Raw genomic sequence first — 72,089 nt, 5'->3', positions numbered from 1 at the left:
TGTATTTTATGCATAATGTTGTGATAACACCATGTGCTGAAAATGGTCTTTAAAAATTACCAAAAATGTCCACTGCCTTTAAACAGCTTACTACTTCGTGTAAGTTCTCATTGCACATAACAACCCATTTTATAAATCAAAACTTAAAACTGGACACGTTTCCATGGTAAGTACTAACAAAATCTTATTTTGCTCCGAGAAAGACATCTTTCTCATGCAGTCTGAAAACACACAAAATGTGTATGCACAAAATGTGTTTTTGTTGCGCGTCACATGATTGGTTCTCGACCAATCAAACTTCACAGTACATCATGTTGATTGAGGCTCATGGCTGCCTTCCTCAGTCTTACGTTGCAATTATCCTCTAAATGCCGACTATATACTCTTAACAACTTCAATAACAAAGAAGAAAAGGACACACTTATATAATAACCGGTTGATTTCACAAGAGTTAGGACTAGTCTTAGCTGAGGATTAGTCATAACTTAAGACTAGTTGACGCAGATAATATTAAAACACTTGAAGCTAGACCTAGGTAAGGACGATTAACTCGTCCCAACTCGAGTTACAACTAGTCTTACACATTCTTGAAACATGGCCGCTTTATCCAGCTCATCTGATAATGAATTAGTACTGAATGATGTCATCTGCCCCCTATCATCTGTTCGTTTGGAATTGTTGTATACCCAATTTCAAACATTTCAAAACTCAACATTCCCTGCTCACACCTAGCCAACATGAATAAATAAAAGGAAGGTCCCATAGGTTTTAAATCGTTGATTAAACTTATTTTGTATTCAATTTATACATTCAGCAGGAGTCGTAAGCTCATCTCATAGCCTGTGGCTAATAAAAGCCACACCGGGCTGTGACAAATCATATTGTAGCGGCGGTGCCGATCGACCGCCGGTGGGGGGCGCCAGCACGACTCCCCTTCGGAGCGCTGCTTTCTGCCGTACGGGATCGGGATATCTGCTCGCTGGAGAGGGCGCTCTCTGGCTTAGGTTTCTGCTTCGTGTAATTTTATGATTGTTGTATGTGAATCAACCTCCAAAAACCGGACAGAAAAGGCAGTTAATTGTACCTTCAATTGTGTCATTAAACTGTGTACAACACAACCCACGGTCAACGCTACAATATATCGACTGATGGCTTATAGATGGATTGACGGGTTAGGTTTCGAATTGTACGAACGGGTAAGCGTGTGAGGTTTTTTTCTGATGTTGTCGCGACAGGTTTTAAGTAACGTATCAACTGATAATGAAATTAAGATGAAATCCCTTATTAACACAATGCTATGCTGTTTTACACCCTTGAAAATTTGCGGTGCGACTACCATTAAAATAAGAGAGTGCCACCTATTGGTTAACAAAAGCGTCAAACTAACTCTAAACGGAATGAGATGTATAGGCCTACCAACATTCGAATCACCACAATAGTTTAAAGGAACATGTTGCCTTGGATCGGATGAGTTGGTCTATTAAAAGCGTTTAAAACCGTTTGTTATGAAATGCATATGGTTAGAAAGATGTTTTAAATGTAGAATATAATGATCCACACAAGTATCACTCGAAATTGCACGGTTTTCCTTTTACGTCGCGAACTATCACGGTCGGCCATTTATGGGAGTCAAAATTTTGACTCCCATAAATGGCCGACCGTGTTAGTCGAAAGGGTAAAAAGAAAACCACGCAGTTTTGAGGCATATTTGTGTAGATCATTGTATTCTACTTTTACAATATCTTTCTAACCATATACATTTTACAACAAACGGTTACAGAACGCTTTTCAAATACCAACTCGACCGATCCAAGGCAACGTGTTCCTTTAAAGCAATGCCTTTTTACAACCTTTAAATTTGCATTGCGACTACCATTTTAGTAAAAGAGCGCCATCGATTGCAAAGTCAAGTAATATTTCAGTACTGGTCTAGCCACGGATTACAGCATACACCAAGCAGCCTGGCTGATCATCTGCATTTATGTCTCCAGCCTTTACATCGTAGAGCCTACACTGACCAGAAGTCATGACGTAGTCGAAAGACCAACACTCGTTATTAATCTTACAACGCATGAAACATTGCATAGGTGACTTCATGTGAGAGACCGACAGAGGGCGTGGGTCGACAATACATTTCCCTTCGAAAAGCAATGAGGATAAGACCATACCAGCAACGGGGAATGGCTTGACCATGGTCGCCGCACCTAAACGTAGATAAACCAAAATGATCGAGAAAGGGACAATGCACAAAAATAAAAATACACGAGTGCACAGCTAGACGTTTATGGTTCCTTTTGAGGCTCTTGTCTATTCTACACTTATTTTTTTTGTACACTTATTTTTTTGTTAGAACAAGCGAACCACTATTATTTGTTAACATAGCTAGAACTGGCGTGAAAGAACTCGCAAAAAACACAATTATTCAAAGCAACAACAAAAAAGTGCATGTCTTGTGACACTAAGCACACCAACTCGTTAAATTAAACGGTACGCAATACCAACACAAATATCTCACATTAAAATAAAATTATGTTCTTACTTGTTGTTTGGATACAGTCTTCCATGGGTTGCTCTTCAACAGTCACCTCGCACAGTGCTAGACTTTTACTGTCTGGTTCATGATCTTCGTCGTCTACACTGACGTACTGGGCAATGACGGGCGGGTTACACAATATCGTTGTATGTCCCCCAGGGATCGATGCTTGGTCTTGTGTCACTGGTAACCCACACGCGGCATTGTTGAAAATGTCAGGCTCCTTGCCTGCTCTCACGATGGCCCCAGACAAGCGCCCATCTGTCAGTGGAAAGAAGATTTGCACTTTAACTCAAAGGCAATAGACGAGAGATCAGATTTCATTATAAAAGATTGCAGAAAGTAAATGAATTGAATTCAAATATGAACCTTTATTTATAAGTTTGGAAACAGCAGGATAAACAGCATTGAATTGTAGAATAAGAACTACTAACTGTACGGTAAAAAAAAAACACCAAAATTAAACAAAGAAGCTAGGGGGACAGGCAGCTCCAATTATTAGCAATACTTAGCCTAAAATAATGCATAACGATTGAACGAAGTAGACAAGGGGACTAGTGTTACAAACAAACCAATTTTAGAAATAACAATAAAAAAAACGAAAAGATAACAATGGAATACTTGATTTCGCTTCAATTTCAACACACTGAAAAGGTGACAAAACTTATTTGATGAATGTTTCGGGCGGCGATGGTTATTTGATAACCCTTAAATCAGAAGAGTGTGCACAAACTTATGCCCCGATAAGGTTTAGAAACAGTTTTTGTGGCTTGTTCAATGATAGTATAACATTTCACAAAGCACGCCCTAAACATTCAAATAGTACTCTGGATTGTCGTCAGACATGACTAAATTCCCATTGTTTTAATATTTCAGCCCTTGTTTTACTCATTTTTATAAAAGAAAATACAGCACCTCATCATATAATATTTTAAGGGAAGCTTTCTACTATCATATTATCTTCAAACTGTGTAAGTTTAATCTACATTATTTGTGGACGTTGTGTTTTTTTGTCCTACACAAAATACATAATATCATAAAGGTTGCACTAAAAATGAAGAAGACGAATGTTTCTTACTACAGCAATCTCCTCTGTTGACAAGGGTGATACAACCGAGGCAGTGGTTTGCTCCCAGGTCCACCTTCCACCACGGATGTAGATTTTGCTCTAAAATATTATGAACACATGAGTGTTTTGCATTGTATTAAATTCAAAGAGTGAAAGACGACGGTGTTTCCATGTCTTGGTGTACAAAAAAATGGGCAGTGACTTAGCAATTGCGGGGCAGCTACCAGTGTCCCAGGGTTCTGCTACCGGAATTGTTGTACCCCAATAGGAAAATAACATGAACTTATTCAAAAGAGGGCGCTATCTCGCACGTATTCGAACTTCCGGGACCAATATAGTTCCAACCACACGAAGTTTACGTCATAGCTTTAGTTTAGCGTAGTTTATGACATTGACAATAACAACAAACTGTAGGGGTATATTAGTTGTTGGGAGTGGGCTAGTAAAACCAATGTTCCAACAGTAGGTCGAAGCAGCTAATTAGCTGAAAATACACTATCAAGCTACTAAACACTTACGGGTGTGAGAGCATTTGAACTCTAGTACACTTGTTCCTTCGTCACCATCTATCACTAGATCCGCTGAAAGACTAACCCCTTTGTGCACGTAAGTCGATACCTGGGTGGCTTGCATGCCATGAAGGTTCAAAACTGAAAGTATGACACGTAGATATTGGAAAACATAACCGTATGGGTAAAACATGGGCTAGCCCATAATAACGGAAAAATTTGCATTGGCCCATATAATGTGTCAAACTGGAAAAGACTAACTCCGAGGTGTTGTTGGTAAATCGAAACCTTGGTGGCTTGCATTTCTTCAAGATTTAGAACTGAAAAGTTGACACTTCAACACAAAATGTTCAAAGCCCTAGAAAAAAAAATTCTCATCGGTATTGTGTAACCAATTTGATTGGTCAAGACTTATGCCGTAAAGCACCATTCAAAGCACCAGTATAATATTGGGATAACAAAAAGAGGATTTAAAAGAGAACTATATAACTATAACCATATATGGAAATTTGCATCGAGGATAACAACTATTAATTGTGGTTTTATCCACGTAGGCCCTACACGGTATATGAGTACTTTACCGAGTCTAGGAAAACGAAATCAAATATTACTCGGGGTGGGATTGGAAACCACGACTTTTGCAATTCAAGAGCAGTGTCTAGACAGCCGTCATTTCTCAGTAGCAAGAGGTGGAGTGGATACTGAGTCCTTCTCGCCGAAAATCACAACAATTATGAGTAACGTTACTGTGGTATAGTTTCTCATATTCAAATTCCTGGCGTAAAAATTGTTTTACATAACCACATCATAATTAGGTGTGAAACGCTTCTGAAAATGCCTTTTTATACAATCGACAGCTGTTGTAGCTCCTAACTTAAGGTTTTCATTGCCAGTAAACTTAAGATAGATGACCAAATGTAAACCACCAAGACTTTTGCAATTTAAGAGTTAGACAGTCGACATTTATCGTTAGCTATAGAGGCAGAGAGGATAATTATTGGTCCTTCTGAGTATAAACTTGAACACGAAACACGCATTTTAAAACTGTTAAAACAGTTTTTCAGTCGAGCCGAGTGCAATTTAATTTAATCTACATTATTGCAACGTTTGCGCATTAGACATCAAGGTGAAATGAAATATTTAAAAGCAAAGTATAGACGCTGTGACCTATGTTTACGTTTAAACCGCCCTCTGTTGAAAAAAAAACTCTGTATACGTCATGTTTCGCCGGGCAAAAAGACACGTAGTCATGGTAAGATTGCATACACTCTAGCTGGCTGCCAAAAACACAAAGGTTTTGCCCGGCGGTATGCGCGCGAATCATGTTATGGTTTCCGTGTGACGTCAGAGATCACATCGTATATACCTTCTATTTTTGAAATCCTATGTAGATATATACGATAAAACTAACATCTGAATTTTAAATTTCAAAGATTGGCCACGTTTTTAAGATAGCGCCGAAAATCTGGAGTGAATATTTTAGTCCATGCAGGAAGATAAATCCCTGATAGGAACACACAACAACTATGAGTAACGTTACTGTGGTAAAGTTTCTCATATTCAAATTCCTGACGTAAAAAATGTTATCATTTTACATAACCACTTAATAATTCGCTGGAAACGTTTCTGAAACTGCCTTTTTGTTTTCCTTTTTTTTACAATCGACAGCTGCTGTAGCTCCTAACTAAAGGTTTTCATTGCCAGTAACTTTAAGATAGTTTACTTTAATGTAAACATCCGCCTTGAATAATGAATAAAAGAATGAATAAATGAAAGAATGTTTGTATGAGTACATAAATTGCAAGGTAATGGTTTGAAGGGTAGGTTTAAAGGCTGGACGCTATTGGTAATTACTCAAAATACTTATAAGCGTAAAACCTTACTTGCTAACGAGTAAATGAAGAAAGGTTGAAAGGTTGATAGGATAACACATTTTGAAAAAAACGGCTCCCTCTGAATTAACGTAGTTTTCGAGAAAGAAGGAACTTTCCAGGAATTTGATTTCGAGACCAGAGTTAGAATTTGAGGGTTTTTTTTCTTTCTTTTTTTTTTTTTTTTTTTTTTTCTTTCATTATAGTCTCGCAACTTCGACGACCAATCGAGCTCAATTTTTCACAGGTTTGTTATTGTATGCATATGTTGAGATACACCAAGTGAGAAGACTGGTCTTATACAATTACCAATTAGTGTCCAATGTCTTTAAAATAACCAGTAGCCCTTTATAAGGAGGGCAAAACACAGCGGTCTCTTGTCTTCTTTAGAGCACAAACACAGGTTTGTACCCGTACACAGGTTATTTGTCAAAATTTAGTCTGCGTCTAAAATAGTTGTGTAACACTTACCAGTGAGATCGAGGCACCAGCAGGAAAGCTGGTGAAACCACACGAGGATTCCGACGAGAAATTTTTTTTTTTAATCTGACCAGATCTTTGCAATTTTCTTTAACGATTTATAAGCATGTATTAAAACAACGAGTTGTAGAAAAAATTGGACTAGGTGTTGAACTTGCATAAGAATATACTTCTAAAGTATTTCATAGGTCATTTAAACCATGTTAAAGGCCGGCACTGGACACGTTTGGTAATTGTATTCTCACCTGGTGTATCCCAACATATGCACAAAACAACAAGCCTGTGAAAATTTTGACTCAATGGCCATCGAAGTTGCAATAAAATGATGAAAGAAAAAACACCTTTGTTGTTCAAAATAATGTGCTTTCATATAGGAATAAAAGGCTTCTTATCTGACCAGCAGTCTTTTATTATTTTAGTGAGAAATTACCTCTTTCTCAAAAACTACGTTACGTCAGAGGGAGCTTCTTTGTTGAGTAATTCATTTATTACTCAACAAAGAAGCATAACAAATACGTTTTTTCCGAACGTTTTTCTGCCCGTCAGATTGACATTTTGCCATTGTTGAACTTGACTGAATGATTGATATTGACAGACGAGGTTTATAGCTCATAATGCTACTATGCTTAAACTGAACGAGTCAGACTGCTCACCAAGGTGATTTGTTTATCCTGCTTGTATCCATGGCAATGGTACAGATCGTGCTCAATTTTAGTCCTTGGAATAATTTGGTCCATTTTTTATATTATTTTGCTTAATATCATCCTGCATTACAATAAAATATAACGACTGGGTTTTCTGAGTAAAATGGTTATCTTTTGATTGGAGCACTATTGTAGCACTGATTGGAGCACTATTGCTTTATTTAGGTCAGTTAATAGGGGAATCAATGTGTTGTGAAGAGGTTTTCAACTAGTGGTTTAATCTCAACAAGGCCTGACTCTTGATAGTTTTTACCGAGACGAAGTCGAGGTAAATTATCAAGAACCAGGCCTCGGCGGGTTTAAACCACTAGTTGAAAACCGATTCAACACACTTTGATTCCCACCCATAAATACCTTTTCGGTCAAAAACATCAACACTTTTTTCTTTCAACACAACACCCCTCCAGCTATGAAATGGTAAAGCCCTCCGCCGCCCTCGGGTAAACAACTCCTTATAAGGGAATGCTGTGCGCGTCGCGCGTATCGCGTGATGTGGCACAACTGTTTCAGCCGTTGCTCTCAACCATATGAATGAAGAAATTGTCTTATAAGAACAGGTGCAAGCTCGCGTGTCATGCCCATGTTCCAACACTTTTTACTGGTCATAAAACCATAGAGCTATATATATATATATATATAGCTCTATGCGTAAAACAAATGTTTATACACACCCACGTGACGCGCTCTCCACCAATAGGAACAGCGAAACTGTCTGAGGTATTTATAATAGGGAGTTAACAGAGCAAAGTCGATTGATTGTTCTAACCCCGGCTTGTTAACATTTTGATTAAGTAATTTCTGTCAGAAATTAACCCGAAACTTTAAATTCGCGCATACAGTAATGGGAGATTAAGTGTTAAACAAAAGTGGTGCGTTAGATTTTTTTTTCTCAAATTATATGGGCCCACTTGCTTGAGGGAAGGTACATGCACTTTAGACCAACAACATTAACCATCACCTCTCTGTTTCCACCACGAAAAGAGTGCGTTATCATTTAAAAGCACAAGAGCCCGCATAGCATTAGACTAGGTTTCAAGTTTGCGATTGTAGCTTTTAGTCTAACCGAAAGATAATTTGTTGAGTATTTGAATGTAGCCATAATATTGATATTGGTCTCCATTTGAGTTTACGTAGGTGTGGTTGACCGTAGGCATATTATAGCTGATTTAGTCATGCAATAATCTGATGATAAAACGCACGTCACGGAGGTAGCGCTGGCAAGGACTTTGCCGAATAAAGGAAAGCACACACGATTAATTAAGGCAATTAGGATTTAGCGTAGCCAAATGTCCTTGATGACCAAGAATCGTGGTACAGATAAACTGATGCCAGCTATTAGGCCTACTCAAGGGGCTAACAACAACTAACGAGTATAATGTTCCATCCTCTTTAGTTGTGTGCGTTTAGATGGTTGATTTCGAGACCTCAAATTCTAAATCTGAAGTCTCGAAGTCAAAATCGTGGAACTGGTGGAACATTACCTGTTTCTCGAAAACTATGTCACTTCAGAGGGAGCCGTTTCTCACAACGTTTTATACCATCACTCTCTCCCCATTACTAGTCACCAAGTAAGGTTTTATGCTAATGATTATTTTGAGTAATTACCAATAGTGTCCAATGCCTTTAAATCTTTAGACATACTAATGCAAATTTTAACGCAAATTGCCAAGTACCTACTACACAATGTGATATACTCAGCATCCAAATTAGACTTACAGTAAGATTGGTATAGCAATGATAAGCAATTGGGCCTGCAGTAAGAATTTTGTTGGATTTGAACGCCAGAGTTTTGTTGGTTGTTCCACATTCCTATGATTGAGTTTGGTTTAATACCTTTATTGCCCTTTATTGCACAACAATGAAAATACATAGTGGTGCAAAAGCTGAACATGCACGCAGATCAATAGTTGCCTGTTTGTGAATAAATAGTTGTGCGCGCATTGCACTACTCTGTCAATGTTTTAAAGTATGTTAGAAAAAGAAATAACATTAATATGGGAGAAAAGAGGGGTGAAAGGGAGTTTGCTAGACATTCAACAAAATAACTACAACTTATTCAGCAAATATTATTTTCCACGCCTGAAAAAAACAGAAAAACTGTTTACTAAAAAATAATGATAAACATAATATTGGACCTAAGTGTGACCCCGCCCCCCCCCCCCCCCCCGATTCGTGGATCCGCGCCTGCTTACGGTTAGTTTGATGTTGGGCCATGAATTTAGTAATATGAATTATTTTATATTCGAAAGGACAATCTGACATTTCTGCATCAGGATAAAAACGTGAGTCAAATTTGTGTTTTGTTTTGTCCTCCGCATTTTGGTTGGCTGACTAACCGCAGCATCATGCCAGCTTGCATGGAACACACGACACGTTCCCAGTCACCCCTATGAAATGATGTAAAAATAGCACATCGCTCGTGCAGATCTGTGCACACTAACACTGGGGGAAGGGTCGATTTCGCAGAGAAAGGGGAAGCTAACGATTAGTAACAAGCTGTCAAATATCATCATGTGATTTGGTATTAAGACATCTTGCTTGGAGGTTTTTAGAGCTACTTTAGATAAATCTGAACTGGTTCTGAGTTCGGCCGTGTAGCAGGCATTTGGTGGTAGAGCGCTCCATAATAAATCCCGTTATTGAAGATGTATCATGTTGAATTATTCTACTTAATGGAAATGTATGCCTTTTTCGTGCATGGCGCATGTAAGTCTAGACCAGATTTCCAAAAAGGGCTGTAGTTAAGGAAGTGAGCGGCATTTTTGAGTAAAAGTTGCTAACATACCTGATTTAACTAATTTGGGGGTGCTGAATCCGAAAATGGTGGATACCAAGGCTCATTTTTAGTCCTTCACCCTGAAAAATCAAATTTAAAACAACACAGAAAACCTAGCAGACGACGGACTTCTCACGTGAAAATAGTCAGGTTCTGCTGTGGTTCCATATTGATGTTGTCAGGATACCATACAGGGCAGGTACCCGGGTGCAGGTCAGGTATCCGTAACAAACTTTTGAGTGTACTGGATAGATCTGCAATCAAATTGCACTTTCAGAGGGACCAACAGGTGCTTTCAATGTCATTTTGAAAGTATTTGAGTTGGGGTTTTTTTCTAGAGTTATTTATGTGTTGTTTAACATTTGTTTTTAAGGGTGAAGGACTAAAAATTAGCCTTGGTATCCATCATTTTCGGATTCAGCACCCCCAAATTAGTTAAACCGCTCGAAGTTTTTTTTTTTAAATCTGGTCTAGTTTATGTTGACACAAGTCTAATGGTGTTCCCAATAGACTGCATATCTCGCGCGTGTTAAAATTGGCACTACGTTAACATACAACCTCGTTCTCAGTGGTGTTTGATCTCACCGCGCTTTGTTTTGTTTTTGTTCGATCATTATTATCCTTAACCTACTTTTGAAGTTCAAATATTTTTAAAAGTTTAAAAAATAAAAAATTATCGTTGCGTTGCAAATATTCCACTTCCGATTCGCGTGTGACTTGCACAGTCTATTTTCGTTTCAGTGGAATTTAACATGTTAATCCCCGTAACACACGGGAAGCTACGACCGAACGCACACCATGTACCCAATCGCAAATACTCAGTAGGCCCCTAGGTACGTAAGTAATAGGCGAAGGATTAGGATGCGTATTGGTCTAGCTAGCGATCAAGTTTGATCGCTAGCTAGACCAGCATGCATCTCATCCAACAGTTAGCGCTTGCGCAATGGGTATTTGCGAATAGGTCTATGCATGTCGGATACCCTATAGTGTTGGTATGTAGGCATACGCACGTGAGTGTACACACACCATTTTTAAAGGTTTATTTGTAGTCACCCTCCACGAGCACAGAACCTCATAAAATATTTCGTCTTTTAAAAAACGTGTTTCTAATCAAGTGCCTTCTTCGAGGACGTTCAAGATTCGTGTATCAAAAGTGTGTTACTGAAACCATGACGCTGGATTGTTGTCATGGACGATTGGAAATACTTCATTGTTTAACACGTTGCCAATGGTAACAATGCGCGATGACGCGTTTCGTCATCAAGCAATCAGGGTCGATTATACTTATATATTTAACCCACCAGCTTAAAGTCTCGTCCGGTTTAACACTCAACAAATAGAATTAAAAAGACAAACTTTGATAAATCCCCCCAAAATAAAAACTCTGTTACATGTACCCTCGTATCTTAATTACAGGCACGGACACCTTCGGTAATTGTCACTTGATGTACCCCGATATTGAATTATGCATAAAATTAAAAATCTGAGATCATCTGCACTTTATTTGCCTTCGAAGTTGCAAGAGAATAGTGACAGAGAACACACCCTTGTTGCACAAAGTTGTGTTCTTTAAGTGCATAATTCAACCTATTGCTGGTCATCATCCCAATAGGTTGTTTGAACTAAAACCAATAACAATAGTGTTGTTTTTATAGCGATTGGGTATAACCCTATTGTCACGATCCATTCTGATATATATTTTTTTTATTGATGCTCTTTTTATTATTTATTCACATGCTTTTGTATTGTCTTGTATATTCTTCCAATGAGCCTTTTTTACAACCATCATATCACTTTGAAAATGGAAAAGATCCAAATGTACCCTTTAAAGGTAGGGTCGTATTCCAACCGCATCCTAAGCACATTCGCGAACGGACACCTGCCCTTAATTAAATTCTCTGATTCACATGGTTTTCGGGGGTGAACAATATAAAAAACCAATAAACTCGAAGGGAAAACTTTCTCGAAATTGTTAACAAACCATTACTTACTAGCTGCAGTGATTCTGAGTACAATTTTCTTTTTTCTTTTTTCTTTTTTGGCAGTTTAATAAATTTTACCCTCATAATAATCAGGGGCGAGCACCCCAGTAAACACGTGACCCACGAGTCCAGCGCCTATTGGTTGACGGGCATATACTGGCAGATTGTATTAAACCCACCGCGTTCAGTCTGTACTGAAAGGATATTTCAGAAACATAGCACTAGTCTATAGTGTGGTGCAAGGATGGCTCGCTGTGAGGGTATGTGGCCAGAGAAAAACCGGTTGATATTTCTCTTTGGAATCCTCGCGTGGTTTTACCCGCTATCCTGCTGGTGCCTCAATCTCACTGGTAAGTATATTAATAACGGTAAAACTAAATGGCGAACACTAATAAAGCAAACACAACATACTTTGAGGCAAAGTATACATTCAGTTTTCGGAACCGGTCATTAATGTTTTACATTATGTAAACCGTAAAACTTACATGACTTTGTCAACATTTCGTTCAAAAGGTTGCGTTTTGAGATATCGCCGAAAACCCTAAAAGCATAATGTGCACGCACGGAAATTTATCTTTAATAGGAAAACACAATGTGATTTATGAAAGTGGAATGTCTCTCAGTTTGTAAGTTTGTAATATAAACTTTAAGTGTAATTATCAAAAAGTTGATCTCCCTTGAACGAATATTTTATTGTATTGAGTCATGTTCATTTCAGCATTGGATCTCCGCGGGATGCAAGCCAGCCAGATCTCGGACTACAGAAATGTTGCATTTGCAGCTCGAGCAATTGACGGCAACACAAACACAAACTTCTTTATTGAGTCTTGCTCCACTACGGGTAAGTTTGAAGTCTAAATTAAAACTGTTTGGAAGATGCAAATTATAAATTACATTGGTGGTTAGAAGAGAGTGTAACTCGGCGCAACAAACATACGAGCCTCGCATTTTAAAACTTTGTTCGATTTTGTAATCTCCGCACACTCGTATCGTATCGTGGGTTGCCCCTAAGAACTGACGAGGGCCTAGCAAGCAATTCCGTGTTTAGAGACAACCGCAGTTGAACTGATGATTATTTATCAGCCTCGTACACGTAACATTCGTACGCGCATCTTTAGATACACAGATGCACAACCGGGTTCGAGTTGGGTAAAAAAAGACGTCTTGGTCTACTGCGCGCGCCATGCAAGCAAACGGCTTCTACACGGCCGCGGGGTGTCTAGTAAAACTATCATGTGACGCGCTCTAAACCAATGAAAAGACAGAAGTTTTGAAAGGGCCTGGTCGGACTTTGTGACATAGATGCGACTTTTTCCTTCTGTCGAATACCAACCAACTACAAAATAAACTGTCAGTGTAAATCTTTAATACATTGGTGTGGAAAGCAGTCCAAAACGAGTTTTTAACTCTCAATTTCTTCGTGGAACTTCGCTAATGCTTCAAAAGGTCAACAGATCACTTCGTGGGAACACAGTAGTCAAAACTGCGTGTTTGTTTGTGGTTATACACCATCGATACCATAAGGTTTTCAACATCACTATGTAATCCACAATTCTCTTAAATTCGTTCTTGTTGTAGGTTTCAATTCTCATCCCTGGTGGAAGGTGGACCTGGGAGCAAACCACTGCCTCGGTCGTATCACCCTTGTCAATAGAGGAGATTGCTGTAGTAAGTTCTAAAAGTTAAAGGAACACGTTGCCTTGGATCGGACGAGTTGGTATAAAAAAGCGTCTGTAACCCTTTTTTATTATAAAATGCGTATGGTTGGAAAGACGTTTAAAAAGTGGAATACAATGGGTCGTATGAATAAAAAGTAGTACTTACTTTTACTTGAAAATTTCAAGTATTTACTACCATCCATATGAATAAAAGGAAGTAAAAACTGTTACTTAAAAGTATTTACTAAAATGCTAAAAGTATCTACTTTTACCAAAAAGTAAATTCTTTTAATTTTAGCACTTACTTACTTCCATATGAATAAAACGGAGAATATACTACAAAATGCAAGTAAATACTAGTGATTTTTCAAGGTAGCTCCAGAGCTACCTTGGGCACAGACGTAAAAGGCTCGTCCGAAGAAATGACAGTGTTTATGAATGTTCCTCACAGGATAAATGTTTTAGTCCAAAGGAAAGACATCACTGAAATATTAAATAAACACATACACAGTGTTTCACAACAGAAACAATACACACAAACTCAAACTGCTTTTAATCAAACTTGTTTAAATATGCTGAGGATAAAACAAAACCGTTTGTAAAAAAAAGGTTTTGTATCATTACAGTATCATTAAAAAGATATAAAGAATTTTTTCAACTCAGAAATGAATGCCTCGATCATTAAGGCTTATTGTTCATAAAATCAGAAGAAGTAATTTTTTAAACAATTGAATGCATTTCAATAGAATGTTGTTCGTGCTATATTAAAACTTTTAAGTTTAATTTAAATAGGTATGCTCATATCCAGCTCTCATCTTCTCTATACAAGGTGTCTCAAAAAAAAGGTAATCCTACTTTAAAGGGTTTTTATGGCCAGACTATTATGTTTACCAGCAGAAAGTATGGCATCATCTTAAAGCTGAAACCTTGTGCTTTCCAATGATACATTTGGTTACATTCCAGGGTCATGCATCAGCGAGCACCATCGTCTTGAAAATGTGGTGCAAAAATGCAGTTGGTTCACTTTTAAACCCTTGTCATTCTGGCCTTCAGACAGAGTGTAAACCTCAGGTTGTCACAATGGTTCAGCTAACGGCAGAACAGAGAACATTTGTGGTCAAGAAATGGTATGCAACCAGCACTTTTTGCAGGCTACACAGGATGAATTTGGAGAAGCATTCCCAGATCGAGAACCACCAGCAAAGAAACAATCTGGGCCAATGTGAGAAAGTATGAAGCACATCAGGAACCAACCTCAATCGCAACAAAGGAAGTTCAAGAAGGCCAAGGACAGCGAGATCTCAGGAAAAAATCGCTATCCTACGACAGCAACTGATTGACCACCCACGGGAGACAAGTGCAAGACGGAATGGTGTTGGACTGAGCTACACCACTTTTAATCGGATCACTCATCTGGACCTTCACTTCCACCTGTTCCACATCTTCACATCCGTCATGAACTTCTGCTTCCTGATCTTGCAAGAAGACATACTTTCTGTGAGTGGCTTCTTGAGCGGTGTGAGAGAGATCCCAGCAAACTTCTGGTTTCATACCTTTTCTTGGCCACTCTGCTGTTATTAGCTGAACCGTTTGTGACAACCCGAGGTTTACACTCTGTCTGAAGGCCAAAATGACATGGGAACCAACTGCATTTTTGCACCACATTTTCAAGACAATGGTGCTCGCTGATGCATGACCCTGGAATGTAACCAAATGTATTATTGGAAAGCACAAGTTTTCAGCTTTAAGATGATGCCATGCTTTCTGCTGGTAAACATAATAGTCTGGCCATAAAAACCCTTTAAAGTAGGATTACCTTTTTTTTGAGACACCCTGTACAGCGCTGTCATGCACTCCAAGTTTCAAAAGCATAACAAAAACGTTTTTATTCTGTGTGTCCAGATGAGTCGTCTTCATCAAAATGTTGTCAGAATAAAAACCTCATGGCTGACTTGAAGATTTCTGTGTTTCTATTAAATCAAATGCTGCTTTGGCTGTGTGTGTGAGCGCGTACGTAGACGTGAATGGGAGTTGTAATACAAAGGAAACCTTTTGTTAAGAGCCATTCAGCCATGGTATATCAGAAGTATTTCCTCCAAAGCATTAAGTAAATACTTTGCAGTAAAAGAATAGGTTTATTAATACGGAATTCAGAAGATGCTTTTACTGAATGCTTCTACTTGGAAGTTTATGCTTTTACTTTTTGCTAGTACTTGTCAGTAAATACTACTTTTTGTTCATACGACCCATTGATCCACACAAGCTTGCCTCGAAACTGCGTGGTTTTCCTTTTACTGTGCGAATTAACACGGTCGACCATTTATGGGAGTCAACAATTTGACTCCCATAAATGGCCGACCGTGTTAGTCGACGAGGTAAAAGGAACACCGTGCAATTTCGAGGCATGTTTGTGTGGATCATTGTATTCTACTTTTACAACATCTTTCTACCCATGTGCATTTTATAAAAAAACGGTTACAAACGCTTTCCAAGGACCAACTCGACCGATCCAAGGCAACGTGTTCCTTTAATACTTTGAAACGTTTTGATAATATGACTGGCGCGATCTTGGGTTATAAAGCCGAGGTATCTGATAATCAGCGATAACTTACTGTACTTATTTAAACTTTTTTACCAAAGAGGACCTGTTCAAGTGATTATCAAAACGGAAAATGTTCAATTAAAGTGAAAGTTAGTTTGAAATGTAGTTCTCAATTGTGATATTTATCACTCGATCTTGTGCGGAGTAATACCGGCACGGCTGAAAGGGCGTTTAGGAAGGTATGCCTGGAATGAGGTGCCTGCTGACCTAGCTAGCGAACAAATTCGATCGCAAGCTAGACCAGGGCCCGATTTCATGGCTCTGCTGACCGCCGGATTCTGCGCTTACGCTCACCGTTCTCCGTTCACGCTAAAGCGCCGAATTACTATGCGTAGAATGCCTACGTGGAGTACGCACACACACACAAGCCAAAACTTCCCGCAAACTCGTGAATACGCCTGGATTAAAAGACTTTTGAACGCTAGGTGGCAGCACACCTTTAAGGTAAATGTTCATTGTTAACGTAGTTCTGAGCATGCGCACATTACCGAGAACAATGGATTTTACCTTGTAAGTCTGCTGCCACCAAGCGTCCCGAAAGTCCCCTATTCCTTGCTTCCGCGAGTGCCGATTTGGTGCTCAGAATAAGCAGAGCCATGACATTAGGCCAATGCACGACGTGATTCAACAGTCTGGCAAACGCATTCGCAATGGGTATTTTCAAAAAGGTCTACATGCACACTGACAGACTTTCTGTGACAATAAAAGTTCCATGAGTGGGTTTGTTGATGATACAAACGATGACATTTTAATATGAATACCTACATTATGCTATACTCACGAGTATTTTCTGGCAAGAGTTTTTTTTCTGTTTTTTTGCTTCGCAGACAAAAGGAACTTAAGATAATTCTGATTAGAAAAAATCCACCTAGATCTTTATCATTAACACAATCAATGATTACACTGCAATGCCTATCGGTGGTGGCTAACCCCAACGTGTCGTTTAATTTTGTGTCATGTTTGTTAATGGGGATAAATAATGTAATGTAGTGAACATCAAAACCATTAAAAACATTGGTTGTCCTAAAACTAGAAGAAGAAAAAATAAACAACCTTTACACCAACATGAAGACAATGCATCCTGAACTGAAATGAGTTTATAAGAAATGATTTTTCATTGGCAGATAATCGATTGATTGGTGCTGTCGTAAGAGCAGGCATAGAGAGCGACATTTTCAACAATGCCGCCTGTGGGTTACCAGTGACATCGGTCCAAGCATCGATCCTTGGGGCACACATACAGTTTTTGTGTGACCCTCCCGTGATTGCGCAGTACGTCAGCGTGGACGACAAAGATCATATGAATGGATATGAAAACCACCTCATAACACTGTGCGAAGTGATGGTCGAAGAGTACCCACTGGAATACTGCCCTCAATCAACAAGTAAGAAGAAAAGGAAGGGGACAAAAACTTCGAAAACAAATGAAAGTAACCCATGTTGTTTTATAATCAAGAAAAAAAAACAATTGTTTTATTCAGCACCTCATCAAGAATGGTAAACTAACTCTGTTGTGGCATTTGCTATTATTATTTGGTTAACAAAATCTTAAAATCATTGCACCATAGTTGCTTATTAAAAATCAGAGCATCAACCTCAATCTATATGAGTCTTTTGCTTTAACTTGGTTGTTTTGCTGCTGCCGGTTCGACCGATAGTTTGCTGCATTTTTTGCATTTTTGTTTGCAATCTACCAGAACACAATATTTTCGTTGCTACTATTATAAGCTGTTTGGTTTTACTTTTCAGCCATGTCTACAGCAGCAATGATCGCGGACCCGTTGGTCTCCATCACCTGCATGTCCACATTGATATTTGTGGACAAAGAAGTATCAGACGCACGCCCTCTGTCGGTCCTTCACATGAAGTCACCTATGCAATGTTTTATGCGTTGCAAGATAAATAACGAGTGTTGGTCTTTCGACTACGTCATGACTTCTGGTCAGTGCAGGCTCTACGAGGTAAAGGCTGGAGACTTGAAAGCAGATGATCAGCTAGGCTGCTTGGTGTATGCAGTAGTCCGTGGCTAGACCAGTATTGCAATATTATTATTTGACTTCGCGCTCGATGTGTTGCAAATTATTTTCATTTCAAAAGTCCTTACCCTATTTTTACTTTACGTTTTACTTTTTTTCGCATGCAAGTCGCTCTAGGTAAAGGGCTACAAGGAAGAAAACATAACATGGTTGTTCATAGAAGTTGTTTGTTCCAACTTCAACTTCACTGGATTGCTGTTTGTTATGTGTTTCATTAGTTCAGTATAAACTAAACAAAGATATTAAACCTGAGTACAGATATGTAAACAATAGTTAATACGCAAATTGAAATGCGTTGTGGCTTGGATGTAACTCTAAATAGTTTGATTTACCCCGGAATACTTCAATACTGCAGTAAAACACAGTAGTGGGCCTCAGGAAAATGCCAACAATTTCCACCCACAAACGAAAGTAAACAAATTTGTTTCATTTGTTGCTCTATAGATGACACACTACAACTCTAAAACGTTATTTCACTTTGATGCACAAACTTCTCGCCTCAATTATTTTTGTAAAATGTGTATCAATAAATAATTGAGCAGTGCTGGAGTGATTACGCACTACAATTCCAGAACGTTATTTCACTTTGATGCACACACTTCTCGCGTCAGTTATTTGTTAAATTTCTATCAATAAATTGAGTTGTGCAGAAGTGAACCAACTGACACATCACCGTACATTTATTGATGTCAGTTCGCTCTCCACTTGCCGAGGTATATTTGACTCAAGGACCACTTAATCAATAATGAACTCAACACGTGCTATAAACGATAAGTTTACCAACATGTTGTTTCGCCTACTTTTCTAATTTGTATCTGGTAGCCAAACCCCATCAAAAAGGTTCCCAGTAAAAAGCTTCCCTATCTTCAAAAAGGTTACCTACCTAACATGCCTACACCGGCATGTGCAGAAGGGTTTTGGTATAAGGGAATAAATAACAATGTGCTTGGCCGGTTTTAAACACTCTGTTAATACCGGTTGCAGTATGGATGCGATAATTACCCGAGCCGGATTCAGTAGCTAAAGACTGTTGAAACAGTAACAGTACACACAACCCTAGCGCAACAGACAAAGTTTTTGAAACAAATATTTCAAACATCGAATTTTCAACTGTCAAAGTGTCTGTAATTGCATTATTATTATTATTTTTTTTTACGTTTTTTAACAACAGGGCATTTTTGAATGGGAATAAAAGAGTATAGTGACTCGTTCTTAAACGTCCGTTTAAAACCTTGCAGGGTCGTTGCCGTGCGCTAAATGCCCTCGCCTTCGTCTCGGGCCTTTATCACACGGCAATCCGACCCTGCCGGCTTTAAACGGCCGTGTAAGAACTCGTCGCTACCCTTTTATTCCCTTAATTAAATTGTGGTACATACAATATACTGTGTTTACCAACAATTCGTATTAATTTTCTACATAGACTTTATTTCCCAACCGGCAATTATGTTTGTCCCGTTTTCAATAATATTGAAAAAAGAAATATTATTTCTTTTTTCAAAGAGAGAAAATTATGAGTTGTTTTTGGCCCCTGTCTTTATCCATTATTAACAAAAGAAAGGAACTGATTCATTGCAAGTGTAACATGAGCTATTTAGTAGATGATGAACCTCGTTGGTTGAAGAGAATATTATCGGAGTGACTGAGTACGCTCCGCAGCGTCACGCACACACACACGCACACGCACAGACGCCATCATGTAGGTCAGATACTTGAGCCATAGAACTTATGCATTGACGTCATCCAGCGGCCATCTAAGTGGGAAAACGGTGACGAAACAATCGAAACGCACAGATTTGTATGCGCGGCGCACAGGATTGGCCAATGAACAACCTCCTTTTGACCTCTAGGTGAGGGCGCCCTACTGAAATGACGTCATGTGCATAAGGTCTATTGATATCTACTAATTTACTTTTGAGCCGCGTGACGTCACATTCAATACAGTCTATACAGGAGAAGGCCCTTAATTTTGTTTCGTTTGGTTAAGGTTTCCTGCCATAATTTGCGGGTGTACTTTTGTCCCTTATTATATATAGGAAACATTCCTTGTTTTGTATACGTTTAGTGACATGGCCTGCGAACATAAACAGGGCATAATGGTATTTTAGACCCTGGTAAATTGTAAATCAATGAAGGGCCAAAAAATTGGTCTCGAGCATTTACAAAAGAAAACTCAAAACTGTGTTGTGTTTATTCAAGAGACATGAGTACCTTATTAAAAGACAAGTTCACTATATCGTCAAGCGGACTACAACAAGTTTCAGGTCTACCATTTGTGACCAAAAGATAGACCTAGTGTCAAATTGGAGTCGTGCTTATTTTGTAACTTGATTGCCTGTTTATTTCGTGCCTTTGTGCGATATTTTACCTGAGGTGTGTGTGACTCTTAATATGGCAACATCATTAAAGGAACACGTTGCCTTGGATCGGACGAGTTGGTCTACGAGTTGGAGTCGTGCTTATTTTGTAACTTGATTACCCGTTTATTTCGTGCCTTTGTGCGATATTTTACCTGAGGTGTGTGTGACTCATAATATGGCAACATCATTAGAGGAACACGTTGCCTTGGATCGGACGAGTTGGTCTATAAAAAAAACGTTTGAAACCGTTTGTTATGAAATGTATATGGTTGGAAAGATGTTTTAAAAGTAGAATATAATGATCCACACAAGTATCACTCAAAATTGCACGGTTTTCATTTTACGTCGCGAATAAACACGGTCGGCCATTTGTGGATGGCCGACCGTGTTAGTCGACGAGGTAAAACGAAAACCACGCAATTTTTGGGGCATATTTGTGTAGATCATTGTATTCTACTTTTACAACATCTTTCTAACCATATCAATTTTATAACAAACGCTTTCAAAGACCAACTCGACCGATCCAAAGCAACGTGTTCCTTTAAACGTGTTTCCTTCATTTTGCCACGTTCAGAACCCTTGCCTTGACCGCAATCGTTGAGTCCAAGCAATGGAAACTTGCACGCACATGTACGCGTAGACTGGGCCACTGTCTTTATCCGCAACACCTGCTATGGATCCAACCAAATTTCCACGTGATTTTCACGATAAGCAAACAACAGCTGAATGCAAGTAATAAGCAATATGCAACAGTTTAACATTTGGTTGGTAATCTTGTTTTTATCAAGTAAGAAATTTCATGCTAAGCAAATGTTTGTGCTTACAGGCTTTATGAAATTGGGCCATGTATTCTAAATTGTTGTATCCCTGGTTGGTAATCTTGTTTTTATCAAGTAAGAAATTTCATGCTAAGCAAATGTTTGTGCTTACAGGCTTTATGAAATTGGGCCATGTATTCTAAATTGTTGTATCTCTGCAGATGCATATTATATAAATTAACAAATCTGTAAAAACTTTGACCCAATTGGTCATCGAAGTTGTAAAAGAAAATTAAAAGAAAACGAAACATTCTTGTTGCACAATTAAGATGTATAATAAAAGGCTTCAAGCATGTGAGGTCTTTTAATATTTACTGAGATATTCATTTTGTTCAACAGTGCAGTACAACCGGCTCAGAAAACTATTGTTTATAGTCTCTGTTGTATTTTTACTCTAGGACTTTTCTCTTGGATGTTTGAATTTAATTTATTGTATCTCTAACGCAGGTCAGCCTTTTGGATGCAAAGTTTGATTTTTAATAAACGAAACAAAAAGGGAAAAAAGGAACGTCAAAAGAATCCTCGATAGTCATTATAAAGCTAATGAAGCTAATGATGATGAAATTATTTAGCTCTTACCCCAACAAAACGCTCATTAGTAAACACAAAGGAAACTGTATGTATTCTTCATTCATGATAATATTGTCGAAAACTCACGCCTTCGCATTTAATCAGCATAATAAATGAGTCAGATGAAAGCCTTGAAAAGCTATTGTGTCCGTTTTATCCTTACAAACAAATATTCGCCATAAAAATTACCGTAGCCGTTTAACGAGAGACATTTATTGTTCTTATGCGAACTTGTAATTTTATACAAATATTAAAGTTCAAATTGTGCATAAAATTTAAGCTGTGGCTATCATTTAAAATTTGAACTGCAAGAATCTTGAAATATTAGTTTTCAGCAAACTCGGGCGGTGCAGGGACTACAGGGTTAAACAATGTTTGTTAATTTAAAGTGCAGGGCTAGTTGTTGACAAAAAGGAAAACAGAAACAAAAAAGTTTTTACGAAGAAAAGGATCAAAAGAGTGCCTAATTGTCGTGACTTATCGTGACTGAATACGCTCTTGTACTGGCAACTAATGAAGTTTCTGTAAAACCGGTGAAATATGATCAAATTTAGAGGTCTTAGAGAGGACCCTAGCTGCTGCATTCAGGGCATGTTGGAGTTTATTGAGATTTTGTTTAGACATATTGAACAAGGACTATTTCCAATGTCTAAACGAGATAAAACAAAGGCATGTACCAGGATAGAAGCTGATTTGTCATCAAGAGTTCTACGAAAACTGTTCCGGTTTTGGATATTATAATACACAGACTGACAAACTTTCTTTACATGTGTATCCATAGCCTTGCTCAAGGCAGTCGCATTATTCGCTCCGAAAAGACGCAGCTGTAAACCCACCCGCCGTATACCCTGTGCATGGTGTGTGCGATCACACCGAATGGCCAACCCGTATACACACTGTCACATCGCACGAATACTGTTCACACAAGTCATCGCACTCGTACACCACTAACCGCATGCGGAGGCCGTCAGGCCGACAGCCTTGTCGGATCTGTATCTTCCCGTTTTAATGTGTTGTATTGAAAAAATTCCAATAGTGGACGAAATTGGGGGGGCTCGAGGATATGCTAGTATGCAGCTCATGAATATGTATATCGTTCGTCAGACCTATCAGACAACACAGGATGCGAGGCAAATGAATTATTCATTTTGACGTCCAATCACGCACTTCCCTTATCACGACCTTTGGACCCTATCATGCGTCCGTGGTGGTGGTGTGTGAGGTAAACATGTCTCGTCTTTCGCGGGCATTATGGTAATGAGCTGACCGTGGGAACTCTTCGCTTATTATAGTAATGAGGTCAGTGGTTTCAACACAGATCCTACAAGGCTGTCGGCCTGACGGCCTCCGCATGCGGATAGTGTACGGGGGCATCGTGTCGTGCGATGTTACGCACAGTGAATACGGGTGGGTTTTACGCACAGTGAATACGGGTGGGTTTTTAAACAGCGGCGGTCTTTTTTCGGAGTGAATAATTCGACTGCCTTGAGCAAGGCTAGTGTATCCATAGACATAATCATATAAAAAATAACACCAAGATAACGTACAGATGTAGCGGAGGTAGTCTGAGCACTACCAATATTTACATGATGGGTTTTTATCAAACGCTGCTGATACTTATATGATACAATGAGCAATTCTGATTAAGATTCTTTTAACTTTAACTTGTTCACAAGCATCCAGGATCTCGTAGCTGTGATGCAGTTTTCAAAGCGATGTTTTGCAGAACAGTTGTGTGTCATTACGCCATGCGTTCGTGCAATGTTTGCGAGAGAAGAAGAATTTATTTTTTTGGCAATACAGATAAGTGGATTAGCCTAAACACCAGCCGTCTCGTTGTGACGAAAAAGGAGAGGATAATTATTTGAAGTTTGAATGAGATTTTTTATAATGTGACAAGTAAATTGCTAACGCTTCTTCAGGAAAAGGGGATACCAGAGAAATACCTTGTAATTCTTACAAGGACCAAAATTGATGACATTTTGAAGAAAAAAACCATAACCGTTACCTCAGATTTAGCAAAGATTACATCTTGCAGCACTTTTTCTTACTGGGCTTCAAATAGGAGAGGAAACTCGAGCCACATGGGTGGTTGCGGACTATCTTAGGAAGCTCATCAAATATTATTGCAAATATATGTATTGTCTTTACTGCTGGAAATGGCGTTATCAAAAGGCCCTGTCGAGACGCTGGTGGCCTCCTTGGGGCAATGCCATGATGAGAATGGAGGTCTGTGCCCGGTGTAAGGGACGGCTTGTGTGGGTCTTGACTGGACCAATGGCCAGACATGCCGCAGGAGAGCACGACTCAAAGTCGGCATGCCTGAACACAATTGTACAAGAACGAGAGAAAAGGGAACGACCAAAACCAAAAATAAACGTCCTGAATCGGGGGGGGGGGGGCACCAAGTTAGGTCTAAATACACGCAGAGATAAATGATAAAACGATCTGAACTCGATGTAAGTGATTTCACCTGAATGGGGAGGCTGAGAAAGCTCTTCATTTATATAGGCTTGAATACGCTTGAATGACTTTGACTATCAAACACAATGGTAAAGGTGCGGTCCTAACACAAGGAAAGCGTAAAATGCAAATTAGGGATCACCTATGGCGAGCCAAACCGACAAAACTAAATTTTGGCGCCTAAGTTAGCCTGGGGTTAGGAAAATAAAGCTAGTTAGTCCATAAGTGCAAGTCTTGGTGGTTGCTGTCACTATACAGTTGTTGTATGGTAAAAAAAAATAATAATAATAATACAATTCTTCCAACATTAAATAAATACCATCCACAACTACTCCGATTTTTATAGCATCCTTAAACATTTAGAAAAGGCATTGAATCAAATTAATTTTTCATATTTCTGATCTAAAAATTATTATGCGCGAAACCCCATAGTGAGACACGAGTCCACGTTGAAAAAACATAGGGGGCGCTTTCCAGGGTTAAAAACGTAGGCGTGGAAACTGACCTAGCTGCCAGACCTGGGGCCAATTTCAGGGCTCTGCTAACCGCCGAGTTCTGCGCTTACGCTCACCATTCTCCCCTTACGTGAAAGCGCCGCCTGTGCTGGCGCACAGGCCGAAATTGCCCGCGAACCCGTGAAATTCGCTTGGCGTAACCACAAAACTCCTTGCTCCCGTTAGCGCCGATTCTTTGCTTCCGTTAGCGCCGATTCTTTGCTTGTGCGGTAAGCAAACCATAAGTAACACGTTGCCTTGGATCGGTCGATTTGGTTTTTGCAAATCGTTTGTAACCGTTTGTTATAAATGCATATGGATAAAAAGATGTTTTAAAAGTAGAATTGTCCATCCTCTTTAGTTGTGTGCGTTTAGATGGTTGATTTCGAGACCTCAAATTCTAAATCTGAAGTCTCGAAGTCAAAATCGTGGAACTGGTGGAACATTACCTGTTTCTCGAAAACTATGTCACTTCAGAGGGAGCCGTTTTTCACAACGTTTTATACCATCACTCTCTCCCCATTAGTCACAAAGTAAGGTTTTATGCTAATGATTATTTTGAGTAATTACCAATAGTGTCCAATGCCTTTAAATCTTTAGACATACTAATGCAAATTTTAACGCAAATTGCCAAGTACCTACTACACAATGTGATATACTCAGCATCCAAATTAGACTTACAGTTAGATTGGTATAGCAATGATAAGCAATTGGGCCTGCAGTAAGAATTTTGTTGGATTTGAACGCCAGAGTTTTGTTGGTTGTTCCACATTCCTATGATTGAGTTTGGTTTAATACCTTTATTGCCCTTTATTGCACAACAATAAAAATACATAGTGGTGCAAAAGCTGAACATGCACGCAGATCAATAGTTGCCTGTTTGTGAATTAATAGTTGTGCGCCCTCTGCACTACTCTGTCAATGTTTAAAGTCTGTTAGAAAAAGAAATAACATTAATATGGGAGAAAAGAGGGGTGAAAGGGAGTTTGCTAGACAATCAACAAAATAACTACAACTTATTCAGCAAATATTATTTTCCACGCCTGAAAAAAACAGAAAAACTGTTTACTAAAAAATAATGTTAAATAATATTGGACCTAAGTGTGACCCCGCCCCCCCCCCCCGATTCGTGGATCCGCGCCTGCTTACGGTTAGTTTGATGTTGGGCCATAAATTTAGTAATATAAATTATTTTATATTCGAAAGGACAATCTGACATTTCTGCATCAGGATAAAAACGTGAGTCAAATTTGTGTTTTGTTTTGTCCTCCGCATTTTGGTTGGCTGACTAACCGCAGCATCATGCCACCTTGCATGGAACACACGACACGTTCCCAGTCACCCCTATGAAATGATGTAAAAATAGCATATCGCTCGTGCAGATCTGTGCACACTAACACTGGGGGAGGGGTCGATTTCGCAGAGAAAGGGGGAAGCTAACGATTAGTAATAAGCTGTCAAATATCATCATGTGATTTGGTATTAAGACATCTTGCTTGGAGGTTTTTAGAGCTACTTTAGATAAATCTGAACTGGTTCTGAGTTCGGCCGTGTAGCAGGCATTTGGTGGTAGAGCGCTCCATAATAAATCCCGTTATTGAAGATGTATCATGTTGAATTATTCTACTTAATGGAAATGTATGCCTTTTTCGTGCATGGCGCATGTAAGTCTAGACCAGATTTCCAAAAAGGGCTGTAGTTAAGGAAGTGAGCGGCATTTTTGAGTAAAAGTTGCTAACATACCTGATTTAACTAATTTGGGGGTGCTGAATCCGAAAATGGTGGATACCAAGGCTCATTTTTAGTCCTTCACCCTGAAAAATCAAATTTAAAACAACACAGAAAACCTAGCAGACGACGGACTTCTCACGTGAAAATAGTCAGGTTCTGCTGTGGTTCCATATTGATGTTGTCAGGATACCATACAGGGCAGGTACCCGGGTGCAGGTCAGGTATCCGTAACAAACTTTTGAGTGTACTGGATAGATCTGCAATCAAATTGCACTTTCAGAGGGACCAACAGGTGCTTTCAATGTCATTTTGAAAGTATTTGAGTTGGGGTTTTTTTCTAGAGTTATTTATGTGTTGTTTAACATTTGTTTTTAAGGGTGAAGGACTAAAAATTAGCCTTGGTATCCATCATTTTCGGATTCAGCACCCCCAAATTAGTTAAACCGCTCGAAGTTTTTTTTTTAAAATCTGGTCTAGTTTATGTTGACACAAGTCTAATGGTGTTCCCAATAGACTGCATATCTCGCGCGTGTTAAAATTGGCACTACGTTAACATACAACCTCGTTCTCAGTGGTGTTTGATCTCACCGCGCTTTGTTTTGTTTTTGTTCGATCATTATTATCCCTAACCACTTTTGAATTTCAAATATTTTTAAAAGTTTAAAAAATAAAAAATTATCGTTGCGTTGCAAGTATTCCACTTCCGATTCGCGTGTGACTTGCACAGTCTATTTTCGTTTCAGTGGAATTTAACATGTTAATCCCCGTAACACAAGGGAAGCTACGACCGAACGCACACCATGTACCCAATCGCAAATACTCAGTAGGCCCCTAGGTACGTAAGTAATAGGCGAAGGATTAGGATGCGTATTGGTCTAGCTAGCGATCAAGTTTGATCGCTAGCTAGACCAGCATGCATCTCATCCAACAGTTAGCGCTTGCGCAATGGGTATTTGCGAATAGGTCTATGCAGGTCGGATACCCTATAGTGTTGGTATGTAGGCATACGCACGTGAGTGTACACACACCATTTTTAAAGGTTTATTTGTAGTCACCCTCCATGAGCACAGAACCTCATAAAATATTTCGTCTTTTAAAAAACGTGTTTCTAATCAAGTGCCTTCTTCGAGGACGTTCAAGATTCGTGTATCAAAAGTGTGTTACTGAAACCATGACGCAGGATTGTTGTCATGGACGATTGGAAATACTTCATTGTTTAACACGTTGCCAATGGTAACAATGCGCGATGACGCGTTTCGTCATCAAGCAATCAGGGTCGATTATACTTATATATTTAACCCACCAGCTTAAAGTCTCGTCCGGTTTAACACTCAACAAAGAATTAAAAAGACAAACTTTGATAAATCCCCCAAAATAAAAACTCTGTTACATGTACCCTCGTATCTTAATTACAGGCACGGACACCTTCGGTAATTGTCACTTGATGTACCCCGATATTGAATTATGCATAAAATTAAAAATCTAAGATCATCTGGACTTTACTTTGCCGTCGAAGTTGCTAGAGAATAGTTACAGAGAACACACCCTTGTTGCACAAAGTTGTGTACTTTAAGTGCATAATTCAACCTATTGCTGGCCATCATCCCAATAGGTTGTTTGAACTAAAACCAACAACAATAGTGTTGTTTTTATAGCGATTGGGTATAACCCTAATGTCACGATCCATTCTGAGATATATTTTGTTTATTGATGCTCTTTTTATTATTTATTCACATGCTTTTGTATTGTCTTGTATATTCTTCCAATGAGCCTTTTTTACAACCACATATCACTTCGAAAATGGAACAAGATCCATATGTACCCTTTAAAGGTAGGGTCTTATTCCAACCGCTCCCTAAGCCCGCTCGCGAACGGACACCTGCCCTTAATTAAATTCTCTGATTCACATGGTTTTCGGGGGTGAACAATATAAAAACCATTAAACTCGACGGGAATACTTTCTCGAAATTGTTAACAAACCATTACTAGCTGCAATGATTCTAAGTACAATTTTCTTTTTTCTGTTTTGGCAGTTACAATATTTTACGCTCATAATATTCAGGGGCGAGCACCCCAGTAAACACTTGACCCTCGAGTCCAGCGCCTATTGGTTGACGGCCATATACTGGCAGATTGTATTAAACACACCGCGTTCAGTCTCTACTGAAAGGATATTTCAGAAACATAGCACTAGTCTAGTGTGGTGCAAGGATGGCTCACTGTGAGGGTATAATGTGTCTAGAGAAAAACCTGTTGATATTTCTCTTTGGAATCCTCGCGTGGTTTTACCCGCTATCCTGCTGGTGCCTCAATCTCACTGGTAAGTATATTAATAACGGTAAAACTAAAAGGTGAACACTAATAAAGCAAACACAACATACTTTGAGGCAAAGTATACATTCAGTTTTCGGAACCGGTCATTAATGTTTAACATTATGTAAACCGTAAAACTTACATGACTTTGTCAACATTTCGTTCAAAAGGTTGCGTCTTGAGATATCGCCGAAAACCCTTAAAGCAAAATGTGCACACACGGAAAATTATCTTTAGAAGGAAAACACAATGTGATTTATGAAAGTGGAATGTCTCTCAAAAGTTTGTAATATAAACTTTAAGTGTAATTATCAAAAAGTTGATCTCCCTTGAACGAACATTTTATTGAAAATTGAGTCATGTTAATTTCAGCGGTGGATCTCCGTGGGATGCAAGCCAGCCAGATCTCGGACTACCAAAGTAACACAGCAGCATTACGAGCAATTGACGGCAACACAAACACAAACTTCTTTCACTGGTCTTGCTCCACTACGGGTAAGTTTGAAGTCTAAATAAATAAACAAATTGGAAGATGCAAATTATAAATTACATTGGTGGTTTAGAAGAGAGTGTTACTCGGCGCAACAAACATACGAGCCTCGCATTTTAAAACTTTGTTCGATTTTGTTATCTCCGCACACTCGTATCGTATCGTGGGTTGCCCCTAAGAACTGACGAGGGCCTAGCAAGCAATTACGTGTTTAGAGACAACCGCAGTTGAACTGATGATTATTTATCAGCCTCGTACACGTAACATTCGTACGCGCATCTTTAGATACACAGATGCACAACCGGGTTCGAGTTGGGTAAAAACGACGTCTTGGTCTACTGCGCGCGCCATGCAAGCAAACGGCTTCTACACGGCCGCGGGGTTTCTAGTAAAACTATCATGTGACGCGCTCTAAACCAATGAAAAGACAGAAGTTTTGAAAGGGCCTGGTCGGACTTTGTGACATAGATGCGACTTTTTCCTTCTGTCGAATACCAACCAACTACAAAATAAACTGTCAGTGTAAATCTTGAATACATTGGTGTGGAAAGCATTCCAAAACGAGTTTTTAACTCTCAATCACTTCGTGGAACTTCGCTAATGTACGGAAGCCCATTAGCGCCAGTAAAATATAAATTTCAAATCCATTATAACGGATTCGCAATTCGTTATTACGGATTCGCAATCCGTTATTACGGATTAGCAATCCGTTATTACGGATCATCGCAATCTGTTATTACGGATTCATAATCCGTTATTACGGATTAGCAATCCGTTATTACGGATTCGTTATAATCCGTTATTACGGATTCGCAATTTGGACAGGGAACTGTCCGCCGTCTCTTTAGGAATCTTAGATCCCGACGGAGTTAAGTGTAAGGAAGATGCTTTAGAGAAGGTCTTCGTTTATATAACTGTCATAAGAACAATGATTAGAAGACAGTTTGTAGTTCCATTATTTCTGGGTGACCCAATGACTTACTCAGTCCCCAGAGTGAAATAATTAAAAGGATAAAAATCAAACTAACATCACTTGGTTGGCAAAATTGACATTGATTATATCTGAGTAGTTTTAATGAAATACATCAAGTCGAGTCTCCACCGTGAAGCATTTTTTGTCATGATATATCTACATGTCATCCATGCATATACCCTTCAAATTTCCGAAAACGCTCATTATTTGCTTAACAGAAAAACTATGATTTCAAGTCAAATAAATCATGATGAAAACATGAACAGTTGTTTAATTATTTTTTTTTTTTGAACATTTAAGAGTCAGTTCAGGTAAATAGTTGACATAGTTGCTCACGGTCAAAAAATGAATTTTTTTTATACTTTGTTGGTGGAAGGGCCTTGGGGTGCAAGTAAACAAAATTGCATTTTCAATTCTATATATAGCCCGTTGCCATGGTTACGGCTCATTTTGTTTTTTGGCCATTTTAGGCCGATTTGGGGGTCTGAAAAACTGGTTTTTAGCTCATATTTACAACTCCACCCCACCAAAACGCAATATTATTTCAAAAAACCTTTTATATCACTACAAAGTATCATCCTTGGCCTTCCTTGAGAAAAAAAATTATTGCTTTAAATATCACCCTTGTGCTATTTTTGCATCATGCATTACAGTATGTTTTTAGAACTTGCAAAATCGACATTTTTACCCTATTTTTTGACCCCAAAATGTCAACTTGCCAGGGGTCTCAGAAAATTTTCCTTTCGTCTGTGATTAGGGCCAACATTGGTCTTTCCATATCTGGTGTCAAAAACTTGGGCAATTGTATCCTGTTGGGCCAGTACTGCCTCAAAACTAGACTTTTTTCCCCAAAACATGAAAAATGCCTTTTTAAGGGTCTTTTCACATAATATCGACATACGTGTCCATGGTAAAAGAAAAGGAATATTTTTCTTATACTTTGTGGATGGTAGGGACTTGGGGTGCAAATAAACAACATTAACATTTCAAATCATAATATAACACGTTGCCATGGTAACTGTTCATTTGTGTTTAGGCCACTTTGGGCCGATTTTGGGGTATGAAAAACTGTTTTTTTAAGCTAATATTTACAACTCCACCCCACCAAAAAACAAAAATATTTCATAAAACCTTTTACATCACTACAAAGTATCATCCTTGGCTTTACTTGAGACAAAAAAAATATTGCTATAAATTTCACCCTTGTTCTATTTTAAGAACGTGCATTAGAGTATGTTTTTAGAGCTTGCAAAATCAACATTTTTACCATATTTTTTGCCCTCAAAATTCCATTTTTCAGGGGTCTCAGAATATTTTCCTTTCGGTTTTGATCAGGGCCATAATTTGTCATTTTATTTCTGGTAAGAAAAACTCGGGCAATTGTATCCTGATGTAACAGAACTGTCTCAAAAATAGACCCTTTTCCCCGAAAACATAGAGAAATGCATTTTGAAATATTTGCTTCATTTTGAATTTATAACATGAAGAAGTAAGCAATAATTCCATCAATCTGGCAGCTTTTTATAAGCACTTTGTAGGTTTAGTGCATTACCAAACATTGATCAGGACTTGTTGATGACCTAAATCTTATAATTTGCCCCACCCCGGCTCTGGCCCAATCATATTTCTTGACATTGCATAAAATAAAATAACAGTTTTGTGAACAGCGCCTCTTTTTTGAAAATCACATTTTTTAATTCCCCTTGCACATCAAGAAAGTTTGTACTGTCTTTAATGTTTTATTGGTTCTCAGAATATTTCCCTTTTTGTTTTGATTGGGCTATTATTATGGTTTGCATGACTACTGGGGAGAAACACTTTGGTTTATTGTATCCTGTTGTGACACTTCTGCCTCAAAAATGGTAATTTTTCCAAAAACAATAAAAATGCATTTTGAAGTTATCCCTTAGTTTGAATTGATAAAAAACAAAAAAACGAGCATGCTTGTTAAAAATATATGGCACTGTTTCCATGCTCTTTAAGCCACTGAGATCTTATTTTGTCATAACTACTTTACCTAGTTGTACAGGTATGGTACACATTGCAAGAAGAGAAGTAGTGCGATGAGCAATCTTTACTGTTCTTGTCTTTACATGGCCTTATAATAGTCTTCTTGGTCCCCTGCCCGCTACCAAACTAAACATTTTCATCCCAATCAGAACAAAGAGGCTCTAAAAGTGAGCAAGCACTGTATCCAAAGTATAAATGGCCATTCACCTGCTTTGGCCTTCTGTAAGCAGTTCCCCCATCTATGGTGGGGTTCCTTTCAATTGTACTGTTGCAAACAATGAAAGAGTTGGTTTATTTAACGTGATAAACAATTCAGCAGGTAATGTTTGACAATGTTTTTTGTTGATCGTTCTCAGAGACATATATAATAATTATGAATTAGTAAGATAGTGAATGGAAATAATAATCAAACTAGCCTGAATAGACTTTTGTTACTGCAAATGCATCTTACTTATTTATGTTCAGCAGGTGCAAGTTTTTACAACTTCTTTCAATGTTGTTTCATTAAAGGAACACGTTGCCTTGGATCGGTCGAGTTGGTATTTGAAAAGCGTTTGTAAATGTTTATTAAAAAATGCATTATGATTAGAAAGATATTTTAAAAGTAGAATATAATGATCCACACAAGTATCACTCAAAAACCATGCATTTTAAAACAAACCGTTACAAACGCATTTCAAAGACCAACTTAACCGATCCCAGGCAACGTGTTCCTTTTAAATAATCTCTTACGCTCATCTTGCAAATCGTTAGTATCATTGTTTTTAATAAGATCTTGGCAAACTTTTCCAACACTTTTAAGCGGGCTTTTTAATTTTCCACATTTGTGTTGGACATGATTCGATGCTCCAAACCATCTGCCGCAAGCACAGAAACTACATTGTTTATGATCTCTGTCTCTAAGAAAAGTTTTACATTTGGTAGCAGGCAGGGACCAAGGAGAGTAGGCCCTGTATTAAAGACAACTTGTAAAGAATGCTCATCGCACTCTACTTGCAATGGGAATCATACCTGTATAATAGGTAAAGTAGCCAAATCAAGAACTTTCAGTGGCAAAGCATTGGTTATGGTTTGGTTGGATACCATTATGTTTAAATAAAAACTTTGTATTCAGTACTCAAAGGGCATGGAAACAGTGCCAGATTTTTAACAAGCATGCATTGTTTTTGAAAAAATTACTATACTTAAGGCATGATCAGTCACAACAGGATACAATAAACACAGTGTTTCTACCCAGAAGAAATAAAACACCAATAACAACCGAATGGGAACACTTTCAAAAGAAGAGGCGCTATTCACAAAACATTGTTTTATGCAATGTCAAGAAATATGATTGGGGCTGGGCCGGGCAAATTCTAAAATTAAGGTCATCAACAGTTCCTGATAAATGTTGGGTAATCCACTAGTGCTAAGGAAAAGCTGCAAGATTGATAGAATTATTACTTTTTAATGTTAGAAATTCAGTATGAAGAAAAAATAATTCAAAATGCATTTTTTCTGTTTGAGGAAAAAAGTCTATTTTTGAGACAGTACTGTTAACATCAGGATACACTTGCCAAGTTTTTCTTACCAGAAATAAAAAAGACAAATTTTGGCCCTGATCAAAACCGAAAGGAAAATATTCTGAGACCCCTGAAAAAAATGAAATTTTGAGGGCAACAAATCTGGTAAAAATGTTGATTTTGCAAGTTCTAAAAACATACTCTAATGCACGTTCTAAAAATAGCACAAGGGTGAAATTGTTAGCAATATTTTTTTGTCTCAAGTAAAGCCAAGGATGATACTTTGTAGTGATGTAAAAGGTTTTATGAAATATTTTTGTTTTTTGGTGGGGTGGATTTGTAAATATAAACTAAAAAAACAGTTTTTCATACCCCAAGATCGGCCTAAAGTGGCCTAAACACATGTGTTAATGTACTGTTACCATGGCAACGTGTTATATTATGATTTGAAATGTAAATGTTATTTATTTGGACCCCAAGTCCCTACCATCCTACCATCCACAAAGTATAAGAAAAATATTCCTTTTTTTTTACCGTGGACACGTATTTCGATATTATGTGAAAAGACCCTTAAAAAGGCATTTTTCATGTTTTGGGGAAAAAAGTCTAGTTTTGAGGCAGTACTGTCACAACAGGATACAATTGCCCAAGTTTTTGACACCAGATATGGAAAGACCACTGTTGGCCCTAATCACAGCCGAAAGGAAAATTTTCTGAGACCCCTGGCAAGTTGACATTTTGGGGTCAAAAAATAGGGTAAAAATGTCGATTTTGCAAGTTCTAAAAACATACTGTAATGCATGATGCAAAAATAGCACAAGGGTGTTATTTAAAGCAATAATTTTTTTTCTCAAGGAAGGCCAAGGATGATACTTTGTAGTGATATAAAAGGTTTTTTGAAATAATGTTGCATTTTGGTTGGGTGGAGTTGTAAATATGAGCTAAAAACCAGTTTTTCAGACCCCAAAATCGGCCTAAAATGGCCAAAAAACAAAATGAGCCGTAACCATGGCAAAGGGCTATATATAGAATTGAAAATGCAATTTTGTTTACTTGCACCCCAAGGCCCTTCCACCAACAAAGTATAAAAAAAAATCATTTTTTGACCGTGAGCAACTATGTCAACTATTTACCTGAACTGACTCTTAACATTTAACATGTAACGTTGCAGAAATCGGTCCCTAAAAACAGTACACATTGCCCTGGATTTGGCGAATGTTATGAAGTAAATTTATGGTTGGAAAGATGTTTTTAAGAGTCAGTTCAGGTAAATAGTTGACATATTTGCTCACGGTCAAAAAATGAATTTTTTTTATACTTTGTGGGTGGAAGGGCCTTGGGGTGCAAGTAAACAAAATTGCATTTTCAATTCCATATAAAGCCCGTTGCCATGGTTACGGCTCATTTTGTTTTTTGGCCATTTTAGGCCGATTTTGGGGTCTGAAAAACTGGATTTTAGCTCATTTTTACAACTCCACCCCACCAAAATGCAAAATTATTTAAAAAAAACCTTGTATATCACTACAAAGTATCATCCTTGGCCTTCCTGGAGAAAAAAAAATTATTGCTTTAAATATCACCCTTGTGCCATTTCTGCCTCGTTTATCACAGTATTCTTTTAGAACTTGCAAAATCGCCATTTTTACCCTATTTTTGGACCCAAAAATGTCAACTTGCCAGGGGTCTCAGAAAATGTTCCTTTCGGCTGTGGTTAGGGCCAACATTGGTATTCTCATATCTGGTGAGAAAAACTTGGGCAATTGTATCCTGTTGTGACAGTACTGCCTCAAAACTAGACTTTTTTCCCCAAAACGTGAAAAATGCCTTTTTAAGGGTTATTTCACATAATATTGACATGTGTCCATATTTAAAAAGAAAGGAATATTTTTCTAATCCTTTGTGGATGGTTATAGGGACTTTGGTCCAAATAAACAAAATTAACATTTCAAATCATAATATAACACGTTGACATGGTAACAGTTCGGTTGTGTTTGGGCCACTTTAGGCCGATTTGGGGGTCTGAAAAACTGTTTTTTAGTTAATATTTACAACTCCACCCCACCAAAAAACAAAAACATTTCATAAAACCTTTGCCATCACTACCAATTATCATCCTTGGCTTTACTTGAGACAACAAATGATTGCTACAAATTTCACCTTTGTGCTATTTTCAGAAGGTGCATTTGAGTATGTTTTTAGAACTTGCAAAATCAACATTTTTACCATATTTTTCCCTCATAATTTCATTTTGTTCAGGAGAATATTTTCCTTTCGGTTTTGAATAGGGCCAAAATTTGTCCTCTCATTTCCAGTAAGAAAAACTTGGGCAACTGTATCCTGATGTAACAGTGCTGTCTCAAAAGTAGACCCTTTTCCCCCAAAACATGGAGAAATGCATTTTGAAATTATTTGCTTCATTTTGAATTTATAACAGAAAGAAGTAATAATTCCATCAATCTAGCAGCTTTTCATATGAGCACTCTCTAGGCTTAGTGCATAACCCAACATTGATCAGGACTTGATGACCTAAATCTTAGAATTTGCCCCACATTGGCCCTGCCCCAATCATATTTCTTGACATTGCATAAAACAAAGTTTTGTGAACAGCGCCTCTTTTTTGAAAGTCTTATTTTTTAAATCCCCTTGCACATCAAGAAAGTTTGTGCTGTCTTAATTTTTATTGGTTCTCAGAATATTTCCCTTTTGGTTGTGATTGGGCTATCATTATGGTTTGCATGTCTGCTGGGGCGAAACACTTTGGTGTTGTGACACTTCTGCATCAAACATGGTAATTTTTCCGAAAACAAGAAAAATGCATTTTGAAGATATTCCTTAGTTTGAATTGATAAAACACAAAAACGTGCATGATCGTTAAACCCTGTTTCCATGCTCTTTAAAGTAACAAGTACAACGGTTTTTTTTTGGAGCCACAACCATGCTTTGCCACTGAGAGTTCTTGTTTCGTCATGACTTCTTTACCTAGTTGTCCAGGGCCCAATTTCATGGCTCTGCTAACCGTAAGCACACAATTTTGTGCTTACGGCAAGCGTATTTCACGGGTTAGCGGCGAATTTTGCCTTCAGCGCGTGCATACTTCAAGTTACTAGGCATTTTACGCTTACAAGGCTAGCGCAGAAATTTGGCGCTTGCACACAAGCGGGGAATCGCAATTGTAAGCGCAGAATTCGGCGGTAAGCAGAGCCATGAAATTGGGCCCAGGTATGATTCACATTGCAAGAAGAGAAGTAGTGCGATGAGCATTCTTTACAAGTTGTCTATACATGGCCTTAAAACAGTCTCCTTGGTCCCCTGCCTGCTACCAAACTAAACATTTTCATCCCCATCAGAACAAAGAGGCTCTAAAAGTGCGCAGGGGGAAATACTGTCTCCAAAGTATCTAAATGGCCATTCACCTGCTTAAGCCTTCTGTAAGCAGTTCCCTCACCCATGGTGGGGTTCCTTTCAATTGTACTGTTGCAAGCAATAACAGAGTTGGTTACGTGATAAACAATTCAGCAGGTAATGTTTGACAATGTTTTTTGTTGATCGTTCTCAGAGATATATATACCAAATATGAATTAGTAAGATAGCGAATGGAAAAAATAATTAAACTAGGATTAATAAACTTTTGTTACTGCAATTGCATCTTACTAATTTAGGTTGAGCAGGTGCAAGTATTTACAACTTCTGTCAATGTTGTTTCATTAAAGGAACACTTTGCCTTGGATCGGTCGAGTTGGTCTTTGAAAAGCGTTTGTAACCGTTTATTACAAAATGCATATGATTAGAAAGATATTTTAAAAGTAGAAAACAATGATCCACACAAGTATCACTCAAAAACATCTTTCTAACGTATGCATTTTATAACAAACTGTTACAAACGCATTTCAAAGACCAAATTGACCGATCCCAGGCAACGTGTTCCTTTTAAATGATCTCTTACGTTCATCTTACAAATCGTTAGTATCATTGTTTTTAATAAGATCTTGGCAAAATTTTTCCAACACTTTTAAGCGAAGGCTTTTTAATTTCCCACATTTGTGTTGGACATGATTCGATGCTCCAAACCATCTGCAGCACAGAAACTCTATTGTTCATGATCTCTATCTCTATGAAAAGTTTTACATTTGGTAGCAGGCAGGGACCAAGGAGAGTAGGCCCTGTATTAAAGACAACTTGTAAATAATGCTCATTGCACGCTACTTGCAATGGGAATCATACATGTACCTGTACAATAGGTAAAGTAGCCAAATCAAGAACTCTCAGTGGCAAAGCATTGGTTATGGCTTGGCTGGATACCATTATGTTTAAATAAAAACTTTGTACTCAATACTCAAAGGGCATGGAAACAGTGCCAGATTTTTACAAGCATACATTGTTTTTGAAAAAAATTACTATACTTGAGGCAGGTAGTGTCACAACAGGATACAATAAACCCAAGTGTTTCTCCCCAGAAGACATGAAAACACCAATAATCGCCCCAATCACAACCGAAAGGGAACACTTTAAAAAAAGAGGCGCTATTCACAAAACATTGTTTTATGCAATGTCAAGGAATATGATTGGGGCTGGGCCACCAAATTCTAAAATTTATGTCATCAATAGTTCCTGATCAATGTTGGGTAATCCACTAAGCCTACAGAGTGCTTAGCAAGGGCTGCAGGATTGATAGAATTAGTACTTTATAATGTTATAAATTCAATATGAAGAAAAAAACAATTCAAAATGCATTTTTCTGTTTTGAGAAAAAAAGTATATTTTTGAGACAGTACTGTCACAGGATACATTTGCCCAAGTTTTTCTTACCAGAAATAAAAAGATCAATTTTGGCCCTAATCAAAACCGAAAGGAAAATATTCTGAAACCCCTGAAAAAATGAAATTTTGAGGGCAAAAAATATGGTAAAAAAGTTGATTTTGCAAGTTCGAAAAACATACTCTAATGCACGTTCTGAAAATAGCACAAGGGTGAAATTTATAGCAATAATTTTTGACTCAAGTAAATCCAAGGATGATACTTTGTAGTGATGTAAAAGGTTTTATGAAATATTTGTGTTTTTTGGTGGGGTGGAGTTGTAAATATTAACTAAAAAACAGTTTTTCAGACCCCCAAATCGGCCTAAAGTGGCCTAAACACAAATGAACTGTTACCATGGCAACGTATTGCAGCCTGCGTATTGTATAATGATTTGAAATGTAAATTTTGTTTATTTGGAACCCAAGTTCCTACCATCCACAAAGTATAAGAAAAATATTCCTTTTTTTTTCACCGTGGACACGTATGTCAACATTATTTGAAAAGACCCTTAAAAAGCATTTTTTCACGTTTTGGGGAAAAAAGTCTAGTTTTGAGGCAGTACTGTCACAACAGGATACAATTGCCCAAGTTTTTCACACCAGATATGAAAAGACCAATGTTGGCCCTGATCACAGCCGAAAGGAAAATTTTCTGAGACCCCTGGCAAGTTGACATTTTGAGTCCAAAAATAGGGTAAAAATGGCGATTTTGCAAACATACTGTAATAAACGATGCAAAAATAGCACAAGGGTGATATTTAAAGCAATAATTGTTTTTCTGAAAGGAAGGCCAAGGATGATACTTTGTAGTGATATACAAGGTTTTTTGAAATAATTTTGCATTTTGGTGGGGTGGAGTTGTAAAAATGAGCTAAAAAACAGTTTTTCAGACCCCAAAATCCGCCTAAAATGGCCAAAAAACAAAATCACCATGGCAACGGGCTATATGTGGAATTGAAAATGCAATTTTGTTTATTTGCACCCAAAGGCCCTTCCACCTACAAAGTATAAAAAAAATTTGACCGTGAGCAAGTATGTCAATTATTTACCTGAACTGATTCTTAAAGTATAATGTTATGACCGCACACAATGCCATTTTGTGTGATTTTCTTTATACTACGTGAAGTAACACTGTTCGTCATTTTGGTGGTGTCAAATCTTTGACTCCACAAAATTGCGTCAATCAAACCACTGCACTCTAGGCTGAGTAACCAGCACATAGCGCCCTCGGGGGATCCTCGAGGGAATCCGTAATTTCGGATTACAAATCCGTAATAACGGATTGTTAATCCGTAATAACAGATTGTGAATCCGTAATAACGGATTACTAATCCGTAATAACGGATTACTAATCCATAATAACGGATAACTAATCCGTAATAACGGATTACTAATCCGTAATAACGGATTACTTTTCCGTAATAACGGATTGCAAATCCGTAATAACGGATTGTTAATCCGTTAATAACGGATTGCAAATCCGTTATAACGGATTACTAATCCCTAATAACGGATTGCGAATCCGTAATAACGGATTTGAATTTTATTTTTTGCTGGCACTAATGGGCCTTCGTACTAATGCTTCAAAAGGTCAACAGATCACTTCGTGGGAACACAGTAGTCAAAACTGCGTGTTTGTTTGTGGTTATACACCATCGATACCATAAGGTTTTCAACATCAGTATGTAATCCAGAACTCTCTTAAATTCGTTCTTGTTGTAGGCATAAATTCCCATCCCTGGTGGAAGGTGGACCTGGGAGCAAACCACCGCCTCGGTCGTATCACCCTTGTCAACAGAGGAGACAGCTATAGTAAGTTCTAAAAGTTAATACTTTGAAACGTTTTGATATGACTGGCGCGATCTTGGGTTATAAAGCCGAGGTATCTGATAATCAGCGATAACTTTCTAAATTTATTTAAACTTTTTACCAAAGAGGACCTGTTCATGTGATTATCAAAACGGAAAATGTTCAATTAAAGTAAAAGTTAGTTTGAAATGTACTTCTCAATTGTGATATTTATCACTCGATCTTGTGCGGAGTGATACCGGCACGGCTGAAAGGAAGTTTAGGAAGGTATGACTGGAATGAGGTGCCTGCTGACCTAGCTAGCGAACAAATTCGATCGCAAGCTAGACCAGGGCCCGATTTCATGGCTCTGCTGACCGCCGGATTCTGCGCTTACGCTCACCGTTCTCCGTTCACGCTAAAGCGCCGAATTGCTATGCGTAGAATGCCTACGTGGAGTACGCACACACACAAGCCAAAACTCCCCGCAAACTCGTGAATACGCCTGGAATAAAAGACTTTTGAACGCACACCTTTAAGGTAAATGTTCATTGTTAACGTAGTTCTGAGCATGCGCACATTACCGAGAACAATGGATTTTACCTGGTAAGTCTGCTGCCACCAAGCGTCCCGAAAGTCCCCTATTCCTTGCTTCCGCGAGTGCCGATTTGGTGCTCAGAACAAGCAGAGCCATGACATTAGGCCAATGCACGACGTGATTCGAAAAGGTCTACATGCACACTGACGGACTTTCTGTGACAATAAAAGTTCCATGAGTGGGTTTGTTGATGATACAAACGATGACGTTTTATTATGAATACCTACATTACGCTATACTAACGAGTATTTTCTGGCAAAGTTTTTATCTGTTTTTTTTTTGCTTCGCAGACAAAAGGAACTTAAGATCATTCTGATTAGAAAAAATCCACCTAGATCTTTATCATTAACACAATCAATGATTACACTGCAATGCCTATCGGTGGTGGCTAACCCCAACGTGTCGTTTAATTTGGTGTCATGTTTGCAATGCATTTGTCAACAATGCATCCTGAACTGAAATGAGTTTATAAGAAATGATTTTTCATTGGCAGATAATCGACTGATTGGTGCTGTCGTTAGAGCAGGCATAGAGAGCGACATTTTCAACAATGCCGCCTGTGGGTTACCAGTGACATCGGTCCAAGCATCGATCCCTGGGGCACACATACAGTTTTTGTGTGACCCTCCCGTGATTGCGCAGTACGTCAGCGTGGACGACAAAGATCATATGAATGGATATGAGGACAACCTCATAACACTGTGCGAAGTGATGGTCGAAGAGTACCCACTGGAATACTGCCCTCAATCAACAAGTAAGAAGAAAAAGAAGGGGACAAAATTTCGAAGACAAATGAAAGTAAACCATGTTGGTTTTTAATGAAAAAAAAAACAATTGGTCTACTTCACTCTACTTACCTGAAGAGCGAATACTACAATTGCATTGTTCCCTATGCCGGCAGGCAAAAAGCTAAGAGTTTTACACACAATAGCGCCCTCAAGAGTCCTATCCCCGATGCCCTGTGACATGCCCACCACGTCGGCGTCCTCTTTTTCTCTTAGCCGGCAAAGGTAGCGGACGTAAGTACGTGATTGTCCGTATTACGGTAGATTTCTTTGCCCCTTTTAGCTAAAATAAGAGTGTAGTTTAGCAGATATCCGATAGCAGGATAGTCTGTAAGTGTTGAGAATTTCTAGTAGAGTTGTTGAGAAATTCTAGAGTGAGATTTAATTATGAGTTATAAGAAATCGGGAGGACAGGGCTTGTCGACGTAGGGGGGACCTACATCCCTCCGAGACAGCCCGAGTCCTCGGGGGATTGCGACGGTGACATTACGTCGCCGCCAAAGCAATCTCCCAGTCAGCCCCCTCAGCCATCGCCGGCTGCCGGGGCTGACGGATCTGTAACCGGCCGAGCGGGGGACCTTACGGTCTCACCGTCTCCGCCGGGATCCGCCCGACAGAAGGGGAAACGCCCCGGTAAGGCCAAAAAATTGCCTAGTACCGGGGCGACACCCAAGAAGGGACGAGTTGGTAAGCGGGACTCCACTACGGGGCCCGCCCCATCGATCCCAGGCCAGCCAGCGGGGCACGCACAGCCAGAGGGGGTACCCCTCCACGGCTCGGTGCACCCAGGGTTGAGTACAGGGTATGCACAGCCGGAGAAATTACCTCTCCACGGCTCGGTGCACCCGGCCCCCCACAGTGCACACGCAAGTACCGCGGTGCCCAGGGATGGCCTTTTGTACCGCCGCCCCGACCAGGCAGCCTGCGCTATCGGGCTCGGGGCGCTGGCGGTTGCCAGGGAGATTGGCAACGGGGTACAGACCCCTTGGGGCCCCGTCGGAACGCTACGTTCCGAAGGGTCGGCCTCCACTTCAGGGTTTACCCGCTGCTCGGGTATTCCCGCCCCGCAGCCGCCCTCCGATACTACATCGGAGTCGGCTCGGGGACGCCCCTCCAAAAAGGGCAAGAAAGCCCGCCCTCGTAGTCCCAGCTCGAGCGGCTCTACCTCCGATCGTCCCCACCGTGACAAACGTCACAAGGGTGGGGACCCGATCTCGAGGGAAGAATTTTTGGAAGCTTTTCACACCCTCGCGGCCTCAATTATGGGTCGTCGCGAGGGTGGTGGACAAGGCCCGTCTGACTTGGCCACCGAACCGGTGCCCCAAAGTCAACACGGCCATGGGTGGCTTGCACCGGGCCAACGGGGACTCCCCCACACGGCTAGCCGTGCGCCGGATTCCCCCCCCCCCCGGGTTTGCCACAACCGCCCGCTAACCCATACGTTCAGGGGCGTGTGGCTACCACCCAATGAGGACCCCCTCAGGGGGGCCCGCCATGCATCAGTCTGCACCCGTCGGCGGCCTTTGAGTCCGACCACGGGCGCCGTGATGATGCTGGTTCAGAATCTCGTTCCTCGATGACATCTCGTCCCTCCGACTCGGCCGACTCGGCCAATGAGGAGGACGAGTTGCTCAGCACCATCCAACGGTTGTCAGTCTCCGAGACCGAGCTACGCACGGTACAGAGAGACATGATAAGAGTTCTGAATCTCCCCTGTGAGCCGGAGCCCCCCTCCGACGAACGCCAATCGTTCAAGAAGAGGGCGAGCCCCGCAACGGGTGCAACTAAACCCTTCCCGTTGATGCCCCTAGATCGGGTGTGCAGCGACCGGATGGATGGGGTAATGGGAACGAAGAAATGGACCCCATACTCCAAACGTACGGAGCCGTACTACCGTTTCCCTCCAGCGGATTTTGAAAAATATTTCGCCACTCCCGTCCTACCGGACTCAGCCTCCGACAAGCTGGTCGCGGACAGGGGATCGTCGTCTTCCAAGCTGCGGACAAGATCCGCGGCAAATTGGCGGACGTCGCCCGGAAAATGGATTCTTCGGCGCGCATGGGTATGCGCACAACATCCTTTCTCCTGCTCTTATCAGAATATCTGGAGCAGGGGTGCGACGTGGAAAACATGGTGCCGGCGGACATGATGATTGCGGCCCTTCATTGTTTGGACAATGGTCTTTGTTCCATCCTCGACCAGTTCACAAAGATAACGACCCTGGCGACGACGTCCATGGAGGCTGAAGTGAAGCGCCTCAAAGCCACGCACGAAATCAATCTGAAAAAGCCTCCTGCCCCGCCTAAGGCCGTGGGTAACAAGGTAAGGAAACAGCCATCTTTCGTCATCCCCCGTTGCCGCCCACAAAAGGCGGCCCGTGGCAGTTTTCGTGGCACGGCGGGCTCACGCTACCCACAGACTCAACCTGGCCAACCACGCACCCAGTCGGGTCGTGGTTTCCGAGCGCCCGCCCCCCGATATACCGGGGCGTGGCGCAAGTGACTTGACAAACTCCGAGCGGCCTCCCACCGACGGACCCATGGGGGGCCGCCTCCGGAATTTTCTGGGGTCCTGGGGGCAAGTGACCTCGAGTTTACGAGGACCCCCCCGTCGGACATGCTCAGCCGGCCGACACCCGTTCCGTCCGACTTAGCAAAGCGCCGCTCCCTCGGGGGGGAAATGAACGCCCTCCTCCTCAAGGGGGCGGTGCGTATCGTCCCCGGTTCTGGGACTCAGACAGGCTTCATGTCAACCTTCTTCTTGACTCCCAAGAAGGAGGCTGGCATGTGGCGCCCGATTTTGAACTTGAAACCCCTCAACAAGTTCATCCGTCCGAAGCGTTTCCGTATGGAGACGCTCAGGACTATACTGAGTTCCATAGTGACGCCCGCATGGGCGGCGAGTCTCGACCTGAAATTCCTACGTTTTCTATACAACGATACCCTGTACGAATTTGCGGTGCTCCCATTCGGACTCTCCACCGCACCTCGGATGTTCACCCGGATTGTAAAGACAATCGGAGAGGCACTGCGGAGGCGGGCATCATGATATTTGTATATCTGGACGACTGGTTGGTCGTGGGCCGTTCTTGGGAGAAGACGGAGGCAGTGCTCCAATATACCTGGCGCCTGACCTCCGACCTCGGATTCATAATCAATACCGAGAAATCCACCTTATCCCCTCGCAGGTTCCCACCTTTCTTGGTGCGTCCCTCAACCTGCGCAGGGGATTGACCTGCCCTTCGGAGGAACGCCTACTGCGTTTCTCTCTTCCTCCCGGCAGTGGTGGCCCCAGCACTGGCCTGGCTCAGGCTGTTGGGCCTTATGGCCAGCATGGTGGATTTGGTGGACTTTTGCAGGTTGAGGATGAGGCCCATTCAACTTCACCTGCTCTCCTTTTACAGGCCCATCCGTCACCGGATCCACCACCCGGTGCCGACCACGCCCTGGCTAGTCCCCCACCTTCGCTGGTGGCTAGCCGATGCGAACATCTCGCAGGGCCGGGCTTTTCGTCTGCCCCCGCCGTCGGTGACCGTCACGACGGACGCGTCACTCCTCGGCGGGGGGCAACCCTCCGACCGCGTCAAATCGCAGGCGTGTGGGGTTCCGATCGGCCCACATCAACGTCCTGGAAATGTTGGCAGTCTCCAACGCACTACGACATTTCCAGTCAGACGTCAGGGGCCGTGCGGTCCTGGTGAGATGCGACAACGCCACAGTCGTGGCCTACCTCAATCACCAGGGGGGCACCCGGTCGAGACGCCTGTGTGCACTGGCCTGGGATCTCATCCACTGGTGCACACAGCTGGGAACAGCACTATCAGCAGTCCACATTCCGGGCGTAGAGAATGTCACAGCCGACGCTCTCTCAAGGGGCTGGATTGCCCCCATGGAGTGGTCCCTTCTCCCACAGGTGGCTCGGTCGCTCTTCCACCTGATCGACCAGCCACACGTGGACCTGTTCGCCTCCCATGCGAACCACCAGTTGCCGATCTATTGCGCAAGGGGCCCAGACCCCAACGCGTGGAGGATCGACGCTCTATCAGTACAATGGGTCGGCCTACTGGCCTATGCGTTCCCACCCATCTCGCTCGTTTCTCGGGTTCTGACCAAGATCAAGCAGGAGGATTGCCGGGTCCTCCTCATAGCCCCGTTCTGGCCCCGCCAACCGTGGTTCCCACGACTCGTCAGGTTACTGGTCCACCGTCCGGTGATCCTATCAGGACGAGCGGATCTCCTGTATCAGCCCAGTTCGGGGATGGTCCAGCAGGCTCCGGGGGATCTTCACCTGACGTGCTGGGTGCTGTCACGCGATCCCTCCGCTCAGCAGGCCTTTCGCAACGGGCTGCAACAATCGCAGCCCAGTCACGACGGGCCTCCACCAGGAAGGTATACAACAGCCGACTACGCCATTTCTTTAAATGGTGTGGCCGGGAATCCCTCCATCCTACCAATACTTCTGTAGGGGAGGTGGGGGATTTCCTGGTATATTTCCTAGATAGCGGCCTGACGACCGGTACGGTCAGAAATTACAGGTCGGCTATCGCCGCGATCCACCCCTGATTCCCAGACGGTTCCTCCATCTCAGACAACCTTAGCCAGTTGATCAAGGGGATGTTTTTCACCCGTCCCCCAGAACGCAAACTCGTCCCGTCTTGGGACCTGTTCGACGTTCTGTCAACCTTAGCAGGGCCTCCCTACGAGCCTATGGATTGCTCCACACTACTGCAGCTCTCCGTTAAGTTGGCGTTTCTCCTGGCCGTCGCTACTTCGCGACGGCGCAGTGAGCTGCACGCCCTGTCGGTACTGACCGGACATATCCGATGGGAACCAGGCGGCATCCGCTTGGTCCCCACGACCGGCTTTTTAACCAAGAACCAGTCAAGTTCCTTCACGCCTACGGACATTTTTGTCCCGGACATTAACTCCTTTTCATCAGAGGCGAAGGACAAACTGTGGTGCCCCGTCCGGGCACTAAAGTGGTATGTGAATCGTACGAAGTCGCTTCGTACGGACCATAAGAACCTGTTCGTGACGACAACACCGCCCTTTCGGCCGGCGTCACCGTGCACCATCTCACGATGGATCGTGACCGCCATCCGCTCCGTGCCGGGCGGCTGGCCGGCGACCGAGAATACGATTCGGGCGCATGACGTTAGGGGGGTAGCTGCCTCTTGGGCCTTCTTTAAAGCAGATATCACCAAGGAGGCCTGCTGGAAGTGTCCTAACACCTTCAGCGAGCTCTACCTGAAGGATGTCCTCAAGGCAGACGGCAGAGCCGGGAGAGAAGTGCTGAAGACGGCCAGTCAAGTTTCACAGAAACGCTAACTGGTGAGTCCACTTTCCTCTCTTATACATGTAATAATTTATATATTACCTATGTGCATTGGACATTTAACGAGGTGTACCTATTATGTTTTTACCCCATAATGGCGATACCCCCCTAAGGTCTTGCGCACGATTCGCGGGCCCCCAGGGCCGCGCGCGTCGTTCTCGCAGTTCCACGCGCCTAGACCGACCTGTTTATCATGGTCCGGCCCCCTGTTGCGAAGCCCGCCTCTGACCCCTTGGCACCCGCTTACCGGCGGGCGAGCTAGGGCCCTCCGTTGGGGTTCTTAGGCACACCCCGTGTCCTACGCCCCTGTAGACATACGATAGCCTGCGTATACCCACCGCCTACTCGGTGCGAGTCTATGCAATTGTAGTATTCGCTCTACAGGTAAGTAGAGTGAAGTAGACCCCACCCCACAGTAGTGTGGTTGGGTGTACGAGCGAATACTTACCTGTAGAGCACCCTCCCTCCTACCCCACTATACGAGTGGTTTCTTGAGTACTTAGGCGCGTAACGCTTGACGAAAAAGAGGACGCCGACGGTGTGCGCATGTCACAGGGCGTCAGGGATAGGACTCTTGAGGGCGCTATTGTGTGTAAAACTCTTAGCTTTTTGCCTGCCGGCATAGGGAACAATGCAATTGTAGTATTCGCTCTACAGGAAAGTATTCGCTCGTAGACCCACCCACACTACTGTGGGGTGGGGTTTTATTCGGCACCTCATCAGGAATGATAAACTAACTCTGTTGTGGCATTTGCTGTTATTATTTGGTTAACAGAATCTTAAAATCATTGCACCATAGTTGCTAATTAAAGATCAGAGCATCAACCTCAACCTATATGAGTCTACTGCTCATTTTGGTTGTTTTGCTGCTGCCGGTTTGACCGATAGTTTGCTGCATTTTTTGCATTTTTGTTTGCAATCTACCAGAACACCATATTTTCGTTGCTACTATTGTAAGCTGTTTGGTTTTACTTTTCAGCCATGTCTACAGCAGCAATGATCGCGGACCCGTCGGTCTCCATCACCTGCATGTCCACATTGATGTTTGTGGACAAAGAAGTATCAGATGCACGCCCTCTGTCGGTCCTTCACATGAAGTCACCCATGCAATGTTTCATGCGTTGCAAGATAACTAACGAGTGTTGGTCTTTCGACTACGACATGACTTCTGGTCAGTGCAGGCTCTACGATGTAAAGGCTGGATACTTGAAAGCAGATGATCAGCCAGGCTGCTTGGTGTATGCAGTAGTCCGTGGCTAGACCAGTATTGCAATATTATTATTTGACTTCGTGCTCGATGTGTTGCAAATTATATTCATTTCAAAAGTCCTTACCCTATTTTTACTTTTCGTTTTACTTTTTTGTATGCAAGTCGCTCTAGGTAAAGGGCTACAAGGAAGAGAACATAACAAGGTTGTTCATAGAAGTTGTTTGTTCCAACTTCAACTTCACTGGATTGCTGTTTGTTATGTGTTTCATTAGTTCAGTATAAACTAAACAAAGATATTAAACCTGAGTACAGATATGTAAACAATAATTAATACGCAAATTAAAAAGCCAAAACAACTTTATATCTACTTACTTGTCTTTTCAAATGCTATAAAAAAATCCTAGACAGACCTTCAGTCTGTGAAATGCGTTGTGGCTTGGATATAACTCCAAATAGTTTGATTTACCCCGCAATACTTCAATACTGCAGTAAAACACAGTTGTGGGCCTCAGGAAAATGCCAACAATTTCCACCCACAAACGAAAGTAAACAAATTTGTTTCATTTGTTGCTCTATAGATGACGCACTACAACTCTAAAACGTTATTTCACTTTGATGCACACACTTCTCGCCTCAATTATTTGTGAAATTTCTATCAATAAATTGAGCTGTGCAGAAGTGAACCAACTGACACATCACCGTAAATTTATTGATGTCAGTTCGCTCTCCACTTGCCGAGGTATATTTGACTCAAGGACCACTTAATCAATAATGAACTCAACACTTGCTATAAACGATAAATTTACCAACATGTTGTTTCGCCTACTTTTCTAATTTGTATCTGGTAGCCAAACCCCATCAAAAAGGTTCCCAGTAAAAAGCTTCCCTATCTTCAAAAAGGTTACCTACCTAACATGCCTACACCGGCATGTGCAGAAGAGTTTTGGTATAAGGGAATAAATAATAATGTGCTTGGCCGGTTTTAAACACTCTGTTAATACCGGTTGCAGTATGGATGCGATAATTACCCGAGCCGGATTCAGTAGCTATAGACTGTTGAAACAGTAACAGTACACACAACCCTAGCGCAACAGACAAAGTTTTTGAAACAAATATTTCAAACATCGAATTTTCAACTGTCAAAGTGTCTGTAATTGCATTATTATTATTTTTTTTTACGTTTTTTAACAATAGGGCATTTTTGAATGGGAATAAAAGAGTATAGTGACTCGTTCTTAAACGTCCGTTTAAAACCTTGCAGGGTCGTTGCCGTGCGCTAAATGCCCTCGCCTTCGTCTCGGGCCTTTATCACACGGCAATCCAACCCTGCCGGCTTTAAACGGCCGTGTAAGAACTCGTCGCTACCCTTTTATTCCCTTAATTAAATTGTGGTACATACAATATACTGTGTTTACCAACAATTCGTATTAATTTTCTACATAGACTTTATTTCCCAACCGGCAATTATGTTTGTCCCGTTTTCAATAATATTGAAAAAAGAAATATTATATCTTTTTTCAAAGAGAGAAAATTATGAGTTGTTTTTGGCCCCTGTCTTTATCCATTATTAACAAAAGAAAGGAACTGATTCATTGCAAGTGTAACATGAGCTATTTAGTAGATGGTGAACCTCGCTGGTTGAAGAGAATATTATCGGAGTGACTGAGTACGCTCCGCAGCGTCACGCACACACACACGCACCCCCACAGACGCCATCATGTAGGTCAGATACTAGACTTGACTCAAGTCCCAATCCCGTGCCATCCCCAGGAAACTACTGTTTTGTGATGCTCTGCATTCCCAAACCTGTTCCGCATGCGGGACAGGGACTTGACGATGTCGCAGTCGCCTGATATGTAAATGTATTCACTTATGAATATGTAACATTGTTACGTGATACGTTTTGACCAATCAAACGCACCCAAAATGAAGACTAGTTCATTTGTCATTTGTGGGTTAAGTACTTAGTTGATGATTGAAATACATTTTTTTAATAACCAATTGATTATAAAAAAGAAAGCACTAAATGTACATTTGAATTTAAGTAATATGTTGTAACATACATTGGGGTCGTTTTTTTTCTTAAAATTTGAATTTTTGGAAGTGCAATAAAACGACTTATGACACAGACACCCCCTTGCCTGCTAATGAGTTTACCCGCCCCACGTGCGTGCCGCGTATAGACGCGTGCCTTACAACGTCTTCTACTGTGATGTCACAGAGTATAATGAATATTTTACCGGCGGGCAGCGCTTCCACGCTCCCATTGGTTTTGTACATCTCCCCATTTGGGGAGATTTTCCTATAACAACGTGCAGAGTAAGAAACGACATCGTCAAGTCCCATTCTCGGGACCACATTTTGACGGCGAGCGCGCACTGTACTGTGTATGCTACGTGTTGTTACATAGTAAGTTTGGGTATATGCTTAGGGACCTCTCACACGAGAATGGGACTTGAATCAAGTCTAGTCAGATACTTGAGCCATAGAACTTATGCATTGACGTCATCCAGCGGCCATCTAAGTGGGAAAACGGTGACGAAACAATCGAAACGCACAGATTTGTATGCGCGGCGCACAGGATTGGCCAATGAACAACCTCCTTTTGACCTCTAGGTGAGGGCGCCCTACTGAAATGACGTCATGTGCATAAGGTCTATTGATATCTACTAATTTACTTTTGAGCCGCGTGACGTCACATTCAATACAGTCTATACAGGAGAAGGCCCTTAATTTTGTTTCGTTTGGTTAAGGTTTCCTGCCATAATTTGCGGGTGTACTTTTGTCCCTTATTATATATAGGAAACATTCCTTATTTTGTATACGTTTAGTGACATGGCCTACGAACATAAACAGGGCATAATGGTATTTTAGACCCTGGTAAATTGTAAATCAATGAAGGGCCAAAAAATTGGTCTCGAGCATTTACAAAAGAAAACTCAAAACTGTGTTGTGTTTATTCAAGAGACATGAGTACCTTATTAAAAGACAAGTTCACTATATCGTCAAGCGGACTACAACAAGTTTCAGGTCTACCGGTCGTGACCAAAAGATAGACCTAGTGTCAAATTGGAGTCGTGCTTATTTTGTAACTTGATTACCTGTTTATTTCGTGCCTTTGTGCGATATTTTACCTGAGGTGTGTGTGACTCTTAAAATGGCAACATCATTAAACGTGTTTCCTTTATTGTGCTAAGCATGTTCAGAACCCTTGCCTTGACCGGAATCGTTGAGTCAAAGCAATGGAAACTTGCACGCACGTGAACGCGTAGACTGGGCCCCTGTCTTTATCCGCAACACCTGCTATAGATCCAACCAAATTTCCACGTGATTTTCACGATAAGCAAACAACAGCTGAATGCCAGTAATAAGCAATATGCAACAATTTAAAGTTTGGTTGGTAATCTTGTTTTTATCAAGTAAGAAATTTCATGCTAAGCAAATGTTTGTGCTTACAGGCTTTATGAAATTGGGCCATGTATTCTAAATTGTTGTATCCCTGGTTGGTAATCTTGTTTTTATCAAGTAAGAAATTTCATGCTAAGCAAATGTTTGTGCTCACAGGCTTTATGAAATTGGGCCATGTATTCTAAATTGTTGTATCCCTGCAGATGCATATTATATAAATTAACAAATCTGTAAAAACTTTGACCCAATTGGTCATCGAAGTTGTAAAAGAAAATTTAAAGAAAACGAAACATTCTTGTTGCACAATTAAGATGTATAATAAAAGGCTTCAAGCATTTGAGGTCTTTTAATATTTACTGAGATATTCATTTTGTTCAACAGTGCAGTACAACCGGTTCAGAAAACTATTTTTTATAGTCTCTGTTGTATTTTTACTCTATGACTTTTCTCTTGGATGTTTGAATTTAATTTATTGTATCTCTAACGTAGGTCAGCCTTTTGGATGCAAAGTTTGATTTTTAATAAACGAAACAAAAAGGGAAAAAAAGGAACGTCAAAAGAATCCTCGATAGTCATTATAAAGCTAATGAAGCTAATGATGATGAAATTATTTAGCTCTTACCCCAACAAAACGCTCATTAGTAAACACAAAGGAAACTGTATGTATTCTTCATTCATGATAATATTGTCGAAAACTCACGCCTTCGCATTTAATCAGCATAATAAATGAGTCAGATGAAAGCCTTGAAAAGCTATTGTGTCCGTTTTATCCTTACAAACAAATATTCGCCATAAAAATTACCGTAGCCGTTTAACGAGAGACATTTATTGTTCTTATGCGAACTTGTAATTTTATACAAATATTAAGGTTCAAATTGTGCATAAAATTTAAGCTGTGGCTATCTTTTAAAATTTGAACTGCAAGAATCTTGAAATATTAGTTTTCAGCAAACTCGGGCGGTGCAGGGACTACAGGGTTAAACAATGTTTGTTAATTTAAAGTGCAGGGCTAGTTGTTGACAAAAAGGAAAACAGAAACAAAAAAGTTTTTACGAAGAAAAGGATCAAAAGAGTGCCTAATTGTCGTGACTTATCGTGACTGAATACGCTCTTGTACTGGCAACTAATGAAGTTTCTGTAAAACCGGTGAAATATGATCAAATTTAGAGGTCTTAGAGAGGACCCTAGCTGCTGCATTCAGGGCATGTTGGAGTTTATTGAGATTTTGTTTAGACATATTGAACAAGGACTATTTCCAATGTCTAAACGAGATAAAACAAAGGCATGTACCAGGATAGAAGCTGATTTGTCATCAAGAGTTCTACGAAAACTGTTCCGGTTTTGGATATTATAATACACAGACTGACAAACTTTCTTTACATGTGTATCCATAGCCTTGCTCAAGGCAGTCGCATTATTCGCTCCGAAAAGACGCAGCTGTAAACCCACCCGCCGTATACCCTGTGCATGGTGTGTGCGATCACACCGAATGGCCAACCCGTACACACACTGTCACATCGCACGAATACTGTTCACACAAGTCATCGCACTCGTACACCACTAACCGCATGCGGAGGCCGTCAGGCCATCAGCCTTGTCGGATCTGTATCTTCCCGTTTTAATGTGTTGTATTGAAAAAATTCCAATAGTGGACGAAATTGGGGGGGCTCGAGGATATGCTAGTATGCAGCTCATGAATATGTATATCGTTCGTCAGACCTATCAGACAACACAGGATGCGAGGCAAATGAATTATTCATTTTGACGTCCAATCACGCACTTCCCTTATCACGACCTTTGGACCCTATCATGCGTCCGTGGTGGTGGTGTGTGAGGTAAACATGTCTCGTCTTTCGCGGGCATTATGGTAATGAGCTGACCGTGGGAACTCTTCGTTTATTATAGTAATGAGGTCAGTGGTTTCAACACAGATCCTACAAGGCTGTCGGCCTGACGGCCTCCGCATGCGGATAGTGTACGGGGGCATCGTGTCGTGCGATGTTACGCACAGTGAATACGGGTGGGTTTTACGCACAGTGAATACGGGTGGGTTTTTAAACAGCGGCGGTCTTTTTTCGGAGTGAATAATTCGACTGCCTTGAGCAAGGCTAGTGTATCCATAGACATAATCATATAAAAAATAACACCAAGATAACGTACAGATGTAGCGGAGGTAGTCTGAGCACTACCAATATTTACATGATGGGTTTTTATCAAACGCTGCTGATACTTATATGATACAATGAGCAATTCTGATTAAGATTCTTTTAACTTTAACTTGTTCACAAGCATCCAGGATCTCGTAGCTGTGATGCAGTTTTCAAAGCGATGTTTTGCAGAACAGTTGTGTGTCATTACGCCATGCGTTCGTGCAATGTTTGCGAGAGAAGAAGAATTTATTGTTTTGGCAATACAGATAAGTGGATTAGCCTAAACACCAGCCGTCTCGTTGTGACGAAAAAGGAGAGGATAATTATTTGAAGTTTGAATGAGATTTTTTATAATGTGACAAGTAAATTGCTAACGCTTCTTCAGGAAAAGGGGATACCAGAGAAATACCTTGTAATTCTTACAAGGACCAAAATTGATGACATTTTGAAGAAAAAAACCATAACCGTTACCTCAGATTTAGCAAAGATTACATCTTGCAGCACTTTTTCTTACTGGGCTTGAAATAGGAGAGGAAACTCGAGCCACATGGGTGGTTGCGGACTATCTTAGGAAGCTCATCAAATATTATTGCAAATATATGTATTGTCTTTACTGCTGGAAATGGCGTTATCAAAAGGCCCTGTCGAGACGCTGGTGGCCTGCTTGGGGCAATGCCATGATGAGAATGGAGGTCTGTGCCCGGTGTAAGGGACGGCTTGTGTGGGTCTTGACTGGACCAATGGCCAGACATGCCGCAGGAGAGCACGACTCAAAGTCGGCATGCCTGAACACAATTGTACAAGAACGAGAGAAAAGGGAACGACCAAAACCAAAAATAAACGTCCTGAATCGGGGGGGGGGGGGCACCAAGTTAGGTCTAAATACACGCAGAGATAAATGATAAAACGATCTGAACTCGATGTAAGTGATTTCACCTGAATGGGGAGGCTGAGAAAGCTCTTCATTTATATAGGCTTGAATACGCTTGAATGACTTTGACTATCAAACACAATGGTAAAGGTGCGGTCCTAACACAAGGAAAGCGTAAAATGCAAATTAGGGATCACCTATGGCGAGCCAAACCGACAAAACTAAATTTTGGCGCCTAAGTTAGCATGGGGTTAGGAAAATAAAGCTAGTTAGTCCAAGTGCAAGTCTTGGTGGTTGCTGTCACTAAACAGTTGTTGTATGGTAAAAAATAATAATAATACAATTCTTCCAACATTAAATAAATACCATCCACAACTACTCCGGTTTTTATAGCATCCATAAACATTTAGAAAAGGCATTGAAACAAATTAATTTTTCATATTTCTGATCTAAAAATTATTATGCGCGAAACCCCATAGTGAGACACGAGTCCACGTTGAAAAAACATAGGGGGCGCTTTCCAGGGTTAAAAACGTAGGCGTGGAAACTGACCTAGCTGCCAGACCTGGGGCCAATTTCAGGGCTCTGCTAACCGCCGAGTTCTGCGCTTACGCTCACCATTCTCCCCTTACGTGAAAGCGCCGCCTGTGCTGGCGCACAGGCCGAAATTGCCCGCGAACCCGTGAAATTCGCTTGGCGTAACCACAAAACTCCTTGCTCCCGTCGATTTGGTTTCTGCAAATTGTTTGTAACCGTTTGTTATAAATGCATATGGATAAAAAGATGTTTTAAAAGTAGAATTGTCCATCCTCTTTACTTGTGTGCGTTTAGATGGTTGATTTCGAGACCTCAAATTCTAAATCTGAAGTCTCGAAGTCAAAATCGTGGAACTGGTGGAACATTACCTGTTTCTCGAAAACTATGTCACTTCAGAGGGAGCCGTTTCTCACAACGTTTTATACCATCACTTTCTCCCCATTACAAGTCACAAAGTAAGGTTTTATGCTAATGATTATTTTGAGTAATTACCAATAGTGTCCAATGCCTTTAAATCTTTAGACATACTAATGCAAATTTTAACGCAAATTGCCAAGTACCTACTACACAATGTGATATACTCAGCATCCAAATTAGACTTACAGTTAGATTGGTATAGCAATGATAAGCAATTGGGCCTGCAGTAAGAATTTTGTTGGATTTGAACGCCAGAGTTTTGTTGGTTGTTCCACATTCCTATGATTGAGTTTGGTTTAATACCTTTATTGCCCTTTATTGCACAACAATGAAAATACATAGTGGTGCAAAAGCTGAACATGCACGCAGATCAATAGTTGCCTGTTTGTGAATAAATAGTTGTGCGCCCTCTGCACTACTCTGTCAATGTTTTAAAGTATGTTAGAAATAGAAATAACATTAATATGGGAGAAAAGAGGGGTGAAAGGGAGTTTGCTAGACATTCAACAAAATAATTACAACTTATTCAGCAAATATTATTTTCCACGCCTGAAAAAAACAGAAAAACTGTTTACTAAAAAATAATGATAAACACAATATTGGACCTAAGTGTGACCCCCCCCCCCCCCCCGCATGAAGAGCGATTCGTGGATCCGCGCCTGCTTACGGTTAGTTTGATGTTGGGCCATAAGTTTAGTAATATAAATTATTTTATATTCGAAAGGACAATCTGACATTTCTGCATCAGGATAAAAACGTGAGTCAAATTTGTGTTTTGTTTTGTCCTCCGCATTTTGGTTGGCTGACTAACCGCAGCATCATGCCAGCTTGCATGGAACACACGACACGTTCCCAGTCACCCCTATGAAATGATGTAAAAATAGCACATCGCTCGTGCAGATCTGTGCACACTAACACTGGGGGAGGGGTCGATTTCGCAGAGAAAGGGGGAAGCTAACGATTAGTAATAAGCTGTCAAATATCATCATGTGATTTGGTATTAAGACATCTTGCTTGGAGGTTTTTAGAGCTACTTTAGATAAATCTGAACTGGTTCTGAGTTCGGCCGTGTAGCAGGCATTTTGTGGTAGAGCGCTTCATAATAATTCCCGTTATTGAAGATGTATCATGTTGAATTATTCTACTTAATGGAAATGTATGCCTTTTTCGTGCATGGCGATGTAAGTCTAGACCAGATTTCCAAAAAAGGGCTGTATAGTTAAGGAAGTGAGCGGCATTTTTGAGTAAAAGTTGCTAACATACCTGATTTAACTAACTTGGGGGTGCTGAATCCGAAAATGGTGGATACCAAGGCTCATTTTTAGTCCTTCACCCTGAAAAATCAAATTTAAAACAACACAGAAAACCTAGCAGACGACGGACTTCTCACGTGAAAATAGTCAGGTTCTGCTGTGGTTCCATATTGATGTTGTCAGGATACCATACAGGGCAGGTACCCGGGTGCAGGTCAGGTATCCGTAACAAACTTGTGAGTGTACTGGATAGATCTGCAATCAAATTGCACTTTCAGAGGGACCAACAGGTGCTTTCAATGTCATTTTGAAAGTATTTGAGTTGGGGTTTTTTTCTAGAGTTATTTATGTGTTGTTTAACATTTGTTTTTAAGGGTGAAGGACTAAAAATTAGCCTTGGTATCCATCATTTTCGGATTCAGCACCCCCAAATTAGTTAAACCGCTCGAAGTTTTTTTTTGTTTAATCTGGTCTAGACTATGTTGACACAAGTCTAATGGTGTTCCCAATAGACTGCATATCTCGCGCGTGTTAAAATTGGCACTACGTTAACATACAACCTCGTTCTCAGTGGTGTTTGATCTCACCGCGCTTTGTTTTGTTTTTGTTCGATCATTATTATCCTTAACCCACTTTTGAAATTCAAATATTTTTAAAAGTTTAAAAAATAAAAAATTATCGTTGCGTTGCAAATATTCCACTTCCGATTCGCGTGTGACTTGCACAGTCTATTTTCGTTTCAGTGGAATTTAACATGTTAATCCCCGTAACACAAGGGAAGCTACGACCGAACGCACACCATGTACCCAATCGCAAATACTCAGTAGGCCCCTAGGTACGTAAGCAATAGGCGAAGGATTAGGATGCGTATTGGTCTAGCTAGCGATCAAGTTTGATCGCTAGCTAGACCAGCATGCATCTCATCCAACAGTTAGCGCTTGCGCAATGGGTATTTGCGAATAGGTCTATGCAGGTCGGATACCCTATAGTGTTGGTATGTAGGCATACGCACGTGAGTGTACACACACCATTTTTAAAGGTTTATTTGTAGTCACCCTCCATGAGCACAGAACCTCATAAAATATTTCGTCTTTTAAAAAACGTGTTTCTAATCAAGTGCCTTCTTCGAGGACGTTCAAGATTCGTGTATCAAAAGTGTGTTACTGAAACCATGACGCAGGATTGTTGTCATGGACGATTGGAAATACTTCATTGTTTAACACGTTGCCAATGGTAACAATGCGCTATGACGCGTTTCGTCATCAAGCAATCAGGGTCGATTATACTTATATATTTAACCCACCAGCTTAAAGTCTCGTCCGGTTTAACACTCAACAAAGAATTAAAAAGACAAACTTTGATAAATCCCCCAAAATAAAAACTCTGTTACATGTACCCTCGTATCTTAATTACAGGCACGGACACCTTCGGTAATTGTCACTTGATGTACCCCGATATTGAATTATGCATAAAATTAAAAATCTAAGATCATCTGGACTTTACTTTGCCGTCGAAGTTGCAAGAGAATAGTGACAGAGAACACACCCTTGTTGCACAAAGTTGTGTACTTTAAGTGCATAATTTATTCTCATGCTTTTGTATTGTCTTGTATATTCTTCCAATAAACCTTTTTCACAACCACCATATCACTTTGAAAATGGAACAAGATCCATATGTACCCTTTAAAGGTAGGGTCTTATTCCAACCGCATCCTTAGCCCATTCGCGAACGGACACCTGCCCTTAATTAAATTCTCTGATTCACATGTTTTTCGGGGGTGAACAATATAAAAACCATTAAACTCGAAGGGAAAACTTTCTCGAAATAGTGAACAAACCATTACTAGCTGCAATGATTCTAAGTACAATTTTCTTTTTTCTTTTTTCTTTTTTGGCAGTTTAATAAATTTTACCCTCATAATAATCAGGGGCGAGCACCCCAGTAAACACGTGACCCACGAGTCCAGCGCCTATTGGTTGACGGCCATATACTGGCAGATTGTATTAAACACACCGCGTTCAGTCTGTACTGAAAGGATATTTCAGAAACATAGCACTAGTCTTGTGTGGTGCAAGGATGGCTCTCTGTGAGGGTATAATGTGGCCAGAGAAAAACCTGTTGATATTTCTCTTTGGAATCCTCGCGTGGTTTTACCCGCTATCCTGCTGGTGCCTCAATCTCACTGGTAAGTATATTAATAACGGTAAAACTAAATGGCGAACACTAATAAAGCAAACACAACATACTTTGAGGCAAAGTATACATTCAGTTTTCGGAACCGGTCATTAATGTTTAACATTATGTAAACCGTAAAACTTACATGACTTTGTCAACATTTCGTTCAAAAGGTTGCGTCTTGAGAAATCGCCGAAAACCCTAAAAGCATAATGTGCACGCACGGAGAATTATCTTTAGAAGGAAAACACAATGTGATTTATGAAAGTGGAATGTCTCTCAGTTTGTAAGTTTGTAATATAAACTTTAAGTGTAATTATCAAAAAGTTGATCTCCCTTGAACGAATATTTTATTGTATTGAGTCATGTTCATTTCAGCATTGGATCTCCGCGGGATGCAAGCCAGCCAGATCTCGGACTACAGAAATTATGCATTTGCAGCTCGAGCAATTGACGGCAACCCAAACACACAATTCTCTGTGGGATCTTGCTCCGCTACGGGTAAGTTTGAAGTCTAAATTTAAAAAAAAATTGGAGGATGCAAATGTTAAATTACATTGGTGGCTTAGAAGAGAGTGTAACTCGGCGCAACAAACATACGAGCCTCGCATTTTAAAACTTTGTTCGATTTGTAATCTCCGCACACTCGTATCGTATCGTGGGTTGCACCAAGAACTGACGAGGGCCTATATAGCAAGCAATTCCGTGTTTAGAGACAACCGCAGTTGAACTGATGATTATTTATCAGCCTCGTACACGTAACGTTCGTACGCGCATCTTTAGATACACAGATGCACAACCGGGTTCGAGTTGGGTAAAAAAGACGTCTTGGTCTCCGCCGGGTTTCTAGTAAAACTAGGACATATATATCATGTGACGCGCTCTAAACCAATGAAAAGACAGAAGTTTTGAAAGGGCCTGGTCGGACTTTGTGACATGGATGCGACTTTTTCCTTCTGTCGAATACCAACCAACTACAAAATAAACTGTCAGTGTAAATCTTTAATACATTGGTGTGGAAAGCAGTCCAAAACGAGTTTTTAACTCTCAATCACTTCGTGGAACTTCGTTAATGCTTAAAAAGGTCAACAGATCACTTCGTGGGAACACAGTAGTCAAAACTGCGTGTTTGTTTGTGGTTATACACCATCGATACCATAAGGTTTTCAACACCAGTATGTAATCCAGAACTCTCTTAAATTCGTTCATGTTGTAGGCCTAAATTCCCATCCCTGGTGGAAGGTGTACCTGGGAGCAAACCACTGCCTCGGTCGTATCACCCTTGTCAACAGAGGAGATTGCTGTAGTAAGTTCTAAAAGTTAATACTTTGAAACGTTTTGATAATATGACTGGCGCGATCTTGGGTTATAAAGCCGAGGTATCTGATAATCAGCGATAACTTACTGTACTTATTTAAACTTTTTACCAAAGAGGACCTGTTCATGTGATTATCAAAACGGAAAATGTTCAATTAAAGTGAAATTTAGTTTGAAATGTAGTTCTCAATTGTGATATTTATCACTCGATCTTGTGCGGAGTGATACCGGCACGGCTGAAAGGGAGTTTAGGAGGGTATGCCTGGAATGAGGTGCCTGCTGACCTAGCTAGCGAACAAATTCGATCGCAAGCTAGACCAAGGCCCGATTTCATGGCTCTGCTGACCGCCGGATTCTGCGCTTACGTTCACCGTTCTCCGTTCACGCTAAAGCGCCGAATTACTATGCGTAGAATGCCTACGTGGAGTACGCACACACACAAGCCAAAACTCCCCGCAAACTCGTGAATACGACTGGAATAAAAGACTTTTGAACGCTAGGTGGCAGCACACCTTTAAGGTAAATGTTCATTGTTATCGTAGTTCTGAGCATGCGCACATTACCGAGAACAATGGATTTTACCTGGTAAGTCTGCTGCCACCAAGCGTCTCGAAAGTCCCTTATTCCTTGCTTCCGCGAGTGCCGATTTGGTGCTCAGAATAAGCAGAGCCATGACATTAGGCCAATGCACGACATGATCCAACAGTCTGGCAAACGCATTCGCAATGGGTATTTTCGAAAAGGTCTACATGCACATTGACGGACTTTCTGTGACAATAAAAGTGCCATGAGTGGGTTTGTTGATGATACAAACCATGACATTTTATTATGAATACCTACAATATGCTATACTGACGAGTATTTTCTGGCAAGAGTTTTTATCTGTTTTTTTGCTTCGCAGACAAAAGGAACTTAAGATCATTCTGATTAGGAAAAATCCACCTAGATCTTTATCATTAACACAATCAATGATTACACTGCAATGCCTATCGGTGGTGGCTAACCCCAACGTGTCGTTTAATTTGGTGTCATGTTTGTTAATGGGGATAAATAATGTAATGTAGTGAACATCAAAACCATTAAAAACATTGGTTGTCCTATACTAGAAGAAGAAAAAATAAACAAGCTTTACACCAACATGAAGACAATGCATCCTGAACTGAAATGAGTTTATAAGAAATGATTTTTCATTGGCAGATAATCGATTAATTGGTGCTGTCGTAAGAGCAGGCATAGAGAGCGACATTTTCAACAATGCCGCGTGTGGGTTACCAGTGACATCGGACCAAGCATCGATCCCTGGGGGACACATACCGTTTTTGTGTGACCCTCCCGTGATTGCGCAGTACGTCAGCGTGGACGACAAAGATCATAAAATGAATGAACATGAGAACAACCTCATAACACTGTGCGAAGTGATGGTCGAAGAGTACCCACTGGAATACTGCCCTCAATCAACAAGTAAGAAGAAAAAGAAGGGGACAAAATTTCGAAGATAAATGAAAGTAAACCATGTTGTTTTTAATGAAGAAAAAACAATTGTTTTATTCAGCACCTCATCAAGAATGATAAACTAACTCTGTTGTGGCATTTGCTATTATTATTTGGTTAACAGAATCTTAAAATCATTGCACCATAGTTGCTAATTAAAGATCAGAGCATCAACCTCAACCTATATGAGTCTACTGCTCATTTTGGTTGTTTTGCTGCTGCCGGTTCGACCGATAGTTTGCGGCATTTTTTGCATTTTTGTTTGCAATCTACCAGAACACCATATTTTCGTTGCTACTATTATAAGCTGTTTGGTTTTACTTTTCAGCCATGTCTACAGCAGCAACGATCGCGGACCCGTCGGTCTCCATCACCTGCATGTCCACATTGATGTTTGTGGACAAAGAAGTATCAGATGCACGCCCTCTGTCGGTCCTTCACATGAAGTCACCCATGCAATGTTTCATGCGTTGCAAGATAACTAACGAGTGTTGGTCTTTCGACTACGACATGACTTTTGGTCAGTGCAGGCTCTACGATGTAAAGGCTGGATACTTGAAAGCAGATGATCAGCCAGGCTGCTTGGTGTATGCAGTAGTCCGTGGCTAGACCAGTATTGCAATATTATTATTTGACTTCGCGCTCGATGTGTTGCAAATTATATTCATTTCAAAAGTCCTTACCCTATTTTTACTTTTCGTTTTACTTGTTTGTATGCAAGTCGCTCTAGGTAAAGGGCTACAAGGAAGAAAACATAACATGATTGTTCATAGAAGTTGTTTGTTCCAACTTCAACTTCACTGGATTGCTGTTTGTTATGTGTTCCATTAGTTCAGTATAAACTAAACAAAGATGTTAAACCTGAGTACAGACATGTACAACAATAATTAATACGCAAATTAAAAAGCCAAAACAACTTTATATCTACTTACTTGTCTTTTCAAATGCTATAAAAAAATCCTAGACAGACCTTCAGTCTGTGAAATGCGTTGTGGCTTGGATATAACTCCAAATAGTTTGATTTACCCCGCAATACTTCAATACTGCAGTAAAACACAGTAGTGGGCCTCAGGAAAATGCCAACAATTTCCACCCACAAACGAAAGTATACAAATTTGTTTCATTTGTTGCTCTATAGATGACACACTACAACTCTAAAACGTTATTTCACTTTGATGCACACACTTCTCGCGTCAATTATTTGTTAAATTTCTATCAATAAATTGAGCTGTGCAGAAAGGAACCAACTGACACATCACCGTACATTTATTGATGTCAGTTCGCTCTCCACTTGCCGAGGTATATTTGACTCAAGGACCACTTAATCAATAATGAACTCAACACTTGCTATAAACGATAAATTTACCAACATGTTGTTTCGCCTACTTTTCTAATTTGTATCTGGTAGCCAAACCCCATCAAAAAGGTTCCCAGTAAAAAGCTTCCCTATCTTCAAAAAGGTTACCTACCTAACATGCCTACACTGGCATGTGCAGAAGAGTTTTGGTATAAGGGAATAAATAATAATGTGCTTGGCCGGTTTTAAACACTCTGTTTAATACCGGTTGCAGTATGGATGCGATAATTACCCGAGCCGGATTCAGTAGCTATAGACTGTTGAAACAGTAACAGTACACACAACCCACGCGCAACAGACAAAGATTTTGAAACAAATATTTCAAACATCGAATTTTCAACTGTCAAAGTGTCTGTAATGTACTATTATTTTTTTTGTTTACGTTTTTTAACAAAAGGGCATTCATGAATGGGAATAAAAGAGTATAGTGACTCGTTCTTAAACGTCCGTTTAATACCTTGCAGGGTCGTTGCCGTGCGCTAAATGCCCTAGCCTTCGGCTCGGGCCTTTATCACACGGCAATCCAACCTTGCCGGCTTTAAACGGCCGTGTAAGAACTCGTCGTTACCCTTTTATTCCCTTAATTAATCTGTGGTACATACAAAATACTGTGTTTACCAACAATTCGTATTAATTTTCTACATAGACTTTATTTCCCAACCGGCAATTATGTTTGTCCCGTTTTCAATATTTCTTTTTTCAAAGAGAGAAAATTATGAGTTGTTTTTGGCCCCTGTCTTTATCCATTATTAACAAAAGAAAGGAAATAATTCATTGCAAGTGTAACATGAGCTATTTAGTAGATGGTGAACCTCGCTGGTTGAAGAGAATATATCGGAGTGACTGAGTACGCTCCGCAGCGTCACGGACACACACGCACACGCACACACGCCATCATGTAGGTCAGATACATTGATCTCCATTATACTTCAGTATAATGGAGATCAATGGTCAGATACTTGAGCCATAGACCTTATGCATTGACGTCATCCAGCGGTCATCTTAGTGGAAAAAAGGGTGACGAAACAATCGAAACGCACAGATTTGTATGCGCGGCGCACAGGATTGGCCAATGAACAACCTCCTTTTGACCTCTAGGTGAGGGCGCCCTACTGAAATGACGTCATGTGCATAAGGTCTATTGATATATACTAATTTACTTTTGAGCCGCGTGACGTCACATTCAATGCAGTCTATACAGGAGAAGGCCCTTAATTTTGTTTCGTTTGGTTAAGGTTTCCTGCCATAATTTGCGGGTGTACTTTTGTCCCTTATTATATATAGGAAACATTCCTTGTTTTGTATACGTTTAGTGACATGGCCTGCGAACATAAACAGGGCATAATGGTATTTTAAACCCTGGTAAATTGTAAATCAATGAAGGGCCAAAAAATTGGTCTCGAGCATTTACAAAAGAAAACTCAAAACTGTGTTGTGTTTATTCAAGAGACATGAGTACCTTATTAAAAGACAAGTTCACTATATCGTCAAGCGGACTACAACAAGTTTCAGGTCTACCGGTCGTGACCAAAAGATAGACCTAGTGTCAAATTGGAGTCGTGCTTATTTTGTAACTTGATTACCTGTTTATTTCGTACCTTTGTGCGATATTTTACCTGAGGTGTGTGTGACTCGTAAAATGGCAACATCATTAAACGTGTTTCCTTTATTGTGCTAAGCATGTTCAGAACCCTTGCCTTGACCGCAATCGTTGAGTCAAAGCAATGGAAACTTGCACGCACGTGTACGCGTAGACTGGGCCACTGTCTTTATCCGCAACACCTGCTATAGATCCAACCAAATTTCCACGTGATTTTCACGATAAGCAAACAACAGCTGAATGCCAGTAATAAGCAATATGCAACAATTTAAAATTTGGTTGGTAATCTTGTTTTTATCAAGTAAGAAATTTCATGCTAAGCAAATGTTTGTGCTTACAGGCTTTATGAAATTGGGCCATGTATTCTAAATTGTTGTATCCCTGGTTGGTAATCTTGTTTTTATCAAGTAAGAAATTTCATGCTAAGCAAATGTTTGTGCTTACAGGCTTTATGAAATTGGGCCATGTATTCTAAATTGTTGTATCCCTGCAGATGCATATTATATAAATTAACAAATCTGTAAAAAACTTTGACCCAATTGGTCATCGAAGTTGTAAAAGAAAATTTAAAGAAAACGAAACATTCTTGTTGCACAATTAAGATGTATAATAAAAGGCTTCAAGCATTTGAGGTCTTTTAATATTTACTGAGATATTCATTTTGTTCAACAGTGCAGTACAACCGGTTCAGAAAACTATTTTTTATAGTCTCTGTTGTATTTTTACTCTAGGACTTTTCTCTTGGATGTTTGAATTTAATTTATTGTATCTCTAACGCAGGTCAGCCTTTTGGATGCAAAGTTTGATTTTTAATAAACGAAACAAAAAGGGAAAAAAGGAACGTCAAAAGAATCCTCGATAGTCATTATAAAGCTAATGAAGCTAATGATGATGAAATTATTTAGCTCTTACCCCAACAAAACGCTCATTAGTAAACACAAAGGAAACTGTATGTATTCTTCATTCATGATAATATTGTCGAAAACTCACGCCTTCGCATTTAATCAGTATAATAAATGAGTCAGATGAAAGCCTTGAAAAGCTATTGTGTCCGTTTTATCCTTACAAACAAATATTCGCCATAAAAATTACCGTAGCCGTTTAACGAGAGACATTTATTGTTCTCATGCGAACTTGTACTTTTATACAAATATCAAGGTTCAAATTGTGCATAAAATTTAAGCTGTGGCTATCTTTTAAAATTTGAACTACGATTCCAGTAATTAACTGCAAGAATCTTGAAATATTAGTTTTCAGCAAACTCGGGCGGTGCAGGGACTACAGGGTTAAACAATGTTTGTTAATTTAAAGTGCAGGGCTAGTTGTTGACAATAAACACTGTCAGTGCATTCGACGCTTCTAATGACCTGGTAAATTTTACCAATAAAGAGCTGAACAATATTTTGCACTCATTGATGCCATCTGCCTTTTTTTTTCTTTTTTTTCTTTTTCATCAGTTTGTCATGCCCATGACTATCATCCGAATGGTGCACCCATGTGCGTTTGATTATTACTAATTATTTTGTTTATAGTCTTTAAGAAACAACATTAAAACAACTGAGGCAAAATCTTCATCAATGAACCTAGGTGTCATACTGTTTTTGTGATTTGTAACCCTGGTTATGGTGTTTTGACAAGGACTGTCACTGAAATTCTACTTTAATTACTTTAACACGCGGGTATAAAAGTTAAATCAGACTTGTGCCCGCGTGAGAACTTTGTTTTCATGATAATCACATATTACAAAGTAAGAGTCGATTTCATGTCAATTCGACACTTGTATCTGACTAATGGTCTACTCGAAACGAACACCATTTCTATCGATCAATTCTGTATTGGCTCTTAGGGAAACAATATTACGATCACAGACTTGCAAACCAAGTCTACTAAAGTTTAAGGTACGCTAAAGACTTTAAACAAATTAATCAATCTGTGGAGGCAACTTATTTTGTGTTTGATCGTCATTGTATACGGTTGTAGAAGTTGAATGAATGTTTAGTTCTAAAGATAGTTAATTCAAAACTTAGCGGCACAGATTGTCTTTTAAACTTGTAGAAGAAGAGTTTGTATGTAAGGGAATAAATAAAATTGTGCTTGTGAATGGCCGGTTTTAAACACTATGTTTAATACCGGTTGCAGTCTGGGTGCTAATAATCACCCTCGCCTGCTTCACTTTATTTATTTATTTCTGACCACTGTAGAAGTAAGTCGAGATATTCTTGCATTTTACCGGACTGCTAATGTGAAAAGAGAGTTTCAACAATACCTGAAGGAACATTACAGAATTGGTTTTTCGCCAACAAAACAGTTGCTGGCACTGTAAGCACTTTATGTAATCTACCATTTTGTATTATACATAAACTGACAAACCTGTAGAATTATTTTCGAGATCGATCGGCCATCTCGGTCACGAGAGAATAGTGAAAAACCGATTCGGACTTTGCATTGCGTCGAAGCCAAGATAAAAATTAGTAAAACCCTCATTGAGCGATAAACTCCAATGGTGAAGTTAAATTATTTATTTCTGATCAAATATGACCTTTTAGACAGAAACATTTCAATGGATGTTTTCTAGTATCATCATCATTAGACCTTGTATAAGTTTTATGTAAATCTGAGTACTTCACGATTTTTGTTTTTTACCAATTCTGCAATGTTCCTTTAAGTCATCAACATATTTCTAAACAATCCTTTGTATTAAAAACCCTTCAAAAGCACCACCCGGTCATTCTTTTTTCAATATCTAGTTTTTTAACCATTTAGCCACTGGACCGCCCAGCCGCCTATCGATATACTGTATGTGGTAGGAGGAAACCTTGCTAGCTTGTGTTTGTAAAAAAAAAAGCTAATGAAGCTAATGATGATTTGGCTCTTACCCCAACAAAACGCTCATTAATAAACACAAAGGAAACTGTATTTATTCATCATTCATGATAATATTGTCGAAAACTAACGCCTTCGCATTTAATCAGTATAATAATTGAGTCAGATAAAAGCCTTGAAAAGCTATTGAGTCCGTTTTATCCTTACAAACAAATATTCGCCATAAAAATTACCGTAGCCGTTTAACGAGAGACATTTATTGTTCTTATGCGAACTTGTACTTTTATACAAATATCAAGGTTCAAATTGTGCATAAAGTTTAAGCTGTGGCTATCTTTTAAAATTTGAACTACGATTCCAGTAATTAACTGCAACAATCTTGAAATATTAGTTTTCAGCAAACTCGGGCGGTGCAGGGACTACAGGGTTAAACAATGTTTGTTAATTTAAAGTGCAGGGCTAGTTGTTGACAATAAGGAAAACCGAAACAATGAAGTTTTTACGAAGAAAAGGATCAAAAGAGTGCTTTATTATCGTGACTTATCGTGACTGAATACGCTCTTGTACTGGCAACTATTAATGAAGTTTCTGTAAAACCGGTGAAATATGATCAAATTTAGAGGTCTTAGAGAGGACCCTAGCTGCTGCATTCAGGGCATGTTGGAGTTTATTGAGATTTTGTTTAGACATATTGAGCAAGGACTATTTCCAATATCTAAACGAGATAAAACAAAGGCATGTACCAGGATAGAAGCTGATTTGTCATCAAGAGTTCTACGAAAACTGTTCCGGTTCTGGATATTATAATACACAGACTGACAAACTTTCTTTACATGTGTATCCATAGACATACTCATATAAAAAATAACACCAAGATAACGTACAGATGTAGCGGGGGTAGTCTGAGCACTACCAATATTTACATGATGGGTTTTTATCTGATTAAGATTCTTTTAACTTTAACTTGTTCACAAGCATCCAGGATCTCGTAGCTGTGATGCAGTTTTCAAAGCGATGTTTTGCAGAACAGTTGTGTGTCATTACGCCATGCGTTCGTGCAATGTTTGCGAGAGAAGAAGAATTTATTGTTTTGGCAATACAGATAAGTGGATTAGCCTAAACACCGGCCGTCTCGTTGTGACGAAAAAGGAGAGCATAATTATTTGAAGTTTGAATGAGATTTTTTATAATGTGACAAGTAAATTGCTAACGCTTCTTCAGGAAAAGGGGATACCAGAGAAATACCTTGTAATTCTTACAAGGACCAAAATTGATGACATTTTGAAGAAAAAAAAACATAACCGTTACCTCAGATTTAGCAAAGATTACATCTTGCAGCACTTTTTCTTACTGGGCTTGAAATAGGAGAGGAAACTCGAGCCACATGGGTGGTTGCGGACTATCTTAGGAAGCTCATCAAATATTATTGCAAATACATGTATTGTCTTTACTGCTGGAAATGGCGTTATCAAAAGGCCCTGTCGAGACGCTGGTGGCCTGCTTGGGGCAATGCCATGATGAGAATGGAGGTCTGTGACCGGTGTAAGGGACGGCTTGTGTGGGTCTTGACTGGACCAATGGCCAGACATGCCGCAGGAGAGCACGACTCAAAGTCGGCATGCCTGAACACAATTGTACAAGAACGAGAGAAAAGGGAACGACCAAAACCAAAAATAAACGTCCTGAATCGGGGGGGGGGGGCACCAAGTTAGGTCTAAATACACGCAGAGATAAATGATAAAACGATCTGAACTCGATGTAAGTGATTTCACCTGAATGGGGAGGCTGAGAAAGCTCTTCATTTATATAGGCTTGAATACGCTTGAATGACTTTGACTATCAAACACAATGGTAAAGGTGCGGTCCTAACACAAGGAAAGCGTAAAATGCAAATTAGGGATCACCTATGGCGCCCAAGTTAGCCTGGGGTTAGGAAAGTGCAAGTCTTGGTGGTTGCTGTCACTATACAGTTGTTGTATGGTTAAAAAATAATAATAATACAATTCTTCCAACATTAAATAAATACCATCCACAACTACTCCGGTTTTTATAGCATCCATAAACATTTAGAAAAGGCATTGAAACAAATTAATTTTTCATATTTCTGATCTGAAAATTATTATGCGCGAAACCCCATAGTGAGACACGAGTCCACGTTGAAAAAACATAGGGGCGCTTTCCAGGGTTTAAAAGGTAGGCGTGGAAACTGACCTAGCTGCCAGACCTGGGGCCAATTTCAGGGCTCTGCTAACCGCCGAATTCTGCGCTTACGCTCACCATTCTCCGCTTACGTGAAAGCGCCGCCTGTGCTGGCGCACAGGCCGAAATTGCCCGCGAACCCGTGAAATTCGCTTGGCGTTACCACAAAACTCCTTGCTCCCGTTGGCGCCGATTCTTTGCTTGTGCGGTAAGCAAACCATAAGTAACACGTTGCCTTGGATCGGTCGATTTGGTTTTTGCAAATCGTTTGTAACCGTTTGTTATAAATGCATATGGATAAAAATATGTTTTAAAAGTAGAATACAATGATCCACACAAATTTGCCTCGAAATTGCGTGGTTTTCCTTTTACTTTGCGAACTAACACGGTCGGACATTTATGGTTAAATTATCAAGAACCAGGCCTCGGCGGGTTTACACTAGTTAAAAACCTCTTCACCACACATTGATTCCCTTATTAAAAACCAAGTTTTACACCCAGATGAAGATGGTTTGAAGTTAATGCATCCTTAATTGAAACGAGTTAATAAGCATGGATGTTTAATTGGCAGAAGTTCGGTTGATTGGTGCTGTCGTAAGAGCAGGCATAGAGAGCAACATTTTCAGCACTGCCGCTTGTGGGTTACCAGTGACATTGGACCAAGCATGGATCCCTGGGGGACATATACAGTTGTTGTGTGACCCTCCCGTGATTGCGCAGTTCGTCAGTGTGGACGACAAAGATCATAATGAATGGATTTGAGAACAACCTCGTAACACTGTGCGAAGTAATGGTTGAAGAGTACCCCATCGAAGACTGCCTTCAATCAAAAAGTAAGAAATAATATTAAGAAAATTAATTATGACAAAGAGCGGTTTTTGTATTTTTATGTAGTTAACCTTTTTTGTTGAATGAGGAAGTCTACAAACAACTATTTTTTCTTTATTCAGTACACATAGTCTTGAATGGTAAACTCACTTTGTGAAAGTATTTGCCAGAATGCCTGATTGTTTCATTAATAGCTTTATAATGTGTTGTAACGGTTGTTTGATTTTTCGGCGGTCTTATTATAAAGGGATTTACCGCCTCTGTAAATTACTTTGTCGTTATCTTTTCGACAAAGATGCAAAGATCTCGGAGAAGAGTCATATTAAATATTTTGCGAACAACCAAAGCGTGTTCTCGCCTTCTACTTCTTTATTTTATAATGCTATTCAACAGCCACTGATAAGTCAACCACTGAGATGTCTACAGTTGCATTGGACGTGGACGCGCCGATCTACATCACCTGCAAGACCTCATTGATGCTTGTGGATAAACAAATAACCAACGCACGCCCTCTGTCGGTCCTTCACATGAAGTCGAAGTTGCGCTGTTTCCAGCGGTGTTTAAGAATGAATAACGAGTGTTGGTCTTTCGACTACGTCATGACTTCTGGTCAGTGCAGGCTCTACGGTGTAAAGGCTGGAGACTTGATAGCAGATGATAATAAGCCAGGCTGTTTGGTGTACGCAGTAGTCCGTGGCTAGACCATGAGCCGCAATCATCATTAAGTAATGGTAATTTAAAACGGAGAAGAAGTATCATTTGTTATTACGTGAAAGGATTTTTTAATGAAGATTTGTTGCCTAATTTCAGCCCTAAATTTTAGGTAACATTATTATCATTATAATTTACTCGATACATAATATAAAAAACATGTACATGTCTAGCTAGAAGTGATGTTTTGTAAACTAAGGAGGATGTTTATCGATGTGTTGAGTAATTTATGGGGTGTAATGGGAAATGCTGTTTAAAGTCACCTGGAAATATAATGCATGAGAAAGATGTCTCTCTCGGAGCAAAATATATATTTTTTAGTACTTACCATGGAAACGTGTCCAGTTTACAGTTTTAATTTATAAAAAGGGTTGATATGTGCAATGAGAACTTACACGAATTAGTGAGCTGTTTAAAGGCAGTGGACATGTTTGGTAATGTATTGTTAAAGACCAGTTTCAGCACATGGTGTTATCACAACATTATGCATAAAATACAAA

General features: G+C 40.2%; 5 protein-coding genes across 5 annotated transcripts; 4 read left to right on the top strand and 1 right to left on the bottom strand.

Annotated features, from left to right (window-relative positions):
- Window positions 1-1,929: 1,929 nt before the first annotated feature.
- Window positions 1,930-6,514, bottom strand: LOC139947370 (uncharacterized; the record flags this gene model as incomplete). Its single annotated transcript, XM_071945266.1, has 5 exons — window positions 1,930-2,204; window positions 2,540-2,794; window positions 3,612-3,701; window positions 4,121-4,252; window positions 6,454-6,514. Coding segments are annotated over 5 exons (813 nt in total), but the record flags the coding sequence as incomplete, so codon positions are not given.
- Window positions 6,515-12,168: 5,654 nt separating this feature from the next.
- LOC139947576 (uncharacterized) lies at window positions 12,169-18,214 on the top strand. Its single transcript, XM_071945517.1, has 5 exons — window positions 12,169-12,274; window positions 12,643-12,765; window positions 13,503-13,592; window positions 17,309-17,569; window positions 17,946-18,214. The coding sequence occupies exons 1-5, from the start codon at window positions 12,169-12,171 to the stop codon at window positions 18,212-18,214; spliced, it is 849 nt and encodes a 282-aa protein (XP_071801618.1).
- Window positions 18,215-28,864: 10,650 nt separating this feature from the next.
- Window positions 28,865-48,502, top strand: LOC139947369 (pentraxin fusion protein-like). The gene is made up of 5 exons (XM_071945265.1): window positions 28,865-28,973; window positions 29,339-29,461; window positions 40,460-40,549; window positions 41,617-41,877; window positions 48,234-48,502. The coding sequence occupies exons 1-5, from the start codon at window positions 28,865-28,867 to the stop codon at window positions 48,500-48,502; spliced, it is 852 nt and encodes a 283-aa protein (XP_071801366.1).
- A 10,662-nt stretch (window positions 48,503-59,164) lies between these two features.
- Window positions 59,165-62,680, top strand: LOC139947368 (pentraxin fusion protein-like). The gene is made up of 5 exons (XM_071945264.1): window positions 59,165-59,273; window positions 59,642-59,764; window positions 60,426-60,569; window positions 61,778-62,041; window positions 62,412-62,680. Exons 1-5 carry the CDS (start codon window positions 59,165-59,167, stop codon window positions 62,678-62,680), a joined length of 909 nt encoding a protein of 302 aa, XP_071801365.1.
- An 8,118-nt stretch (window positions 62,681-70,798) lies between these two features.
- LOC139946758 (uncharacterized) lies at window positions 70,799-71,579 on the top strand. Its single transcript, XM_071944436.1, has 2 exons — window positions 70,799-70,883; window positions 71,272-71,579. Exons 1-2 carry the CDS (start codon window positions 70,799-70,801, stop codon window positions 71,577-71,579), a joined length of 393 nt encoding a protein of 130 aa, XP_071800537.1.
- The last annotated feature ends 510 nt before the right edge of the window (window positions 71,580-72,089 follow it).

Source organism: Asterias amurensis, chromosome 14, assembly GCF_032118995.1.
Source record: "Asterias amurensis chromosome 14, ASM3211899v1".
Classification (NCBI taxonomy): Eukaryota; Metazoa; Echinodermata; class Asteroidea; order Forcipulatida; family Asteriidae; genus Asterias; species Asterias amurensis.
The sequence above is the reverse complement of the archived record's forward strand: the minus strand, read 5'-3'. Positions and strand labels throughout refer to the sequence as shown.

Bases quoted from the DNA above. Each gene is read 5' to 3' on its own strand.
- LOC139947576 (XM_071945517.1), top strand. From the start codon at position 12,169: ATGGCTCGCTGTGAGGGTATGTGGCCAGAGAAAAACCGGTTGATATTT. The intron at 13,593-17,308 runs GTAAGTTCTAAA...TTTCATTGGCAG, and splicing joins CAATAGAGGAGATTGCTGTA to ATAATCGATTGATTGGTGCT. The intron at 17,570-17,945 runs GTAAGAAGAAAA...CCATGTCTACAG, and splicing joins ATACTGCCCTCAATCAACAA to CAGCAATGATCGCGGACCCG.
- LOC139947369 (XM_071945265.1), top strand. From the start codon at position 28,865: ATGGCTCACTGTGAGGGTATAATGTGTCTAGAGAAAAACCTGTTGATA. The intron at 29,462-40,459 runs GTAAGTTTGAAG...TTCTTGTTGTAG, and splicing joins CTGGTCTTGCTCCACTACGG to GCATAAATTCCCATCCCTGG. The intron at 40,550-41,616 runs GTAAGTTCTAAA...TTTCATTGGCAG, and splicing joins CAACAGAGGAGACAGCTATA to ATAATCGACTGATTGGTGCT.
- LOC139947368 (XM_071945264.1), top strand. From the start codon at position 59,165: ATGGCTCTCTGTGAGGGTATAATGTGGCCAGAGAAAAACCTGTTGATA. The intron at 59,274-59,641 runs GTAAGTATATTA...TGTTCATTTCAG, and splicing joins CTGGTGCCTCAATCTCACTG to CATTGGATCTCCGCGGGATG. The intron at 60,570-61,777 runs GTAAGTTCTAAA...TTTCATTGGCAG, and splicing joins CAACAGAGGAGATTGCTGTA to ATAATCGATTAATTGGTGCT.
- LOC139946758 (XM_071944436.1), top strand. From the start codon at position 70,799: ATGAATGGATTTGAGAACAACCTCGTAACACTGTGCGAAGTAATGGTT. The intron at 70,884-71,271 runs GTAAGAAATAAT...GCTATTCAACAG, and splicing joins AGACTGCCTTCAATCAAAAA to CCACTGATAAGTCAACCACT.